The 72,089-nt window shown below is 39.1% G+C and overlaps 4 protein-coding genes across 4 annotated transcripts in view; 1 reads left to right on the forward strand and 3 right to left on the reverse strand.

Annotated features, from left to right (window-relative positions):
* sat2a.1 (spermidine/spermine N1-acetyltransferase family member 2a, tandem duplicate 1) overlaps positions 1-4,120 on the reverse strand; it is a 6,224-nt gene extending 2,104 nt beyond the window's left edge. Inside the window, exons 1-3 of the mRNA XM_042512209.1 lie at positions 3,882-4,120; positions 3,527-3,578; positions 2,502-2,585 (exon numbers count right to left, since the gene is read on the reverse strand). Coding sequence (XP_042368143.1) covers positions 2,502-2,585; positions 3,527-3,578; positions 3,882-3,944 — 199 coding nt within the window. The 5' untranslated portion in view covers positions 3,945-4,120. The remainder of the gene's footprint in view (positions 1-2,501; positions 2,586-3,526; positions 3,579-3,881) is intronic.
* Positions 4,121-19,896: 15,776 nt separating this feature from the next.
* Positions 19,897-25,440, forward strand: si:dkey-19b23.8 (low density lipoprotein receptor adapter protein 1). Its single transcript, XM_042511822.1, has 3 exons — positions 19,897-20,261; positions 22,577-23,308; positions 24,499-25,440. The coding sequence occupies exons 1-3, from the start codon at positions 20,246-20,248 to the stop codon at positions 24,582-24,584; spliced, it is 834 nt and encodes a 277-aa protein (XP_042367756.1). The 5' UTR covers positions 19,897-20,245; the 3' UTR covers positions 24,585-25,440.
* Positions 25,441-27,661: 2,221 nt separating this feature from the next.
* On the reverse strand, positions 27,662-32,760 carry si:dkey-19b23.7. Its single transcript, XM_042512782.1, has 8 exons — positions 32,565-32,760; positions 32,197-32,268; positions 32,044-32,115; positions 31,144-31,334; positions 29,740-29,803; positions 29,491-29,656; positions 28,372-28,569; positions 27,662-28,203 (listed from the first exon to the last, which is right to left on the reverse strand). Exons 1-8 carry the CDS (start codon positions 32,577-32,579, stop codon positions 28,079-28,081), a joined length of 903 nt encoding a protein of 300 aa, XP_042368716.1. The 5' UTR covers positions 32,580-32,760; the 3' UTR covers positions 27,662-28,078.
* A 771-nt stretch (positions 32,761-33,531) lies between these two features.
* On the reverse strand, positions 33,532-43,913 carry LOC121962158 (epididymis-specific alpha-mannosidase-like). Its single transcript, XM_042512362.1, is given in 20 exon segments — positions 33,532-33,819; positions 34,558-34,675; positions 34,787-34,899; positions 35,750-35,896; positions 36,166-36,358; positions 36,437-36,547; positions 37,805-38,048; positions 38,130-38,321; positions 39,263-39,528; positions 39,713-39,855; positions 40,036-40,207; positions 40,721-40,911; positions 41,026-41,224; positions 41,325-41,502; positions 41,645-41,760; positions 41,877-42,049; positions 42,136-42,199; positions 42,201-42,242; positions 42,791-42,937; positions 43,773-43,913. Coding segments are annotated over 20 exon segments (3,033 nt in total). The 5' UTR covers positions 43,899-43,913; the 3' UTR covers positions 33,532-33,721.
* Positions 43,914-72,089: the final 28,176 nt, after the last annotated feature.

The raw sequence follows: 72,089 nt of genomic DNA on the forward strand, positions 1-72,089 counted from the left end.
CTCTTTACTGTAATGCAACCTTTATAATAAGGAAAAAAACATTTATTTCCATATCACGATATAACAATATCCAATATCGAAGACGATATATAGCGATACGAGATAATATCTTTAAATTGCCCATCCGTAAATGCTGGTCGTAGTTTTCATTATGACAAAAACAAGATAGCATCTTTTTAACAGGTAGAAATCACCACCTATTTTTTGCCTTTTTCTTAATTTCTATCTTGCATATTAGGCTGATTCTATGCATATATAAGTTGACGGAGAAGCCGTTTGGCTATGAACGTGTTTGATTATCGGCCTGGAGGTGGTAAAGTCAAACACACACAGACAGGCGGTCGCTCCTCAGTGTGGAGTCGGATATCAGAGGTCTGCAGACAGCAGTGACTGTATGGAAAAAGCACTGTGTCATGGAAGAAAAGGGCCCAGCTGGGCAGCAGAGCGTATGTTAATGTTCTCGTTGCTGTATTCTGAGGAAAAGCAGTGTGTTAGAGTTGTTATATAAGTGCTGTGTGACGAGAGAGGTCACTTCGGCAGCGTGCCGTCACATTAGGTAACAGAGCTAATAAATGTAGACTGACGGACCTGGTGACTGTCTGACAGAAAGTGTTAAATTCAGCAGCTCTAAAGTACATTTATGAACTCATAATTTAAGAAAAGGTTATTTAGAAGAGTTGACTTGGTTGTTTTATTCATCAAAATTTTAGTAAATTAGTAGTGATAAAGCAAAGATCTTACTTATTAGTGATGTATGAAATTTTTTTTAAAAAAAAGCAATTAAGTTCAAATGTTTTTACTTATCAAGCACACAGTATCACCTTTCCACTCTTTTCCATGCAAACTTTCCATCATAGATTTATGCAAAATTTAAGTGATATTTTCGAAATATCGATAAAACACAATTGTGAGATGACTGTGTTTGACTGCTTTTTGGTGCACCCTCACTGCTCTATCAGCTGTTTTTATCCAAAAAAAAGAAAGACTAGGTTGTCTTATAACCAGTGAACATTGTGGAACATTTAGCTGCTAAAGACAAATATGTTTCCTTTAAGAGTTGGTGGAGACCAAAAAAAGAGCTAAAAGAGAGAGAAAATTGGATTTACATTTCACCGGCCAGCAGAAACACAACTTTAAATGTATTAATCTTTTGCTCCATATTTGTTTAAATAATCCTGATGATTGATTAAGCAATCATTTGTTGACAAGTTTGCCAGTATAAACTTTATAAGGCAAAATGTTAATGTGAAATTTGTTTTAGCTTAAAAAGGTTAGTGTCCAGGCTGCCTCAAGATTTAAAGTCGACTGAATTTGAGATAATTTTGTAATGATTCAACTTGTCTGTTAAATTTATTCAACTCGAGAATTTAGAGCAGCCAGGGCACTACTTTTTTAACTTTAAACAGTGTATTTTTACAGAGTAGTGTATGACTTTCTGCGTCTGAGCGAGAGGCACTTGAGGGTAGATAGGAGCTAAAAGAGCTTTGCATGTGTTGAAAACTCAGATAACGAAGAAAAAACAGACTTTTGGACTCAAAGTGAGATTGAGTGGCTTCAAAGGCCAGACTGCACAAACTGCCTCAACAACCTTAGAGACCACAAATGTCACTTCTGGGTAAACAGTTTCTTTAAGAGATTCCTGCATATTACAACTTTCTCTCCTCTTGATTTCACAAAAACACATTGATCAAACAGCAACCAAACAAACCTAAATGGTTATTTTTTCTTCCTAGCTACAGTTCAGATTTATCTTTTTGAGCTAACCCTCCCGTTAAATAGTCAATCTTTGGGGTTAAGGATGAGACAAAATAATAGTATTCCCATTTAATTCATGAACCACGGGTAAAGCTAAAACTCAAATAAAACCTGAGCAAAGTGGGTAGAAGGCAATGAGCAACTTGCAAAACATGGCTCAAAATTTGCAGAAATTAAAAAAAAAAAGGTAACAAGTAAATGACCTGAAAATAAGCACCAAAAAAAAAAGAAAATTTGGAGAAAAAAAGTGCATAGATTTTTTATTTCTGTAAAATCTACTATAAAAGTATATGGTTATGATAATTATGAGTATAGTTTTTAGCATTTTAACATAGACACATTTAACATCCTCATGTTTCCAAAAGAAATCAATTTGCTCAGGTTTTGCGGGTTAAATATGAAAAATGATGACAATCCAGGTTCCAAGGGGTTAAAGGGACAATCAGGTCTGACTTGTAGTGCAGGAAAAATGCTGATGCTTTGTCATTTTTGTGCAAACAGTTTAAATGATGTCGTTCTTCTGGTCACAGTCCAAACAGTGAGGTCATAACGGACGTGTTCCTTTAGAGAGCTGATTAAACTACCTGCTGATACATCGATCACTGGCTGCATGGTAGCAGAAGTGTAGCTTTATAACACTTATCTTTTAGTTTGTATGAAACTATAGGTATGCATCTACATACAAATGATTGTTTGCTAATTTGTGATAGTGAAGTAAACAGTGTCACTGATGGTTCTCCCCTCACCGTCTTTGGTTTTGTGCTGTTCGGGCACCTCAGCGACGATCCCATGAAAGAACGGGTTCTTGGAGAAGCCGTCCTGCTCCAAGTCTGCACACAAAATAGAAAAAAACATACTGTATATGTGATATTCTTGTGATGGTTTTCCCTGAAATTCACGTCATATATTTCATGATGTTCTTAAGGTCTGAAACTGCTGTAACAAGTTGGCAAATCTGTGGATTATCTTGAGTAACCAGGTCATGATTTCTGGAGAGAGACATTGCTGTTGAGTTTTTCAGTGTATTTAGATGTAGTGTATCGAGATTTAAAAATACTACCGCACAGGGTTCCCGCCGATCCTTAAAAAGTATTAAATGGCATTGAAGTCATCAATGATAATACAGTAAGGTCACAGTCTTTCTTTTTGGATGTGTTTCACTCTAAAAAGGGCTGTCTTTGGCGTTGATAATCTAATTTTTTTTCTGGACCAAGAGAGAAAGTCATGTTTATGTTACAATAAAAAAAAAAAACTGGGCAAAATAAAAAATTTAATTAGAAAATTGGTCTTAAACTTAATTCTGAGTGGCATTAAAAATCTTAAAATGTCTAAAATCTAGCATGCTTTAAACTGCAGGAACCCTGCAACAGGTAAGAGGAAAAATATGCATTTTTTTTTATTTAGGAGTAAACTGCCCCTTTACGTGTATTTCATTTTTGTAGCTTCTAATATTGCAAAAATGTAACAGTTTAATTTTATATCAAAAAAACGAAAGAATATGTTCTTTTAAAGTGCAGTTTTCTGCTGAAATTAACTCAAAATTTAACTCAATTAACTCAAAAAAAATCCCTGTATGCAATACTTCACCATATGTTTAGATGCATAAATAGACATTGCAATAACAATTGAACGCCATAGTCCCTATATTGAGCATAATTTTAGATTGTTTTTTTTTTTTTAATGAAGGTCAAATAAGGTCAAAGTATATAACGGTACATTTACAGTAATTTTTAGCTGAATATTTTTTGGGGAACAGCTGTTAATACAGTACCTCTCTGTGTGATTTTCACATGTTCTGAGACTTTCTCATATTCAGCCAACTCCTGTAAAAAAAAAACACACACACACACACACACACAAATATAATCAGTATTGATCTGTTTTTACTATTTCTGAAACACCACAATTCTTTAACCTAGAAATGTCCGTTATCCTGCGGCCTTATTTGCACTGAAACTAACATCTGGTGTGCGCGCGCGCTCTAAGAAAACATCCAATAATATCTCAATAATCTAATAATCGCTGCATCCTGTATATCTGAAGCATGTATTGACGTAATTCAATGAATCACAGGCTACTAAACGTCTTCCGTGTCACATCCAGCTGCGCTGCACGTGTCCTCTCACCATGATCATCCGCGCGATGTCCTTGCAGTCCTCCACATTGGCCGCGCGGATAGAGAAGTCCATGTTGTCGCGTGGGTCTGATGATGTGATGCTCACAGTGCGTGGTAGTCTTCCGGTGGATCCTGACGGATGTAACGCCAAAAAACCGACTGTGGAGGTCTGAAGCTGAGGTCCGAAAACACGGGCTGCGAGCGCTCCCCTCCTCCAGGAAGTGACGGGGTCGCCAAACCAGCAGCTCCCCGTGTGGACTAACAGGCGCATTATCGGATCACAAAACATCCTGTAGAAAAGCTTTAGAAACTTCAGCTGCTAACCATTTGGGATTTATCACAGTCCTGCATCCCAGAAAATGTTCGGATTTTAGAAAACTTACATTTCTGATTTTGAAACTGAATTAGGAAAGAAAATTAATTTGAGTGGCATAATTTGATTTTTTTTTTTTTTTAATATTTTGACATTCATAATTTGAATTTGTACTTTTAACTTGAATCATTTTTGGGAACAAAAGTATTTAATGTAAATAAATATATAAATAAAGCTAGGGATGATATATAAGCTGCCTTTGTAAAAACCTTCAGAATAAAGGTAGGATTATAAATTGAAAATCTTATGTACTAGAGTGCTGCTGGAGTGGAAACTTTTTGGCTCAAAGTATTAAAAATATTCAATTTGAGAAAACAGCCTTTAAAGATATGAATTGTAAAATTTTAAAAATTTTTATAGATTGAAAAAATGACCAGGGTAAAAAAAATAATAACTATGAGATATGATTTACATTAAGATGGTTATTTTTTTGAATAACCAGTTTTCTGAAATTTAGGTTTGAATATGCAAAAGAGGCATTATTTAATTAAACATACATTAAATTTGTATTCCAAGAACATAAATGTGAACTGAAATAAACTCCTAAATGTGAATTTTTCTGACTATTTTTCTCTACTAGTCATAATAGTTATGGAGTCAAAATAACCTGCATGTCTCACCTTAAAACTGTGAATTTGGCTTCTGAACCTGATAAACAAAATTCCTGAGAGCTGAGCCCTTTGGTTTAGGTCACTAACACATGGAGTTTCTTCAGGATAAACCTACATTTCTGTAAAATACTTTAGTTCTGTGGGATGTTATAAACACTGCAGCCTCTGGGGGGCGCTATAAGGTGTTGGACTGATGGTGTTCAGTCTTTTTGCAGTTCTGATAAATGTGTTCATGTCTGTGGGATCAGTAGCAGAAATAGTTCACTTCCTGCATCACAAAGGCTGAAACACTTTATTCCCAGGAGCATCATTTTATACTTTAAATGCCATTTTCGCTTCATACAAAATACTATATATATTAGTACATATTTATACTAGAGTCTGTGTGTCTGTGTGGGTTATTGTGTTTGGGTGGAGGGCTGTTTCATCATACTCTATGAGATTTATAAGGGTGTTAATCTCTTCCAAAAATAATATAACTAAAAAAAAAAACAGTTAAATTTCACAGCAGGTGTCACTACTGGAGAGGCTATATTTCGTTTAAGCTGCCTGTGATGACGCACATTGTGGAAATGTCAGCATACTGTGAACTTAAGCGCCAAAAATAAGAATGATCTCATGAATTTAGTGTTTCAGACAGACATAACGGTAAGTCCCAAACATCTGAGGAACTGAGAACGCCTTAGACTGAAAAACGACCACATGAATGAATGAAAACTATCTGAAGAGCTGCATGTGTCTGAATGAAATTCATATAAATGTATATGTTAGGAGTAGCTCTTTAAAAAAAAACCATTTTTTTTAATTTAACTTGGGCTTTATTTTCCTATGTTTTTGTGTCTGACTAATGGGAACAACTATTTTTGAAATTGCTGCATTATTGAGCAAGAGTGCTAAAGCAGTAATATCGTACCATTAACCACTAAAAGTGTTTATTTTTGCCACTGACAGGCTCAGATTGTGCTAAGTGTCTGATAACACAATTCAAAGGATCCTTACAGAGACACAACTTTTTGTTCAATAGTAAGATTCTTTTGTTTAACCAAAAAAAAACAAAACAAAAATCGCTACCATCGAACCCACCAGACTCCATTTAAATAAACAGTAATTTTATCATCTTAAAAAACACTTTATTCAAAGTCGACAGAAACAAAACAAATGTCACAAAAGCTGTCTTGGGTCATCTTTTGCGCCGTTCCAACAATCACCAACTCTAAGTTGGTGGAAATAAACCCTAAATTCACCCAGAAAGATGTGAAGATATGCTGGCTCAATACACACCAAAAATACTGTTTATTTAAATGGAGTTTGGTGGGTTTGGTTAAAGCGACTTCAGGCTGTTTCATGTTAAACAAAAATGATCTTACTCCTCAACTAAAAGGTCTATCTCTGTAGGGATCTTTCCATGATGTTATCAGACTAATAACAATCTGAGCCTGTCAGTGGCAAAAAAAACACTTTAAGTAGACGCACATTTATGGTGCAAACATGCCCTAAGTGGTTACTCAGCAGCCTGTTTTGCAGCTACCAGCTGCAGGACCAGTTTCCAAAACTGTTGTTCTCATTAGTCAGTCAGAAACAAAAAACATCAGAAAATATAGTTGAAAAAAATCCACGTTTTCTTTCAATGAAATAAGTAATTAAACCATTATTTGTGGGAAAAAAAGGGTTGGAATGACACATAAATTTCTCCAGACTGAGACTAAAGAATGACATTATCTCGTAAAAATCTGTCAAAATGCCTCATTCACGGCTTCATTCTCTGATACCAGCTGCTACATAATGAGCTTCAGCAGACACGTCAATAAACTTTATGTACCGCACCCAAAGCCTGAGGGTGAAGCGAACGCTCCTGCAGGCTCCCCTGCATCATTTCACATTAGTCATTATCAGTCTGTGATGTTCATCTGTTTAAAACTGAAAGCATGAGTAACATCACTACGTCATTACACACATTTTTTCTTTTTTATTGCTCTTTTTAATCTTGTTTGTTTTCTGCACATACTGTACATATCTTATTATTATTATTATTGTTATTTTATTCTGTTCTATGTTAAGTGTCCTCCTTTGTATTTATGTATTTGCGTTATTTTGCCCTTTTTAACGAATATTTCATTCAGTTGCTGCTCTCTTTTTTACTACTGCAACAAAACAATTTCTCTCACGGGATGAATAAAGTATTTATGTTCTACTCGACACAATCATGTTTATACAGTATTAGTCATTGTAAGGATAATAAATAAATTAGTAAGGTTTGAAGGAAATAGGAACTTTGTTTTGGTAGTTCAGAATCAGAAAAAGCAGTTTTATTGCCAAGTAGGTTTGCACAAACAAGTAATTAGTTTTGTTTTTTTGGTGCATAACAATAAATACAGTCGAAAAGATAAGAGATTAAATAGAAAATAGAAAAATTACAACAAAACAACTATAAGAAATATGTAAAAATACATACATTTTAAAGTGGAAAACCTATAGAGATTGTGCTGTAATGTGCAAAATATTAACCAGAAAATGAGCAAAAATTCACAATATGAATTACAAATAATATAAAGTTGACAGCAGAGATAGACAGGAACTATGGGATGCCACAAAGGCTCCCAGCTAATGTTGATATTGATGTAGTGATAACGTGAAATGCGTCTCATACCTCGAGGTCGTCTTTTAACTCCAAACGTCGCAGTTGTGAGACCCTTATTTTGAAGCTGAGGCAGTGACATCTGTGACATCTGTGCTCAAGCCAAACTTTTGTGTTTACACAAAAACAAAAACCTTCAGGATTTTCATTCACAACATTTTCTTAGAGTACTTTTCCTCAAATACTGCACTCAAGAATAATTTTGAGGTAGCCCATTTGATTTCTACTTAACTACATCTTAGTTCTGCTGTTCACTTCCCTGCATTTATTTGCCAGCTGATACTTTTTAAATCAAGGTTTCAGGTCAAATTGTTCAATATTTAACTAAAACTCAAAGATTAGAGAAAATTCCAAAACATGAACAGAAATTTGTGATTTTTTTTGCTTTTTCTTTATTTTGCCATTTATCATCTCATGGCAACTTAGACTTATTTTGTGACTTTTTAGGCCCTGATCAACGTCTTTTTGTAATTTTCGCAACCACTGAATCGCATGTCCTTGGCTTGACCGCGGTTTTTCTGCAAAGCAAACAGCTCTATACCTGAAAATGTATCTGCATTAAAAATATCCAGGCAGAGGGCACGTGCTCTGGCTCTGATTTAGGGCGAGATGCTTTTCCCAGATGGTCGTTGGTCGCAGGGAAACAGAGATCCGTGTGGGATCATTAGACTCTCAGACCAGCAACCAGCTTGTGCAGGAGCTTCGCCTGGATGATGGTCAGTTGAAAGCTTATTTTAGGATGAGCCTGGGGCTATTTTCTGCAAAAGAAATCCAAAATCTAATGGAAAAATCCCATAGGCCTTTTGACAAGGGAACCAGGACGAAGCTAACTTCAAAATCGTCAAGAAGTTTAGGTTTTAAGTTGGGTTTTTTCATAGTTCTTATTTCATATTGTCACATTTGACTCAAGGTTATGTTACTACAATTGTCACATTTCACTTGCATGCATAAACCATGCATTTTTTCGGGTTGTGTTACAGATATAACAGCCACACCAGGTAAAAGCAGAATTTTTGATGCACTGATTTAAAAGAAATGTCAAAAATGATACAAACATCCCCCTTCTTCCCTACTTATACATTGTAATATTAATAGTATTACTTGAGTAAAAGAGCTGAGTACGTTTTCCACTACTAGGACAGTTGAAGTAAATTAACTCAGACCTATTAAAGCAGACTTTCACTTACAGTGCAACAGTGTTTATGAAGTACTTCTTGATGTTTTTGTGTAGTTGTGCTATTCACAAAACCATGGAGCTGTAGTGAAAGTTAATTTTCTCAGTGTGACGCTTTAGTTAAAGAGTAGCGTAATGATTCTCAGTGAAACCAGACAACGTAGAAACCACAGCTGGTTTAGCCATCACGTGCGGTTTCAACTAATAATTGATGAAAGACTCAGCAGCCAAATATCTCAGAGTTGATGTTTAAAGTTCAGAATCACAAACAGCATGTTTATAACCGTGTCGACCTCAGCGTCTTTGGTTATTTACATGTTAATTCTACTGAAATTACAGTATAAATAGAAGACTGCGGTGTGCTCGGGGCTAAAAATACATTTATGTGAGATTTGTCACAGTACACGGCATTCTGCAGAGCGGTGGGTGGGGAGGAAATGAACAGGGAATGGGGGATTTTGCTGTAGGCAGCTTTCTCCCTCAAAAAAACCCCAAAAAAACAGAGGTTGTGGCTATTAATAGCTCCAGCAGGAGGACGGTGTGGCGCTTTAAGACTGAGTAATGGCTCCTTTCATACGACGCAAGCAGAAAAAACAGAGCTCTGCCACCGTTTTCATCAGCCAGCCTCTCTGGAGCTGCTGATGACGTGCGTAAGAAGCCCCTGACAGCTTTTACAGACCCACTCACAGGCAGCTAGAAACATTGTAGACGATATTAGTCAGTGGACTGTGAGTAAGAGAGAGTGGGGCCGCTCACGGGGCTGTGTGCGTCTGAGAAACGCCACAAAAACCCAGAGAAAATGATGATTGGTATGCAAGTAAAGGGCAATTCTTAGTGTTTGTGAGGGCCGGGATCAGTGGGAGCGTTGCTGCTCTGAGTGAGGGTGTCCTGTGATGAAAGACTGGAAACCTTCAGGGATCCCACATTACATCACTGATGCTGTGCCAGAGTGTATCATATGTATTTCAAAATCTGAATTTTTTCCATAATATCTACCCTTAACTAAGCCACAGCCTCTGGGGATGAAAAAAAAACAATGCGAAAGTGCCAAAAACTGCAATTCCTCAAATGGCAACTTGAGCATTTCCCACAGAATTAGAGTTAATGTGGCAGAGGGTGTGCAGTAAATCTTTTTTTTTTCTTTCTTAATTTTGTCTGTCTGCGTCCCTTTTTTTATAATTCTGTGTCCGCTCTCTAAATTTTTACATGATCAATTTATGATTGCTTTTTCGTGGTAGTATATAAATATATTTAATGCTTTGTGTTCACATTTAGATAATTAGTGAACAACCATATTTGCATTTTTAATAATCACATAGCTGCTTATTATATAAAGAGGACAGCACAAAAAAATTCTAAAAATAATTTGTGCAATAAGCGAAGACTTCAAGCCTTTTCAGTCAGCTTTGGCTTCTGCTTGAAAAGTAATAACTATTTTTTTTGTGTGTGTGTATTTGACATATATGTTGGAAAATGACAGAAATACTCTTCACTTGTCCGAACTTTTATGCAGTATGTCTAGTATATCTCCAAATTTGTTTAAAATAATTTTATAATAATTTTCAGATAAACATAAGAATTAAATGTTTCTCTGTAGATTGATTATTTCTTTCTTCTTAAGATAAATAAACAATTAAAAATTAAAAATTGGATTATCTGAAAAATACATTGTCGCAAAGCTGAAAATAGGACTGGTTTGTTTCTTCCTTTTTAGTGCTTAAAAGCAGCAACATTGTCATTTGTCACATATGTTGGTAACAATGCTGTCATACACAGAATTACGTCTTTGATGCTGAATTACACTTGCGAGCAGTGAAAGAGTTAAGCCCAAGATCGCCTCACTCCTATTCATCACTAATGAATAGACCATTGATTACATAACGCCGACATTATTCACACCTCTGGATAAATAAAAAGATGGCTTTCTGTGTGCCAACTTCAATTGGAAAAAGCTTCACAGCCAAGTTCTGCTAGCGTCATTAAGCCAACCCAGTGTTGAGTTAATTATTAGAAAAAAGAAAAATACAGAATAAAACGCCTGCAGTCTGCTGATGATTAATGAAGACTGAGTGGGAAGTGTTTGAACTTTTAAATCCCACTAAACCTTGTGTATTTAATTGTCTGACTTTAGCTTGAATATTTCATTCAAAAACATGATTTGGGCTCTTGTTAGTTTGATAAATTTGTACGCTGCTGTCAGGGTTCAGTAATGGATAATGTCACCTCCTTCAGGGCTGAACAGGAAGCCAGCTCCTCTTCCTGTTTAGTCTAGATTCTGATTGGTCCCTGGGCTCGAGAGCACAACAAAGCAGTCAACACCACATTTATCAATTTCTTTAAAAAAAAGCTAAAAGTGGCCCCAAGAAAAAGGCAGTGGGAGAGATTTCAATGCAGTCAAAACAAAAGACATCTTCCACCCTCCCTGCTTCAGCTCACATAAACTCCATCTTTGGACATTATTTTGCTTTCAAAATAAGAGCCCCCTATAATGAGATACTGTACCAAATTAGTGTACATGAATGCACAGCCCAGTGCAGGGAGAGCGGTGTGATAAGAGCTTATCGTGAATAGCTCGCTCTGGGAATTCATGCCAACAAGACAAAACGTTAAAATCACATTTCTGATTTATTCTGGGATGTTATATAATAAGTTGGTCTCTCACAATTCAGGGATACACAACTTGCTTGGGTTTTGGGGCCACTTTTGCAAAATGTCAGGAGGCCAGGGGCCAGTCGCAGCAGCCCCATACGTGTTTTACGGGATTTTAGGGCATTTCTAGGATTTTGGAACATTTTTAGGGTTTTTGGATATTTTTAGGATTTTAACACATTTTAGGACGTTTCTCGGATTTTAGGACTTTTTTTTAAGTTTGTAGGTTGTTTTTAGGTAAAAAAAAAAAAAAAAAAGTTTCACGGATTTTAACACAGTTCTCGGATTTTAGCATGTTTGTTGGATCTTAGGACATTGAAAGGATTTCAGCAAATTTCTAGGATTTTTTTTAGCATTTTAGGTTGTTTTTAGGTAATTTTTAGGATTTTGGGGCATTTTTAGGAGTTTATGAAGTTTTTAGGAGTGTAGGATTTTTGTCGGATCTTAGGAGGTTTCAAGGATTTCTGCACATTTCTTGGATTGTACGGTGTTTCTTGAATTTTAGGACATTTTTTGGATTTTAGGATGTTTTTAGGACATTTTTTGGATTTTTGGATGTTTCTGTGGGGGTGCATGGGGTCCTCCACCAACTTTAATTTTTTTTTTTTTTTATAAAAAAGCATTATTTTGATGCCTTTTTAATGCACTCTCCAGAGTGCATAAGTTGAGTGTCACTAGCATCATGTGTCCTGCTGCATGTGGCTATAATAATCACCTATTTCAAAAAAGGCTTTATCAGAATGACGATGGTGATTTAAGGAATTCCCCCAGACGTACCGTTCCCCCTGTCTGCTCATGTTATTACACTTAAGCCCCCACCAGTTAGCTCAGTCAGGCGAAGAAAAAAAAGAAAGAAAGGAAATTAGCTCATCAGCAGACTGACGCAACCCTCATGTAAAGATAACTAGAGGAGAGAAAAGCAGACACGGTGTCATTCCCTCTGCGCCACACGAGCCCATTAACATGCCTTATTAGGACATGTGCAGCCAGCTGACAGCCTGGCAGATGCTGCTTTTTGTTTTCTGGTTTACTCTCTGGTCCCCGTGCCTCTCATGACATCGCTCAGACGCTGTGAGTCATGTGATTCATGTGAAGGTCAGGTCACTTGGTCACTTGCTCATCATGGGGCCGAGTGGGAAATTAAACAATAACACAGCAGGTACGGTAAAAATAAATAGACAACTAGCTTTCCTGTCAGGAAAGGATGTTTCAGTATCCAGTTAAATGGATTAAGAACACTTCGCTTTCTGGAAGCTTCTGGCAAACATCCCGTCAGTGCTATCAATCAATTACACTCAAATAAAGAAGTGTTATTTACAGACCTCATATTTCTATTCCACTCATAAACACGTCCAGCTCCTCTCTTTGATCCCAGCTCTTTGCATTGCAAAAGATACATTTCCTGCCCCCCTTTTAGCCTTTAGGGCAGGTGGAAACCGACGTCAACAAAGTTTAGACAACAACAACTCACGTGTAAACCTGTTGCAACTGTAAACATTGCTTATGAGTAGTTTTCAGGTGTAATAATACTCCTACACGCCTCAGGGCTGCTGTGCAAATGTTGAGCTCTCTTGCATATTTGCACACAGATTAGCACTTCCTGATAAAGACCTTTTTAAACTTTGAAACTTTCTAAATGCAGCACTGTTTGTTTGTTTTTGCTGATATCAGGTTAAATTGGACCCCGGTAGTTCCCAAGGAGAGCTTGTGTATGTTCTCTTAGCCCTATATTTCGACACTGTATGACAATGTTAATATGCTGCTAGTGAAACTTTTTGTTTCTTCCCCATGTCCCTTTAGGGGCTCCGTACATTTGTGTCATTTGCATGTGATTTTTTTTTTTTTTTTAAATAATCCATATGATATTTTCACATCATCCAATTTGGCCCCCATTCAAAAAAATATTTTGACGCCCGGCCTCTGAGCTATGTTGCTGACATGCCTAAAAAAAATAAGAAAAACAAAGCAAATCATTAGCAGTAGAAACATTTAACTGCATGATTTATTTAAAATGATTATGAATCAGGGTAAAATGATTGCATATGGTTAATTTAAATTGTGTAATTTATTATCCATGCACATGTTTCTAAAAATAAGCTTTGAGTATGTGATAACGGTGCGCTTTAATCACATGTTGTGTCTGCAGAGTTTACTTAGCCGACACCCTCAAAGAGAGCACACGGTAAACAAAGGGCTGTGCATTAGATCCACAAATTCCTTTATTTCAACAAAAACAGCAGCTTGTGAAATGCACGTAGCGTCTCTGAACTCCAAATACTCAGGAGCACATAAGCTACTGTAGCAACATCCTGAGGAAATCGCCTCTCCTTCAAAGCCGTACTGTAACGACACATCAAAGCTCGGGCTGCTGCCAAAAACTGGAATGTGTGTGAGATTAAGAAAGTGGCAATAAAGCTCCTGTAGAGACAAAAAATCTATGGATTGTAGTTTCGAACTTTGCGAGAATTTCAAATGCAGCGGCCACCTATTTCTTTGTTTTTTTGTTATCCTTCTTTAGTCATTTCCTCCAATTTGACAGCTTTGATTTTGGGTGAAAAACAGGAAAACCTGTCGACAAGGCCAGCAGATACAATAAACCCCCACCGACGACTTCTCTGTAACTGAGCCGTTTCCTTCTGTGAAACCAGCGGCCTGCTGTACTTGTTCAGGAAGGTGTAACCAGGGAGTCGGTAAAGACTTGAATTTACATGACTGAATCCGGTCACTTTCACTGGAAGCGCAGCTGTCGTCACTCGAGTGTGTCAAACGCGAGAAAACACACAAATTAGCGTATAGGAGTAATTGTTCACACTCACCCCCCAGGGCCCGCTTTAATATTACACACACACGTTTCACTCTGCGCACAAAATGTGCTTTTCAAAATCCAGCTTTAAAAATGATTATATATTAATATTATTTTCTTCTTTTATTGAGTTTATTTTTTTAACCAACATCAGTCCGCATCATAAAGATCATATATGAATTAATTTTCAGAATTTTAATCCTTTAAATGCCGGGCTTTTGTCATGATGCCACTATTGTTTTTAGATGAAAAAAAAACACAAAAAATAACAAAATTAATTATTTTCAATATACTACATGCAAAATGGATTTTTTTTAAATTATCACAGTCTGGGATATGTAAATGATTTGCAGCAGCTTTGATTGTGACAGTGCACCTCGTCGGAAAAGCATGTATTTTCTCCATATGCCAAAATTTAATAAAAATGACATCATCAGGTGGAAAATAGTAAAAAGTACAAATTCCAAGGCAAAAGCACAAAATTATATATATATATATATATATATATATAATTTTTTTTAAAAGAAATGAAACCATTTTGCTCAGGTTTCAAAGGTCGAAATAGCTTCTCAGAGGCGTCTAAACACAGCAAGAAAACTGAAGTTGAACTAGTCTTCAAAGGATTAACGCTGATAAACAGTACGAACTTGTTATCGTAGCAGTTTACTGGAACTTCAGCATTTGGTTGTTGTCTTCTTTTTATTTTTCTGTGAAAAGACAAAATCATTCTCACAATCTGGACACACAGTTTTTGATTGACAGATAAAATTATGCAACGTGCCTCCGCTGCGATTACGACACTCGGACTGGATGACTCTTAAACACTCGTCTGCCTCCTCCCAGCTCGTTCTCTGTTGCAGTTCATATTTGAGAACAGTGCAGGGCGACCCATCCTGTTCGTCACGCCTCATCTAACTTCCCCGTACGGTTAAAAGCTCTGCTGGAACACACTGTAAGGGTGTGTGTGGTGTTTGAGTAAATAACAATAAAGTGGTGACACTAGAAGTGATCAGGCTGGAAAAATTACATAACTTTTGTTATCAGACGAGATGTTGGAATTTGGGTCAGATGTGGCATGTTGCAGAAAGACCGGTTTTTAACATGTATGATGACATGAAAACTCTTTTTACATGAAAATTATGGCAGTTATTATATTCATGATGTTGCACATTTTTTTTGAAAATATTTTTTATGTAGTCGACTGTAGAAATGAACCTCAAACTGGCAATTTATGACGTTATTTCTATGGATTTTCTCTTTCTTTTGACTCAGGAGGCGGCTATTTGTTTTTGTTTTTTTCATGGTCGCCACAAAGGAATAATGCGATAAAATCTCATTTGTCTTTGCAAAAACAGAACAATGAGCCACTGACAAACAACATACTGGAAGTCAGGTTACACAACATGCAGCAAAAACTTTGGTAACATTTCTATTTAATTGTGTCCTTTTGAAATGTAGTAAGAAAATCTTGAGTAAAAACTGTTTCTGCAATATTGGTACCGTAAATGTACCTGGGAGACATCCAACACTCCAAATTAATAAAGCCAACAAAATTTTTAAAAGACCCTTTAACAGATTTGCGTATTTTCGTAGGCCATCCCCGAAGTTAGCATTGCATTGGTGCCCTTGTCAAAAACCTTATTTGATTTTCAATCACCAAAAATAAGCTCTGTGATAAACACAAGTTTATGATATTTACACGTCTTGTTCAGCGTGATAATCTTCACAGATGAACACCACTTTTGTGTGTTTTGAAGCGTAACAGTTAACATAAATCTAGTTGTTGGAGCGCGTGTTGCTATAAAGCTGTAAAGGCGGGCGATCGGGTTGAATGAGTTTTTGTGTACAGTGTGATGACGTCTAACGTCCTTGTATGCTAATTTCCGCTACTTTGCACATTTATTATTTTAGTTTAGTGTCTTGGCATGCTAATCTTGGTTATTTAGCACATTTATTATCTTTGTTTGACGCATTAGCATGCTAATCTTAGCTACTTAACCCTTTTTATCTTAGTTTTGCACGATAATTTTAGCTTCTTAGCACTGAACACAAAGACAAGATCATGGAAAAGTTTTTTTTCATGCTATCAAAAAGTGACTGAGAGTTCAGGTGATTATCGTATGGAGGTAAAAGTTCGTTCTTCTTTTGTGACCGGCTGTGATGGTGCCGGGGACAGGAGAAGACAAACCGAGCTGCTGCAGATATAAATCAGAAAGTGCCACAGATATTAGATTTACAGCAGCTCAGAAAAAGGGAACTGAGCAGAGAACATTTCTACCACGGATGGGTGGGAGCTTAATTTACTTCCTAAATTTGCGTTTACCCGGCTTCCAACAATAGCAGTTTTACATCCCTGTTCAACTTCTCAAGACAAAGTATGACAGAACAGAGGGTGTGACCCTGTGAATGTGATGAAAACTTTTCGGGGAAATCAAATAACTGGGTAAACCTACTTCGTGGAACAATGACCTTCTTTTAGGACTCTCTGGGTCAGTTATTGTCTGTTTTAGTGTGAATTTAAGGCTAATTTAATCAACAAACGTTTCATTTTCCCTTTCTTTGCGCCTTGCTTCTGCTTCTTTAAAGGCTCACAGTGGGATTTTGTTCCACTGAAATCTCCAAATTTCCTTCCAGCTTAACTGTGAACTTAATGTTTTCATTATCTGTCCATTTCCCTTCGTCCTGTCTCTTTCTGTCGCAAGACATTGTCTTTGTTTCCTCGCACTGACTGCTAATAACCTCCTGAGAAAATCGGACACTCGGCTGGTTTCAGTCACCACAAGTAGCAGTCAGGACATTCGAATTAATGCCAGCCAGTTAGTTTCTGGGTGTGTCTGTAATAGCGCCCACACCCACTGATAATCATGTCTTTTGGCTAATTGTGGGATCTAAAATAATGACTTTGCGAACTGATTCTGAGACACTGAAAAAAATTATAAATATAGCTGCAAATTATTCTGCAGCAGGAAAATTAACAAAATTAAGAGTCTGCAGTCTTGCAGCTCTCTGAGACTGTACTTCACCTAAAATGCAAAAACATCAGCATTTAAACAGGGTTAGGGTTTTTAAACTCGTATGAAACTTTGTATTTATGAGTTACAGGCGCGTAAACCCTCCAAACTCGTAATTCCAAGTGAAAAATTGGAATAAGTTGCAGACTTGTGACATTTGCGTGATGTTTCAGGGCAGCAGAAATGTCAGAAAGCATGGAAATAGTGTCAAAAATTGATGGTTAAAAAATGATATATTTTGTTATTTTGTTCCTAGTAGCTATCATTTACTTTTAGTAGTTGCACATTTTAGTATATGCATCTATTCTTCATTCCCAGCCCACTAATTTTCCCTGTTTTAAAGCAGTGATAGAAATGCAAACAAACAATATTACACAAGCGTCAACTTACTAAAAAAAAAAAAAGGTACACGGTGATAACAAAATCATCTGAAAATAAGCTGGGGGTGATATTTTATTATCAAAAATCTAGGGATAAATGTCCAAAAATGATCATTTCTAAAACCAACTTATACATTTAGAGTTATTCTAGAAAATCAATAGATTTTTTTTTCTTTTGTTTTAGCTCTTTCTTCACGTCATTTTTGGTGGATTTTTTTCTTTGCTCATTTTTAGTTTCATCTTCTTGTAAAGTTTCATAAATTTCCTTTTTTTTTTTAAGTTACTCATTGCCTTCCTCCGCATATGCCTTTGACAGAATTAAACACAAGGTGTGAATAGAGTATCTCAGTACTGCCGAACAACCAAATAGAGCTAAAAATAAAAGAAACATTGCTGACTGTTTGAACCTGTAAAGTCTGTAGACCTGCAGCTGCACTTCTGCCTGTGCGGCGGTTTGGATGCTGACTGCGTTCTTGCTGTCCGTTGCAAGATACGTATGGAGGGTGTGTCGCAGTCTGAGATGGTCCATTATGTCACCGGTGCCCCGAGAATAGCTCCAGTGTGTCCTGCGAGTTACTGAGGCCAGTGTGACGTTCAGAACTTAACTGTTGTTGGGCCAAACCCAGGAGGAACAGGGGCCCTACTGTTTCCCCGCGTCAGGCACACCCAGCCGCACACACATGATGCACAGACGCATACACACATGGAACCGTTTAGCTTTTCCCTCTGCCACTGTTCAAAATGCCCCCAGAATAAACACGGGAGGCAGATCTGAACCAGTGAGGCCAGTGATCCCCTTTAGAGACGGGCTGTGACGCAGTGCAGAGCTAATGAGAGGTACTGCGCTTCACGTGTTTCCGCAGCCTTGTTTTGAACATATATTTGTAGTAAACAATGTGAAACTTTGAGGTGGTAGAACAGAGCGTCAGGGGCTGGTGACATGATGGCGACTAATACACTGACAAAAAAAAATTTTTTTTTAATTTTATTAGTCATGTTGATGGAAAAATTTTACATTTTTTCACAGTTGATATTGACAGTTAGTGCTGAAATTATTAGTTGAGAGAATTAAATATTTTTGATAGTCTATTAATTGTTAGAGTCAGTTTATAAAATGCAGGGATTTGCTGTCTCTGTCAATTTTTTTGTATAATTTTGTTTCATCTTTGGGTTTCGATATGTAAATCGGACAAAAGTTATTTTTAATGGTTAGCTTGGGTAAACTGGTGCCCATTTTTTGCTATTTTTTAGATGTTTTTACTGACTAAATTATTAACTGACAGAGTAATATTGTAAAAATTTTTTTTTTTTATTGCAGGTTTACTCAACAAAAACAGATTGCTTCATAATACAAGGGGGAATTGCCTCAGTGGCGGATCATGAGAAAATGGGCCCCTGAGCAAAAACATGCAAAAGGCCCCACCACCTCTGCTACATAGTAAGTAACAAGACACACAGACTTTGTGTTTTGTTTTTTAGTTTTTTTTTTTACATCATTTTGTGTCTCCTTTTGGTTGTTTTACCCCTTTTGGTAGTTATTTTTGCTTTTTAAGGTCACTTTGTGTGTGTTTTAGTCAGTTTGTCCCTTTAAGGTCAATTTGTCTCTCATTACAGTCATTGTGTGTCTTGTTGTTATTGGTTAATCCCTTTTGTAGTTAATTGCTTTGCTCCTTTTTTGCAGTTTGTGACCAATTTGAGTGATTTTCAGTGATTTTGTGTCTTTTTTTTGGTTGTTTTAGACTACTTTGTAGTCATTCTGTGTCTCTTGTAGGTTGCTTTGCCCCTTTTGTGGTTATTTTGTGACCCCTTCTTGTTTTTTTGATAGATAGTTTTGTGTCTTTTTGCATCATTTTATATCTCCTTATAGACATAAGGCTAAAACTTTGGGGCCTGGTAGCTCCCTTAAATCATCCATCAATGTATACTATGTTGCCAGTATGTATTTTTACTTGCTAAATGATAAATTATAACCTATAAGAAGTCATCAGACTGTTTAGTTGCTTTCATAAAAATAGGAAGAAATAAGGCAAAGACTTTTCTAAGACCTAATGTGCAGAAAAATACACTATTGTTATATCTACACAACTCCATTTAATATTCCTGCGGACATTAAAATATATGACCCAGTCTACCCTGGAAAACTATAAGCGGTATGTAAATATGTGCATAAACGCGGAGTGCCATAAATCTTCCTTAAAACACCAGTGCCAGTAAAAGAACAAATGTTTATCAATTGTTATCCATCCTGCCATGTCCTGTAAATCCTTCTTCTATTGTAAATCATCACTCCTTTCCCCTCAGACCTCCTCCTCCTCCTCCTCCTCCTCCTCCTGCTCTAACATCAGCCTCCTCCTCGCTGCTCTCAGACGCAAGCGCTCGTCCACGTGTGTGACGAGCTCGCGCCTACGCTGTTTTAAAAACGGTTGTGCCACGAGCTCCGTGATTCACTCAACTCAAACACGTCGGGCTGGAGAGGAGGGCATGATTCAGTCTCCGCGTGAACCGTCTCCGTCTGCACGCGCCTCTCTGTCGTTCATTTACGCACGAGGAAGACTGAGTTACCTGGAAAACCTGTTACCGACCGCGCGGTTCATCGCTTAATTCATTTATTCTCATGAACTAACAGTCAAACGAGTGTTGTGTGAACGCGCAGCACAGAAACCTCCACCTGCCCGGTGAATTTAAAAACCTCTCAGACTTTCTGCACTTCACCTGAGACGCACGAGGACATCGTTTGCATGAAACTGTGGCCAGGTAAGACACTTTTTTGAAAAGTACAAATTATGATTTGTTAAGTTAATGAAATACATGATACTTCAGTCATTGTTTAATTGACATTAACTGGAAGTATGTACTGAGAAATGTAACTGGTTCGCGGTAGTATGGCGGTTGTTTTACGGGAGGCTACGGGGCTCGCCGAACCGCATACAAAAATCTGCCAATTTAAAGTCATCTCGCTTATTTCTGAAAGTATACGTACCACAACGTAACTTTTTAGGCGTTTTTGTAATAACTAGGTTATGTTTTTGGATTCGGCATACACGTGAGCAGGACCTGACATGAACAAAATGTTTTTTTAGCTCCTGCTTCATATTTGCTTTTAAGATCAGGCGAACCAAACACGTTATATGTTTTGTCTAAATTAGTTCCACTTTGTATGGTAAATCCTGAAATGAAGAGTCTCTACTATCCCCCCATACTTAACATTATTATGCTCTGTATTTGTATTTTTACCACATATTTAGAATAGATTTAGGGCAAAAATATTAGTATGATGTATTATACATGGGCGTAGATTTTGGGGGACATAGGACACACATCCTGGCACCCCTGATCATTTGTCCCCGAAATGTAGAAACAAAACCTATCCCCTTGCTTCTATAGTTAAGTTTTTAAGGTTAATATTAGCAGATGTTTTGTCTGCAGACGGATTGAAGGATAGTTGTTTATTTAGATCACATAAAGTTAAGGAGCCTTAAATCTGTGTAAATTTGGTTTGTATTTGTTTGATAATTGAGTTTAGACTTGTACAAAGTTGCAGAGAAAACCAGTGTTGCACAGTAACATTGGTTAAATGCAAATAGCTAGCCACCTGTGTGTGTGTGTGTGTGTGTGTGTGTGTGTGTGTGTGTGTGTGTGAGTTTTCAAGTGAAAGTTGTGTACATGTTTGCAACCCACACATGTAACTGTATGTCTGCATGCCCGGGGTCGGACCCAGCCTCTATGTCAACTCGCATCTCTTTTGTGATGTGACACACTCACAAAAGCACGCCATTGTTTGCAGGAGAAATATTTAGGAGGGGAATGCAAAGCTGTTTCCTGCGCAGGGGTCCCGCTAACAATGGCCGCCACCTTGGAACAGTCGGTGGTTCACTCTCCGCAGCTCACTTCTGAGGAGCTCGGATGTTGAGAGAATGGCCAAGAAAAGAGAAAGGGGAAAAAATAAAGTTTGACACAATGGAGATCGGGCGGTTCTGGTGCTCTGTAGGATGGGAGACAATGGGGGGCCAGATGTGGATATTGCATAAGAGTTGGGTTGGCAAGGTCAAGGAATACCTCAAGTCTGCCAGTAAGAAACAACCTGCTGATATAAGTGTTTGTCATTTTTGGCACTGGTTTCATGTACCTGTGATTACCCGTGTGCCACTTTAGTGTGTTACAGTAACCTTCAAGTGGTTGTGGTGTGTCTCTTTCGGGTTCACTGCTCTGACGACAAAGCCTAAACCTGACAGTAAATATTTAATGGCTGGTGTCTGTGGTGAATGAATATTCCTCCCGTGCGTCACCTTTGTAACTGATCCTGTTTGGTGGCCTTTTGTTTTTTCCATGCTGCGGTACAAGTTGTGCTGAGTGCATGTTTTTTTTTTCCTTATCAAGGAGTTGAAAGTATAAGATTGCACAAAAATGATAACAAAGGAGTCGCTTTTACGCCAACGAAAAAAAGTCAAAACAAGTGATACTCAACTTACGGCCCTCGGCTGAATCTGGCCCCTCAACCATTTTCCAATTCAAAATAAAATAAAATGATTCCCAATGGGAAATGTTTTTGTACTTTTAGTTTACACAAGATGCATAAACCAGCACCAAAATAGAAGCTAAACCTCTAATATCCTTTTCTCCTACAATTGTCCTAAAATCTGAGAAATGTCCTTAAGTTCTAGAAGTGTAAGAAAATCCTAGAAATGTCCTAAAATCCGAGTAACAACTTAAAATCCTAGAGATGTCCTAAAATGCAAGAAACCTCCTAAAAGCCTAGGATTGTCCTAAAATTCTTGAAACGTCTTAGAATCCTAAAAATGTGCTTAAATCCTCGAAATGTCTTAAAACACAGGAATTGTCCTAAAAGCCTACAAACGTGTTAAAATCCGAGGAAAGACCTAAAGTCCTAGAAATGTCCGGAAATCCTGTCCTAAATTCCTCGAAAGGTGTCCGTATCTTGGAAACATGTATGGGGCCGCGGTGACTGGCCCCTGGTGGCCCTCGGGCAAAGCGAGTTGATTATCCCTGTTTTAAAGCATCTGTCTCACTCAATTATTCATCTTCTAACGTCACCACCTGCTTCTTTTCAGATAAAAGCAGTGGATGCAACTACGCTCCGTTTGTGGAGGACAGGTGGACGAGTGGGAGAGGCTCTAAAGAGGACCAGCTGGCCAGCGGCACATACGCCTCAGCTAAAATTTCCTCCAAACTCAACCTGAAGCGCACCATGTCCCTCAGCACCTTCCACCTCATGCAGACTCTTAAGAACTCTCCTGCTGCGCTGCGTCGCCGCTTTCGCCGCGACCGCACCGAGATGTTATCTCACGGCGACCCTCTTTTTAAAGTCCACTACCTGGGCACGGAGAAAATCTTCTCTCTGGATCGAGAGCAGGCCCAGGACGCCATCAGCCGCCTGCTGGAGGGTATCGCAAACGGGAAGAAGCTGAGCAAAGATCACGCCCTCGTGGTGCGCCCGAGATACGTAGAGGTCAAAGAGCTGAGCACGGGTCGGCAGCTCACGAAGACGTACCTGCAGGACATTGCGTACTGCGCGGCGGACGCAAACCGGCCCAACGTGTTCTTGTACATCTGCAAGCATCAGGGGCAGCAGCTGCAGTGTCGGGTTTTTTGGTGCAGCCGAGCAGAGCGAGCGCGAGACATGACGGCTTGTCTGGCGCATTCTTTCCAGCGGGCGCTGAGCGACTGGCAGGACGGCTCGGCCACGCTGCAGCCAGGAGAGGGGAAGGGGAAACGTGTGGAGGAGTCGTCAAACTCTCCCGCCAACACGAAGAGCTCGACGCTGCCCGCCAGTCTGGGAAAAGGTGAGATGACAGTACTGCTTCATACAGGCAGATAGACGTTACTATGGGAACAAGTTTGAGCCAAACTGCAACAAAAATGATACATTATAAAATGAGATGCCTTCAAATACTGATCATTGACTCCTATTTTACAAAGAAGTCTAAAAGACTTGGATAATGCACCCTATGTTAAAAAAAATCTAATTAAAGGTTAAATTTGGTATTTTTCATCCTATTTTTACGTTTTTGTGTCTAAGTCACTAATTAGAACAACAAATTTGAAATTGGTTCAGTTTTGTCACTTTACCTCCATGAAAAGTGCTTGTTTTTGCCACCAACAGGCTCAAATTTTAAGTGTTTGACAACATTATGGAAAGGATCTGTGCAGAGAGAGAACCAGAAACGGTTCAGGAATCACTTTTGACAAAGATTCACACAGTCACACGCTCAATACTGAACTTCATTCAAAAACTTTTGAATTCTTCACTTAGACACAGAAACATGGGAAAATAAGCCAGGCTTTATATAATGCTAAGCTAGGCTGGTTACTTTTTATCTATTTAATGTAATATTACGTCCAGTGTCACTTTTTTCAATAAAGTTTTGGCCTTATTCTTTAGGCATTTAAGAGAAAACTCTAAATTAGCTTTTAGTCAAGCTAGCCTTTGTTTTAGCCTTGTTTACGTAGTATAATATACTTAATTATGAAGTTATTTTGATGTTTTTCATTTTGAGGAACTACTGAATCAGAAATCGTCCTATTTGTTCTCTTCTTCCTACAAGTTTTAAATGCAGTTTTTTCCCGCCAAATAATGCTTATGTTTTAGTGGTAAAATAAGTTTTATATTTTGGCTCCGTTTTGACTGATTATGTAAAAATTGCGTTTTGGCTTTACGGGGCGGAAAAGTTCAAAACCAAAAAGCTCTTTCATGGATAATTAAATTTCCCCGAGTCTTTGTCTTCATCATTCTTTCCTTTTGCCCGCCGAGTTGTTTAAAAAGATAAAATTTCCACTGCGGCGAGAACATTTAGTGAAAGTAATGAAAAGCGAGCGCTGAGGTCGCTGGCGGTAAATGAACACCGTCACCGGGACGCTTGGGAGTGGAAGCTGACAAACCGTCTGAAATGTTCATGATTAACATCCGAGCTGCTCGTCTGCAGCTGTCCGGCTTCTCACCGCTGACTCATCACTGACTCTTTTCCTTTTTCAGTTCGCTGGAAGAAGAGGGGCTCAGTGTCCCGCAGCCCCCTCAGAGGCATCACCAGGAGAGGATCCGCCTCCGACAGCTGGAACTGAACCCCGAAACACTTCAACCCTTGAAACACGGGACCGCGTTAACCTGACGACAACCTCAAGGATGACAGCACTGATGGGAGGGAGCGATTACAAAACAGAGGGAAAGACAAACGGACTGAAACTGAAGTGTGAAGAGTCCATATTTGGGTGTGTGAGGACTCTGTGAGGATGTTGAATCAGTGTGTGAATGGACTTGAAGGTTTTTTGGTGCAGCAAAGTTGTCTGTTGCAAGAGCGGCGTCCAGCGTTGCACAAAACGCTGTCGGCGGCTGCCTTTGTTCGCCTGTCAGCGGCTATGTGATTGGCTGCGGGGCCATTTGAGGACGGGGCTGGTTCGTTTCCGTCTGTTTTTTTTGGTCGGCTTGTTTGCTTTTATGCGTTCCTCTTGATACTGAAGCCACCGAAGAGTTCGGTCTGTCGGAAAGAGACAATTAAACCGACGACGACAGCGGCTGTTGGCCACATGAGCCACAAACGACGACCACAAACTGGAAAAAGACGGCAAGCTTTTTTTTTTTAAAAGGCTGATTTTTATTTAACTGACATTTGTGACAGGTCATCATGATTTCATTTTATTATTTTTAACCCTGTGGCACTAGTATGTTTCTTTTATTTTTAATTGGATGGACAAAACCAACCTTTTATCATCTCCATTGTGAGAGTTTTGGCCAAGATTACGTAGATGTAAAGATACCAAGATAAAATGTGTTTAAAAACGTTTAGTAAAACTGATTATAGTCTGCAGAATACGAAAGCATAATGCATTCACTTAAGAAAAAAAATGCTTTTTATCCAAAATAAGATTACACTTCAAAATTATGGGACAGTTAATTAAAAAATGCCTTTTCCACTGAATTTACAAAATTATTTTACAATTCTGAAAAACAGTTTTCATTGGAAAAACAATATTTTTTTCTGAATGAATGAGACAATCATCTTATTTTGGAAAAACAAGAATTAATGATATTATTTTAGCATTCTGAAATGTTTTCAAGGAAAAAAATCGGCCCTTGTTTTTCTAAATTAGCAAGATTATTACCGTATTAAATCAAGAAAAACTGAAGCAATGAGATTTTTATCTCAGAATTAAGTTTTCATGCGAAAAGATGTTTTTTTTTGTTTCAAATTAACAAGATTAGTATGTTGTTAATTTAGGAAAAACGAGAATCAATGAGATTACATCAGAATTCTGAAAACTGATTATTTTGTGATTTATGAAAATGAATTAGATAAAGTTGTTTTTTTCCCCCTGAAATCTTTTCTCAGAAGTCTTGGATAATAATTTCTTTTTCCCCCTAGAATTTTAAGATAATTATCTTTTTAATTTAAAAAAAAATGCAGAATTTTTTTTTCAGAATATTGGGATAATTACCGTATTAGTAAAGAAAATTCTGACATAATAAGCTTGTTAGTTTAGCCAAAAGGGGACTTTTTTTCATAAGTGAATGCATTACGCTTCCATAGAAATGCCCATAAATGCAGTTAGTAATTTCTGAGCACTTTTTGTTAAGTTTCTACATCTGAACACATTAGTTTAATTCCTCGTCAGGAAATCACAAGTTTTACATTTTCCCATATTTAAGGAGGTCAGTAGCACCTGCATCATAAATGGAAAAAATTGAACAAGAACCAGCAGGGTCAACAGAATCCTGCTTCAGGCTCCACAGCAGCATCCTGCAAAAACAAAAAAAAACACATCCCAACTGTCCACTGCCATGAATTATTTGCATTTATGTGGGGAAAAGCACACTCGGCCATGACTTGCGGGTTTGTTTGTGTCCGAACACTGGGAACGCTGTGTTCCTGTGTGGAGCCTCAGTGAGGAATGCGCGGCCATGCACCTGCATTCCTAATGGGGGGAAATTTGAGAAATGCCCAACCATGACTTTGCATCCTGAGCAAGTAGATGCTACAGTGTGCTTTTAACTCCGAGCTCTCCGCTAGTTCGCATTATCAAAGCCATAAAAGGTGCCCGAAGTGACGGTTAAAGGCACTGATGTTTGCAGTGTTGCGTAACTCGCCCTCGTGGTGGTGATTTCAGTCTTAAGGTTTACAAATGAGATGTGAGGATTAGTGGTACACCCTGAGGCTACCATGTTTTCTGACCAAAACTAAGCTAGAGATTTCGCCTTTTTATTTTTTGACAGGAAAGGTGTTTTTGACTGATGTGCCACACGGTTTTTATCAGTTAATTTAAACATTTTTTTGTACTCGTGATGTATCTTTTCCATTACAAACGGCGCAGCCCTGATCTCACAAAAGAGGGTCAAAGTGCCTGCTTTAAAGCGTATTTTATCAATGTATTGTTTTTATGTTATTGAACATATTTAATTATGTATTTTATGGAATATTAAAACTTTTTATACAACATTTGTTTGTCTGCTGGTGTTTATTTTCGAACCGCTGTAACTTTACAGAAGACAAATATTTAACCAGCTTTAACTTCTGCAGCTTTGACCCTGATGAATGATTCTGCTCTACTTCTAAGATGTTATATTTGGCCTGAGGCCGTGTGTGGGAGAGCAGGATTGAAGGGTTTGGGGGGGTGGCAGCAGGGCAGGACATTCAGAGAGGTCCTGGGATGTTTAATCTCAGTCATGTGACTCATTTCCCAGGGTTATTTCGCTGCCGTTTTCATATTTTAGACAACTCTTGTACATGTGACGACCTTCGAAGTGTAGTTCAGATACAGATACAACTGCACTGTGTTTGTACAGTCCACACGTGCATTTTTAGTCATTTCCCTTTTCCAGTTCTTGCATTAAATTATTGGTTCTGGGTCTTCAACAGGGGGTTGGGGACCTCTAGGGGGTCCTTGGTGTTACTGCAGACGGCTGCCAAATTATATTTTTGGCAATCTTTGAAGTTTTCTTTTAAACTAAAATGTCTGAAGATGCATATTTACATGCATTGCATATATTTTGCTTTTTGCAACAACTTGAAAATGGAGTTTCTTCCCTCACCTATTTGAAAAACCGATACAGGTCAAGACTGCATCCTGAGGCTGATTATGGTCTCTGTCTGACAACCTCCATCCGTGCACTTTAACCCTTAGAGGCTGTTTGGTGCATTTTACACGCTTTTCATTCTTCATTTTTTGCCAATTTTGGCTGTGTTTGTGCATGTGGAATAAGTTTTGGGAAGTAGTAGTGGAGTGGTAGTTTCAAGAAAGAGCCACAATACACTGCACTGCATTTTATGTAGTGAAATAAAAAAAAGTCATGTTCACATGTGGGAGGTTGGGCTGTGACTGTGTACACTGAAAGATTACTAACGTCTAAATCGAGTACTTGAGTTTTCGTGCCCATCCCGAGTGTGTACACAATACGAGAAAGAGCTAGAGCCTTCTTTAAACAAAAAAACATCACAAAAAATGACCTAAATTCAGTCCTCCTGATGAGATTCACACATTTGAACCTATTTGCTGTCTTTTTCTATTAAAAAAAAAGCCAATAAAAGTGCAGCCATATCTCGTCTGGATGCAAATCATAACAGTCACTCTTCTCCAGAGGAGTCCTTTACTGTTGGAGTGCCGCTCGACTCGGAGCTCTCTCTGTGTCGCTGTAACTCCAGCAGAGACTGGACGTGAAGACGCCTCAGAGGCTTCACCTCCTCGACCACTGAAAGGAGAAAAACACTCACTGATACCCTGAAATCCCAGCGTGGACTGAAGTGTTGTGAGATCAATTTGAAATGTGGCTAAACAGCATCACCTGCTGGCCTCATTATTAATAATAATAATAATAGTGTATTAATGTACTTCTGTGTGACTTTTCAAGGTTTTTCACCTTTGTCATAGTGCATCTCGTCTCGGTTTCCGTAAACGACATACATCTCCAGGAAGTTTAGGAGAGCGCCTGTAACGAGGAAGCGGTCGGGGAGGGGAAGGCTTTTGATGTAACGCATGTCGAGGGCGAAGGGGTTGGAGGGAGAAGGAACGGTGCACAAACACACCAGTTCACTGATGATGTCCCAAACACGAATACCTGAAAACAGAAACAATAAAAGACAGACGTGCCTTTTTAACAAACTGGAATAAATATTTGACTTACGGCCTGTGGGCCAAATCTGGTCCCCAGTATGGTGTCAGGTGCCAAGAACTGTTCTGTAATCCTAGAAACATCCTTAAATCCTAGAAATATCCACAAATCCTAGAAACGTCCTAAAATCAAAAAAACATCCTAAAATCCAAGAACCATTCTAAAATCCAACAAATGTACTCTTATCCTAGAAGCGTCCTACAACCCTAAAAATGTCCTAAAGCCGTGAAAACGTCTTAAAATTCAAAAAAGTCATAGAAATGTGCTAAAATTCTATTTATATTTATATTTATATAATTTATAGAAATATCCAGAAATCCTGGAAATTCCCTAAAATCCAAAAAAATGTCCTAAAATCCAAGAAATGTACTCAAATGCTAGAAGCGTCCTAAAATACTCAAAATGTCCTGGAGCCCTAGAAACATCCAAAAATTTAGGAAATACATAAAATCCTAGAAATTTGCTAAAATTCCAGAACTGTTCTATAATCCTGGAAACATCTAAAAAAAGTACAAAATACTAAAAAATGCCCTTTGTAATCCTAGAAATCTCTTAAAAAACAAGAAATGTCCCAAAATCCTAGAAACGTGTATGTGCAACTGGCCTCTGTCTCCTGTCATTTTGCAAAAGTGGCCCCTAAAACAAAACAGGAAGAGTATCTCTGGTGTGTAGAGTAATTTTTAAACCTAAAGCACCCGCAGCTTTTTCCACAGACCTAATCCAGACGAAACAGTAGTCTCTAAGAAGGTTAAACTCGAGCTGAGACATCTGCATCTGATTAAGCTCATGGAAAAAGTTGTAATTATTGAATCTGTGCAGTGAAACAATAGCTCTCTCATGTTTGGATTCCTCACATTGTTTCCATACCTCGTGTCTGCCAGTCTGCGATGGACTTGAGTTTCATGGGCGTGTCCTTGACCATCGAATCCGTGCCCCCGATGTTGACCAGGCGCTCGTGGTTGGAGCGTATCCAGGCGTAGGGGCGTCCGTACTTGACGTAGCCGGCCAGTAAAAACAGAGTGCAGTTCACCTCCTGTCGAGGGGGCAAAGTCGACGCTGTGAGACCTGAGTGAGCGAGTTATTGTTTGTTAAAGTGAGACTGGGTGAAGCACTCACAGGCACCGCGATCTCTCTTTCACTGGGAGAAGCTGGGAGGAGATGCTCCTCACTGCTGGGGTCCCTAAAGACAGAGAGAACAATGACTTTGTGTCTAAAGTCTGCAATACAATGCTTTATTTTAAGCGTAATTAGCAGTACTTACTTCAAGGAATACTTCACCCACAAAATGACCATTTGTATATCAGTTACTCCCCTTGTGTTTTGTTGAATTTGTGAAGAGAACTTTTTTTTTTTTTTGCATGTCTTCACTGTGAACGAAGAATCCAAAAACAAATTTTTGATGATTTGAAGTCATGGGGTCCATGTTTAATAACTAAACTATATAAATACATACATTTACAAACGGTCTCACAATTTATGCAGTTTAATCCAAGTCTCATATGTTCAGTTGTAGGCTCAGTACTGCTTAAAAACTGCGCTCTCCTACAAGGAACTGAACTAAGAGTGAAACTTTTTTATAGCCAGACTCCACTGACAAAATCAGTTATTTTAGCTTGCTGAACACGGGAACTGCTGGTCTACGACCGCCTCTATCACTTAGTTTGTTTGTGTTATTGTGTGACTTTGGAGAACCCAAATTAACCCGTTAAAACACAAAAGTCACACAACAACAAAATCAAACTAACTGATTGAGGCAGCGGTATACCAGCAGCTCCAGTGTTCAGCGAGGTAAAATTACCATTTTTGTTAATGGAGTTTGGCTGTGAAGAGAGCATAGTTAAATATCACTTTAGGTTCAGTTTTTTACTGAAAATGCATATTTTTGATAAGTACTGTGCATACAGCTGAATAAATGAGACTTGGATGAACATGCACAAGTTGTTTGAGAATTTGTAAACAGATGTTTTGATATAGTTTTTGTTGTTAAATGTGGGCCCGATTTACTTAAGTACATCAAGAATTTCTACCTTTTTGGATTCTTCGTTCACTGTGGAGGCATGCGAGAAAAAACAGTTTACAACATGAAATTTTAAGCACACTTAACACTTAATTTTCTGCAATATGGTGAATTTTTATGCATGGATCTTTGCCTTTTCTGCATCAATGTATGATGTAATCATCTTTAATTTGGCTACTTTCATGTTTTTGTTAAAGGGGACAATGGACCATGTTGTAAATATGGAGGGGGATGTGCTGTGCATGAAATCGATGCTGCTTGTCATTGTCATCTGAGCAACATAATTACTGTATCAGAGCATCATTATAGTGGCTCGCTCTTCATTTTCACTTGAAGAGCTGCCACAGAAACCTTATCTGCATTAATTAAAATCCTGACATACTGTTTTGTTTTGTTTTGTTTTGCAGAGGACCAACAGGAAGTGATGCACCAAAGGAAGTCCTTAAAGATTCTTCGAAGTTAGTCCAATTTCACATCTGAAAAGACACATATACCTCAATCACCTTCCAGTCTGTGGCTGCGTCTTGGTGTGAGTGTGCGCCGGAGGGTCTCGTGGGCCCGGAGGCTCCCCAGGCAGGGGCGAGCTGCTGCGGCTGTCCACGCTGGGGGAGCTGCTGCTGGGGGAGCCATCGCTGCTGCTGCTGGAGGTGTAGGAGGAGGCCCTGGAGACCACGAAACCCGGGGAGCGCCAGCCCTGCAGGAGAGGACAGGTACGAGATCGATCATGCTGCTGCTGATGATGATAAATACACATCGAAATATGTAGACGGGGCCACTTTTGCAAAATGCCAGAAGGCCAGGGGCCAGTCGCATTTTCAAGGATTTTAGACGATTTTAGGATTTTAGGATGGTTCTATCATTTTTGGACATTTCATTGATAATAAATCATTTCTAGGATTTAACATTATTTCTGGAATTTTAGGACATTTGTAGGGTTTTAGGACATTTCTGGGATTTTAGGATGGTTCTATGATTTTTGGACATTTCATGGATTTTAAGACGTTTATAGAATTTAAGATTATTTCTAGAATTTTAGGACATTTCTGGGATTTTAGGAAATTTTTAGGATTTTAGGAAAATTCTTAGATTTTAGGATGTTTTGAGGATGATTTTTGGACATTTCTAAGATTTTAGCATTTTTTTGGATTTAAGGACATTAGGGCCCAGCTAGGACCTCTGTCGGGGGTGCAGGGGATCCTCAGTGGCACTTTTTTCTATAAACAAGCTTTATTTTGATGCTGTTTTATGCACTCTGGCACCTAAAAGTACAAAAGCAATCCAGTGTGAATCACTTTATTATTATGTAAATTAAAAGATGGTTGGGGGCTCCCAGCACCCTGTCTGGGGCCAGACTTGGCCCGCAGGCTGTAAGTTGATTATCACAGAGATGTACAGAAACTAACCAGATCCTCATTAACGACTGTCAGCAGCAGCTCCTCTTTCCCTCTGAGCCAAGGCTGGAAGTATTTAAAGCCCTGCAACAAAAACAAGAATAATTGCAAAAATAAAAATAAAACAGTTTGATATGTGATCTTCAAATCATCTCTGTCACTAACCTGTAATGATCCAAGTAAAGCCAGGTCGTTCAGAAAATGCTGCAGTTTCCTCCTCTGCTCCCTCTCTCGTTTCTGATCAGTCACACAGGATGCAAAAGCCAAAAAAAACAAATTAATTTCACTCAATTGTGACCTCAATAAAACCCATCAGCCCCCTCCCAGTCTCCTAGCAACACACGTAACGCCTCCCCTCAGCATCCTGCATCCCTGTCGATAATAAAGACTCGATGGGAAATCGGGACTTTGCAAATAATCAGAGTATAAACGTGATACATGCGACAAAATGCAGAAACAAGCTTTAGGCATCATCTTTGTGATCCGACCCTGCAGCTGATAAAAGAGCTCATCATGATGGAAACACAACTCACACTGCCGCCGCTCATCTTGGACCAAACTGCAGACAACGTCTCCTTCACCGGCGATCATGGCGTGAAATATGCAGACACTAAAAGCTCAGACTGTGCTGTTTTTAATACGTCTCATTGTCCTGTTTCGCTGCCGTGATGATAACAGACAGACACAGGTTTTGTCCTCCTCGGGTGTTGCCGTTTCGGTTCACTGTCGCAGCATGAAGTTGGTTTGGTGATGGAGATGAAGTGACGCCCCCAGCGGCCATGATGAAGGACTGCAGATTAAAGCTGAAATATTACAGCAAATATCAGTGGTGGAGGAAGTATTTAGATTCTTTAAGTAAAAGTACTAAAGCAAGATTGTGAAAAATACTTTGTTACAAGTAAAAGTCCTGCATTGAAAATGGTACTTAAGTAAAAAATACGTATAATCACAAAAATGAAGGCCCACTTTAAGTGTTAAAGTACTCATGCAGAAAAATCTACAATAAACACACAAAAAAACCTCAAGATTATAAGAAACATCCCCAAACTCCAAATTATAAAAAACACCCCAAACTCCAAATTATTAAAAAAAAAATATTAAAAAGACTTTTAAAAAAAATAAACAAATAAAAATAAAAATAGAAAAACCTCCCCAAATGCAAAATTTAAAAAAAAAAAATAGAGGAAACAACCCCTAAACTAAAACTTGCCGGAAAAGATAAAAAAAACTTAAATAATTCAAAATTATATATGTCAAATATAGAAAAAACACACCCAAAAACTCAAAACTCTATTAAAAAGACTTAAATGTTGATCAAGCTAGTTAGCAGTTAATTTTCTGTGAACTGACTGATGGATTAATCAACTTATCGTTGCAGCTGTAGTATAGTAATTTAATTTAGCATCATATTTTCTATCTAGTAACATCTAGTTCTATATCAGACAAACTTCACTATGGTGTTGGTTGGTCAGTGCCTCTGAAGTCAGACATTTGTACAGAAATGACAAAAATAATCACTTTATTCAGTCAACATGGACTCAGAGTAAGAACATCCAATCAACACATCAGTGTTTCTCAACAAATGAACATAAAGTGCAAACAGAGCATTCATCGACAGAGAAGCAAAGCATCAAATGTTTAAAAGCATCACGTCATATTTTAAAGACTGTTTTTCTTCACAGAAGACGAGCTAAAAGTTCGCGGAGGCGAAGTGGACGAAGAAGGTCCTGATCTCTTTGGGTGAGACGGTCACAGTGAACGCTTCGTCTTCACAACGTTTTCTGCTGCCTGAGGTGAAGAAAACACAAAAAACAAGGTACGTCAAAGAGAAGTGACTAACATTTTATTCAAAAGGACATATTAATGTGAGTCTGTTGAAATTAGGGATGTATGCAATTAGTCGACTATTCAATTAAACATTGTTCCCATAATAACTCCCATAATAATTAATACCAGCAGTACTTGCCAGTTAAATTTATTACTAAAATTAGGATTTTAATGACGTATACATTTGAATTACATACTGACATGACTGGCACTGAAATGTCATGTCTTCCTCATCACACGTTGCTTCTTAAAAATTAAGTCTGTGTCAGCTATTAATGTTTTATAATTTTTTTGTTTTTTTGTAATTAATTAATTATTTAAAACAGCTCTTACTATCACGCAATACCTTTATCAGACAATGTTTTGTCTTAATATTGACAGTTTTCCGAGTGTTTTTATGCCCCTATAACAGCTGGAGGTATTATGTTTTTATATCACAAAAACCTTTTGAGGGAATTTATTCAAATTTGGCACAAACGTCCAAACTCAAGAATTCATGCGCAAATTTAAAAAAAATTCACAGAAATGTCTTATAGGATAAAATGATAAAGTGGTGACATTTTATTTTAAAATGGTCAAAAGTCGGCTTCACTGTGACATCATAATGTTAAGTGAAAACACTTTTCTGGCCATTAAACATCAGGAAAATGAGTCATTCGAAACATCCCATAATGAGCCAAAAAACGAAGTCTGTCCTACTCGTTTCGAAGTTATCTGCGGTCTTCCACTTCCACCTCTGCAGACTGTGGATACTCCAGGTTCCTGTGAGAGAACGCTCCTCCAGCACTTTTACTTCCCCTAAGCCCTGCAGAACTTCCTGTTCACACAGGAAATGACCAGTTAAAAAGAAAAAGATGATGTAAATACTATTTTAAAATTACCACACTTTCCTCATAATGGAAGTAATATGTAGAAATTTCTGTTGAACCTTCATGTTTATGGTGACCGGTTTCGAAAGCTCCGGGTCTTCTCCCTCCTCGAACAGATGCATGATTCTCAACAAAACTCGGTCGTAGTCGGGCTCCGAGTGCAAATCTTTACCTTGATGAAAAATTTTCTGAATTTAATCCACAGGACAAACACACGCCCGAGAAAAGTCAGCAGAGGCTTTAAAAACCTCACAATATAACAGTGGTGAAACTAGTTGTCAGTTTCCTTACTTAAGTAGTTTATAAGTAAAAGTACTGCATTGAAATGTTACTTAAATAAAAGTAAAATTAGGAAAAAGTACTAAAAGTATTAAAACTAAAAGTAAAACCAAAAATTATTTAATTAAAAAAAACCTCAACATTATTAAAAAGAAAATGGAAAAAAACACCAAAAAACTCAAAATTATAAAAAAAACAACAGATAAACGCATCCAAACACTTAAAAAAACCTGAATATTATAAAAAATAAATAAATAGAAAAAACACCAAAAATACAAAAAAGTTGAAAAACGCCCAAAGACTAAAAAAACACTCCCAAATTCAAAATTATAAAAATAGAAAAAAAGAAAAACACTGGTAAAAAATCAACAATATGCAAAAAAAAAAAAAATTAAAAATTATTTTTTTTCTTATTTAAAAAGAAATAGAAAATGACTTATAAATGACAATGTTTATCAAAATTAGTTGCCAATTAATTTTCTGAAAATCAGCTAACTGATAAATCAACTACTCATTTTAACTTTAATTTGTTAAGTAACTAAATCTGCCTGATAAATGCTGTTTGGTAAAAACAATATTTTCCTCTAAAATGTTATGGAGTAAAAGTATAAAGAAGCATGAAAAAAAAATACTCAAGTAAAGTACAGTTACTTTAAATTTGTACTTAAGTGCAGTACTTGAGTTAATGTACTTAGTTACGTTCCACCACTGCAGTATAAACAGGAGTATTTGTAACAGCTGACCTGAGTTTATGTGGCTGACGTGAACATCGTGATCGGAGCTGTAGTTCCATCCGGGGACGCTGAGGCTGAGCAGGTGGAGGTTTGGCGGCAGGACCACCGAACGCACCGGAGAACTCACTCTGGGTTCCTTCTCCTGCCAGGGCCGCTCTGACAGCGACAGAAAAATACAAATAAATGCTAAAAAAAACTAGAAACATGTAGTTTTTTCCCTTAAAGCAGCGATACTCAACCTGCTTTACTCAGGGGCCACTTTTACAAAATAAAAAAACAAGCTTTATTTGATGCTGTCTTATACTTATACCAAAACAAATCCCCGTGTGAATCACTTTATTTTCATTGTGAAATAGAAAATGGTCTGGGGGCCACCTGTTAGCCTATCAGGGGCCAGATTTGGCGCGTGGCCCTTAAGTACTCACGAGGCTGGTCTATTGGCATGACGACAGGTCTGTGCTGCAGCTCTATCGCCTCCCTCTGGTAGAGCCCGGAGGTGTCCCTGACGGAGCCCAGCATCATCCACAGGGTGGGCCGTACGACCGAGCTGTCGTTGAGGGTCAGGTTGTAGCCGAGGTCCCAGGCAAAGTTGTTCCAGAGACGACGATGGAGCATGACCTGCGGGAAAAAAAAACGTAATATTAATATTAAATTTTAGTGTAATTAGAAGAGAAATATGCATGTATGTTTTGGTACCTCTAGTTGTCCGTTGGCTTGGCTGGAAACACCGTGAGCTCTGTCGCCGACCAGCACCAGCCTGCTGAGGTCGTCCTCAATGTAGGCTGCACGAACCATGGGGTAGTAGTTCTGCAAAATACATATTATGTATAGATTATAGTACAAGTTTAAAGGGGACCTATTATGCTTTTCCATATTTTCTGTCAAAAATATCATGTTGCCGTGTCGGATGTTCATACTAAAGGAGACCGAAGTTTCAAGAGGTAAACGTAAAAGTACTCCCTGTGAACTGACGTCAGATCATGACAGCCAGGAATGCTACAGCAAGAGTTTGGCCTACGCTGCTACATGTAGCTACATGCTAATGTTAGGGAGGAACTGAATCGTGGCCTGATTTTGGATCATATTCCTGCTGGAACATTTCTGTTTGTTTAGATTTTGGTGATTTTTTCGTGGCAGGAAGTGGTGCTATCGTCGTTAACAGTCCCTGGCTGCAAGTACACTGCTACATGTAGCTATTTGCTAACGTCAGGGTAACTGGCTGATGTGGTTAATTTCTCCCAGATTTAGGATTGTATTTCTACTGGAACGTGTTAGAAAGTAAGCAGTTCTAGTTTAGCAGCTTTTTTTGGTGACCTGCTATAATGGAAAGTGCTACTATTCTCTGTTACAGTCATTCTTTGGCTGCATATACATTGCTACATTTAGCTACATGCTAACCCCAGGCAAATTTGTAATCTTGGTTGCTGATGTTGTCAATGTAGAATTATTAGAAGCTTTTTTTGGATGATTTTTCACAGTATAATGTGCCCCCATAGTCTATTAGAGTTATTCCCTCAGCTGTAAGAACAATGCTACATGTAGCTACATGCTAACAGGGCAACTTCAATCATATTCCTGCTGGAACATGTTTGGTTGTGTTCAGAAGCTTTCAATGGAGATTTTTCATGGTATAAAATGCTGCTATACGGCAATAGACTAATTGCTTATGTTCTATCACGTAGAATTTTCTTCTTTTTGTGCTTTTAAAGTGCTAACAATTTGGATATTTTTTTCATTCATGCTTTTAATTGTTTACTTGCTTTTGTGTCTTTCTTAACACCTGGCACAACAGTTGAAAATTTGCCTTTGGCTTTGTTTTGTTAATGTGCACTGTCTCTGTAGAAATAAAATCATAAATAAATAAATAAATAGAGACAAAGAGATATGGATGACCCAGAAACACTGACCAATCAGAGCACACTGGCCTTTTTTTAGGCGTGAATCATAAAGACACAGGCAATAGCAGAAACCAAAATACGTATATTAATCTGAAAATGAGCATAATAGGGCCTCTTTAAGTATTTTAATAAAACCATTTTTTTTAAAATAAATCCAGGTACTTACTCTCGCTAAAGTGTTATCAGTGAAATTCTTGTACGTCCTCTTCATCATCTGATAGCCATTGTCGTCCGTGTACAGGGTCCTGTTGTTCTTCATCGAGGAGCTGGTTCTGAGGACGACCTCTGTGTTCAGATGGAGGGGGCCCAGCGAGTACGTCTGCTCCAGCCTCCGACACCGCGGTCTGCTCCCGAAGCATTCTGGGACTCGGGTGGTGATGGAGTAAGTGAAGTCTTTATCACTTTCCTCTCTAGAAGATGCAGTTTATCAAAATGTTTGTGTGAATGTCGCAGTTAGGGTTAATTTTACTGCACCACAGCTGTTTACACACCTGTAGAAGCGCTGCCTGATCTCAGTCACAATCTTCCCGGGGAGAATCTCCATCTCCACAGCCGCGTACGCCCGCACAGCCGAACCGTTAGCGCTGAAGATGTAGTTATCAGAGATGGGCCCGGCTTTTAAGTCTCCGTTTGCGTGGTATTCCCAGAAATCTTGAGTCATCCTCACTCTCCGTTTTTCTTGACTGCCAACACAGAGGTCAAAGGTCAGAGAGCAGCAGAGAGCATTTTACACGCCATGAAAAGCTGCACAATTAGGATGTATTAATGATAAATGCAGCTATTTTATTATTATTTTCTTGATTAACTGGTGAATTTGTTGGTCTTTAACCCTTTGAAACCTGTGCAAACTAGCTTGATTTCTTTCAAAAACCTGGGAGGAAGTCAATGAGCAGTTTACACAAACATTACCTGAAAATAAGCGCAAAAACAACAAAGTAAAAAATAATAAAAAGAAAATGACCTGGGGGAAAAAGTGCTTAGAAATTGTAATAATTCTGTAAAAAGTACAAAAACATTACCTGAAAATTACAAACAAAAACAGCAAACAAAAAAACAAGTAAAAAAAAGAATATGACCCAGGGAAAAAGGTGCTTAAAAATTTTGATAATTCTGTAAAATAATTAATATATATATATAATATATATATATATATATATATATATATATACAGTTCTCTGGACATTTTCCTCTAGATAAAAAAAAATCTAAATTTCTAATTTCTTGCTAAGTTCGCTCTTTGCCTTTTTTCACATTTTTTCAAAAAAGTTAAACAATTTGCTAATGTTTAAATACTTGTAAAAGGCGTTTGAAAGTTTTTACAGGGTTTAAGAAAAGGGTTAAAGAGTAAGAAAAAAGTAAACAGTGACTGTCATAATTTGAAAAAGCACAGATTGACTCTTAAATTGCTAGTTTTTCCTTCAAGTCCAAAATAAAAATGCATTCTGCTTAGAGCCTAGTTGATATTTTAAAAGCTTGAACCAGTGATTTTTTCTTAAATATGCTTAAATGACTAATAATTACAGATTTATTTTCTGCAAACTGTACTTAAATTCCTCCTTAAGTATACTGCAGCTATTACTGAAGCATAACTGCATGCAGTGCCACAAAATCTCTAAATTCTTACAGATACGTGATGCTGTGCAGTAGATTTGTATCCTGGTCAAACATCAGCTTGTAACATTGACTCAGAACTGGCAGCAGCCTCCTCCCTGCTTTCAGTGAGTCCCGGGTGTAACGTCTCTCAAACGAAACCCCTTTAGCTTCGTAAGTCCAGCCACACTTGGACCTCGCGGAGCATTTCTTCCCAGAGAACTTAATCAGGTATTTCCTGTGCTGGAGGCCTCCGAGTTTAACCACGACGAAGAGGTCGTAGGTCACACTGGAACTGTGCTGACCTCTGCATCTGTAACACAGTTATAGTACATTACATAGATTTTCTCTCTTTTATTCACAATGCTGCTGTTCCTGTAACTGCCGCATGTAACCTTAGTTTTGCAAAAGTCTCATAGTTTTTTCTTTAAAAACAAAACGCTTTAACACTTATTACTGTCAGTTTTCACAAATGAAAAACAACAGCTACCTGAGCAGGGACGGGCTGTCCGTCGTCATCAAATACGGCTGCAGTGGGGAAGGTTACGGTGACGTTGATGATGGTGGTGATGTTCCAGGCTAACGGGTTGTAAACGATGACGTGCTGCTCCAAAGCCTCATGAAAACCTGGTTCCAGGAGATTTAAGAGTGCGTCATTTAAACAGAAGCATAAATGTTTAAAAGAATACAACAATTTGTAATTGATACACAAACGGTCATTTTGGGGTAAGATATTCCCTTCAGAAAACCCCTCATTGATTAATCTTAAAGGAGCATTGAGCTCAAAGTGCAACTAAATGTTTCCACCTTTTCTGTGGTAGCGGCTGCCGAGGATGCTGGGTATTTCGAGCCTGTGGGGCAGCAGGAAGAGTGCAGCCAGCAGCTCCTCCACGCCCATCATGGCCTGCCTGAGATGCTGCAGGTACATGTCCGCCACTTTGGGAGACTCGGTGCCGGTGATGCCGTCATGATGCTGCACCTAAAAACACACACGGTGAATAACATTTTCTGTTCAAATCAAACACATACGGACTCACATTTTGAATCTTTATCCTGAATTTGACTGTGAATGGACAAAATTTCCTTTTTCCATTTACAGTTATTCATTTTTATGTCTATTATTATTATTATTATTATTGTTATATGTTATTGTTACTATTATTGTTGCTGTGTACTCTGCCCTCTCTCTCTCTTTCCTATTTATCATTTTGTCATCTACTATTATTTTATTGTTCTTTACGACATCTATTGTCTATTGTCTGTCCTGGAAGGGGGATCCCTCCCTGGTCGCTCTTCCTGAGGTTTTTATCTGGTTTTTGGGAGGACGTTTTTCCTTCGTTGCTGTGAGGGTCCGAGGACAGAGGAGACGCTGTATGCAGTAAAGCCCTCAGAGGCTAATTGTGATTTGTGATAATGAACTTTTATATATAAAATCTGATTGAAAATGGAGTTATTTCCTGTTAAAAGAGTCAAATATTTTTCGACACATCACCTCTGAGACAGCCCAGCGCAGCGCCCTCAGTTTGTCCAGGGCCCAGTCTTTAGCTACAGGTCCGTCGGGGAAGCTGATTCGGTAGCGGGTGAAGAGCGTCTCCGCTGCATGCAGCTGAGAGCTCGCACGTTGAGCCACTCCTTTCAGAACATTTCTGGAGGCGTAAAACCCCGTCCACGCCTGGTGCGGCTCTGGGAATGAAATCAGCCACAGTAGATGATAAAAACAAGAAAACTGCCTTTTTTGCGTCTTTTAATGCGCAGTAACTGATGCTTTGTGTCGTGTTTTAGGATGTAGATTCTCACCAGTGGAGTATGGTAGAAAATCTTCACTTCCACGAAGATCCCAGACCAGATCTGATTGGTGGATCGCTTTGAAGTACTCACTAAGAGTGGCGTACTGGACTGTCACCCCAAACTCTTTGCTGTTCTGGTTGATGTACTTCATCAGAGGGTCCATGTTGTTGAACTGGACAGATGAGTTGTAGAACTGTTTGTCACAACCCTGAAACACAAAAAGAGTGCGGGGGGATTTTAGTTACATGTTCATGCGCAGAGAAGCAAAATTAATTCCAGTAAATTTATTTGTTTTTCTCTTTTCTCACCCATGGCCAGAGCACGTGGTTCGTCCTGAACCACGCAGCCCTATGCTTGATGTTCTTCACCATCGTCTTGGCGTAGGCCTTTACCGTCTCCTTGGTGACGGGCAGGCTCATGTTGGGGTAAACGCCGTCTTTAGGGGGATCGGGGAACAAGGCAACGCCATTCCAATAGAAACCAGAGCTGACGAGTAAGAACATGTTTCCTTTTTATTAGAAATCTCCACTTTATTTATACTAATTTTATAAATGTGGATGTGGAATTATGGTGAGTTCAATACGCTTCTTTCTGTTACAGAACATGGAGTAAGATGAACATGGAGTACCTGTTGGAGAAAGGCAGGTATGATGGGGTGCAGTAGCTAAACTGGTCCATAGTGTGAGTGAAGATCTGCTGCTTTTCTTTTAGAGAGGGAGAACCTCTCCATACAAACTGCAGTTTCTGCAAAACAACAATACATAGACACCATTGTCATTACCATTTAAAAGGAATACTTTTTATAAGTTGTACATTTTTATTGACTGCAGTAGTATTTGGACTGATGCGTACACTAATACCTTGTTTTTCTGCATGGTGTCTTTGAGGTCGTAATCAATGCGAGAGATGAGGTGGGCGTTGAAGCCGGCCAGGGCAAAGAGGACCGGTGTGGTCGCAGACGCTCCAAACGGATCCACGTGCCAGGAAAACTGAGGGCGCACCCCGAACGTCTCGTAGAGGAAACCATGTCCCTCTGAGACAGCGCAGAGGAAGAAAGTCTGCTACATTTCTCCTCCTCTCAAACTGTAAGTTACAGATGCAAGAAATGTGTTGCACTACCTGTCATTTGTAGAATCTCGTCGTCCAGATCAGTTACAGCCTCATCGTGCATCACTTGGCCCCCCGAGGATGAACTCAAGTCGACCCTCTTTTACAAGCTGTCGTACCTACAGAGCCAACCGCACCGTGATGTGTTAAATGTTTACTGTGTATTTAAAGGGTCACTCCAACAACAACTCTGATGCACTCTGTCTGTAATCTGTTTCTTCCCAGTCCTCAAACTTTATTAACTCTTGAAACTGGAGCAAATTGGCTTGATTTCTTTCCAAACTTGTGTGGAACACACTTAGAAACTTATGGAGAAATTACCTAAAAATTAGCAAAAAATATTGTGAAAAAAAAAAGAAAATTACATAAAAAATAGCAAAAGAGAAAACCAACAAAATAAAACAATTAAAAAACAAACAATAAAATGACCTGAAGAAACTGTTTTAATAATAATAATAATAATAATAATGTAAAATAATTTAATCAATATATAATTATGATAGGTTTAAATATTTGTGAGCTTGTGTAAACGCAGCGCTAGAAAAGTGACGTCAATCCAGAGTTCAAAGGGTTAAAATGCAAAACAGGAGTATCCCTGTAAGTCAATTTAGCTTGCAGGAAACTATTTTATGTCAGTGCAGAGTATTAACCCATCATGTGTCCTTACTTGTTTCTTATGGGAGTCAGTGGCCACGTTGTCCCACCACAGTCTGAAGAACTCCTGCTCCACAGCGATGAATCTGCGGTCTCCAGACTTCGACAGCTCCTCCGTCACACTGGTGTACACATTGGCCGCATAGGCGTGCATACTCTCCTGTGGAAAAATACAACAGTGGTGGAAGAAATATTCAGACCCTTTACTTCAGTAAAAGAACTGAGAAACTATGAAAATACTATACTACAGGTAAAAGTCCTGCATTAGAAATAAGGAAAATGCACTTTAAGTACTAAAAGTAAAAGCACCCAATGCAGGAAATAAAAAAAAAACACAAAAAAATCAAAAAACCTCCAAAGCTCAAAATGATTCAAAACAATAAAAAAATTACTTTAAATTAAAAAAAATATAAGAAACCAAAACCTAACAATTATTAAGAAAAAAAATACTTAAATGTTTACCAAAATAGTTGGCAATTCATTTTCCGTAACTCACCTGAATGATTAATCAACTTTCCGTTACAGCTGTACTTATAGAAAGTTTTTAGTAATTTAATTTATAACAAAACATCATATTTGATAAACTCTTTTTATGTAAAAATCTTAATTTGTAAAGTAAGTGGGCTGTCAGATTAATGTAGTGAAGTAAAAAGGAATACTTTCCTCTGAATGTAGTGAAGTAAAAGTACACAGTAGCATGAAAAGACAATACTCAAGTAAAGTACACGTATCTGAAATTCATACTTAAGTACAGTACCTGAGTAAATGTACTTGACCAAATGTACTTTGTTAAAGTAAGTATGACGTTTCATCAAGTGGAAATACTCAAGTAAAGAACTTTAACTTTGTACTCTTTGTGGTACATTATGTAAAAATGAAAAATACACACAATCGTCACTATAAACTTTTATAATAACAGTGATTTCGTGAGAGGCTGTGCTCTGTATGCACGTGAACTTTAACACTTTATTAATAAATTTGTGACACAAACCCACCTGAATAGTGTAAACCCAGCCAACATCCATGTGACTGTGAGGAATCACAAATGTTTGAATTGGCTCGTTTCCTCCTGCAGAGCAACAGCAACAAAGAAAACACGCGAAAACGGCTAAAAATCTCATTTTTTTTAGCCCGCATTTGCAGGAAAAAAGCGCAAAATAACTTCCCAAATCTTCAATAGACTTCCTTATTATTGTTATGTTGCAGCACGTGACTCTGACAACTCGGGTACGGCAGCCCAGAAGAACCAAACTACTTTAAAACCGATTTTCGTCCATATTTGGTGACCTTTAAACCGGATACAATTATTGTAAACACTGCGAACACTTGGAGGTGAGAGAGGAGCGCCTCATGCAGCATTAAAATGTCGAGAAATAACAGAATAGCGTTGATATTTGGCGGTTTTGTGACGGCTGTTGCCGCCGCGTTTTACCCCATATTTTTCTACCCGCTCGCGCACAAAGACGAGTACAGTAAGTGGCTTAAATCTTTCCGAAAAGTTTCAATTACACAACGAGACAGTCAATTAATGTCAGTATATGTGTTGCTGAGAATAAAGTTTTGCATTGTGGTAATTTTCTATGGTTACATTTAAGCAAAATGTCGATTTACTGACAAAAAAAACAAGCTTTGTTTAGCTAGAGGCTACTAGCTAATAGGTTGTTTAGTTAGCTGGCTGGCTAACCTGTTTGATAATACTTTCTAATTAACCCTTAGAGCTGCTTTGATATTATGCACAAAATGAGCTTTTCGGGGTCAAACTTTAAAAAATATTATACATGAAAATTATTTTCTACTTTTATTTAGTTATTTATTTTTACTCAACACCAGTCCTAATCAAAAATATCAAATATTAATTCATTAATTGTCAGGTTTTTGTCTTGATGTCACTATATGTTTAACTAAAGAAAGACAACACTAAAAATAATTTATTTTAATATACTACATGCTAAGTAGATCTTTTTTAATATCACAGCCCAGGGTATGTCAGTGATAAGCAGCAACATTGATTTTTATTCATTTTTATTTTTTGTGCAGTTTCAAATCTTTACACATATACCCCTCTGCACACTAAATGTGCTTGTCAAAATCAGGCTATAAAAATAGTATATAATGATATGATTTTCTTCATTCATTGAGTTGTTTTTTAAGCAACATCAGTCCTAATCATGAATATCAAATATTCATTAGTTTTCTGAATTTTAATGCTTTAAATGCCAGGTTTTTGTCTTGATGCCATTTTTTAAGGTGAAAAATAGTACAAATTCCACCCAGAAATAACACAGTGCATGTTTTTATGCTTAAATGACTCATTGTATGAATGTAACAATATAGTTTCCATGTGTATTTTAGACTTATTATAGGAGCTGAGCTCGAAAATTACAACATTAAACAAAAGTATTCAATCTTTCTGCCATATGCATGAACAAAGCTAGAATTAGCAAAAAAATTAAGAATTAAGAGCTCTTGAAATGCGCCAAGCAGTCCCTAAGGGTTCACATACTGAACTGGAGGCTTTATGTTCCCAAAAATCATTAATCGAAAGCTTCCCACAATAGTAAAAGGATAAAAACAACTTTACAACTTTAGCTAAATGTGGTCAGAGTTGAAAGGGTTGTCCAGCTAGACTTGCAAGCAATGTGAGCTTTTTTCCCAACCTGACCCATATGTTTGCTTTCAACTTTTCCAAAACTACTCAAATCTATATATACTAATGAAATGTGTCTTCTCTTTTCTCCAGGAGATGTCCAAAAGCTGAACCGGGCAGGAGTCAACCAGGCAGATGTTCAACCCGTCGGTGAGAGCATATATTAGATTTCTGTATAGTGAATTAGTGCTGATGAAGATGAGTGAGACTGAAACACACGAGATGAATACACCTGCAGTGAGAGAGTCAATGGGCCTCATGCAGGAAGCCATATAGACCTTTTTTTGTTTTTGCTTATTTATTCAGTCAGTTCATACATGGCTCATGCATATTTAGAGCTTCAGTCATGTAACAAACAACACTTAAAAATAACAACACTGCAAACAAGATAAGAGAAAAAGAAATATGCTGGACAAACTATATACAACTATATACATTTACACAGTTCAGTGCCTTAACAGTGATGTAATGTTGCAGTTGCATACATGCTGACAGCGTTTATTTTGCTTTTTTTTTTAATCTAAAGGTGTGAAGATTTGGTCGGATCCATTCAAGCCTGCAGGCAAATGACGGCCAGCGACGGCTTCACCGATTCCACCGACACTGACGCTGATGAGGACGATGAAGACAGAGCGCCTGTTTGATGAGTGCTTGGTGTGCGCGTGAGTGAGTGTTTCCCAGAGTGCATTTTTTCGTTGTTAATAGATTCCTTAAATCCTATAAAAATAAAATTCAAAGCTAAGAAAACTAAAACAATATTATTGAAATGGATTAATACCATTTTTGCTTTAGTGGGTATTGTGATGACAAAAACAATTTGTGCAAGATGGACATGAGACAAGTAGCATAATGTGTATTTTCTACTAGTTCACTTCGCTTCTAAACCAGCAGTCTTCAACATTTTTCAAGCCGTTTCATACATCATGTTTTTTTTTTTCAGAGTCTGTTGCATAAAAAGTTACAAAACGATATGTAACGAGTGTACCCTTTGAATAATATTACTGACTAACTGGCCAGTGTGTTTTAATCAATGTAACTGTGAGGTAACTGAATGAATTATAATTATACCTTATGGTAACTTTTAAAAACGACTTTCCTGAAACCATAAAACTAACTTGTTATGGAACAGAATTTTATTTTAGGTCAAAGCCAAAAAAAAAAAAAAAACATGTGTTGGAAATATTGTAAACTCTAAGTTGACTTGCCTTAAATTTAAGCAGCATAAACAAAAACTCTCAATTTGGAAAAAAATCAAATAATTAAATACATCTGAAAAACTAATATATTATTATTATTAAATATATTTCTGTGTTACCAATCGGAAGTTGTTGTTTTTTTAAGTTTATCCAACAATTTTCTTTTTACAGTGTACATCAAATCTCCCTCTGCATGGGACCACATATATACTAATTACCTTTGTAATTATCTGCAATGGTTGAATAAGAAAAAGATGATCACAAATTAAAAAAACTATCTTGAAAAAGTCTTTTAAAGCATTTAATTTAAGTGTGTGATGCCTGCAGACACCCCGGATGAGCTGCTGCTAGTTCTGTTTTGTCCACTAGGGGGAACTCTTCACCTATTAGACGCTGCAAATCTCACTGGACCGTGTTAATGTTTTGTTTGTGCATCTTAGATATTTTGGAAAAACTATTTTATTTCCAAAAGCCTTGCCCTGGTATGCAGCCTGCGGGAAATTATAATAAAATACAGTGGTTTGTTTATCCGTCCTATTCAAAAAGAATCTCTTTTGACATTTTATTTTGATTTAGTTGATACAAGAGACATAAAAACGGTTCAGCAGATGAGGGATAATGTCCAGTAATGCGCGGTATCATCTTGCAAAATGGAAATAGTGTAGAGCGAGTTATTCCAGGACACATCACTCTGCATTATCATTTCTCTGTCACAGAGACACAGGGTTTAACTCTGTAAGTGGCATGTGACTCGGGCTGTGTTTTGCCCATCGGCTGAAAAGACGGGGCAGAGCTCCGCAGAATCCCACTCAATGTGATCCAGACTCCCTTTACGAGTCCACGGGTGCTCCAAAACTACAATTTTTTTCCCTGTACTTTTGTGGTTTCCTGACATTGACCAGCATCCCCTTTCAGAGTTTGGTCCATCAAAGTCCTCTCGGAGGAAAGATAGATTAAGAAAGAACTAAAGCATGTGTTTATGGTCCTTCAGAGATGGTGCATTTTTAAAGCTACCCTTAAATCTTTCACAGTCCCCGATGTAGCCTGTACTTTCGGACATTCGCGAGGCCCGCTGCCAGCAAAACCGACAGCACGGGCCAGCGGCGGCCACTCTCCTTCTCAAACCCCCCAATCAACAAGCCCCATTGTTTATGAGAGGTTGTTATTGTTGGGCCGCATTCAGAAACAAGAGAAAACTCAAGAGCCCGGCTGCGCAGAGGCGTCCAAAGTAAAGAGAGCAAGGGGTGAGGGGGTGGTTAAGGGAAAAGCAGAAATTCCTCTCATTCCCCGCTGGTGTTTTCCAGATTCCTCAAGCGACAGCTCCTCGGCTGTGTGAGTGAAGTAAGCAACCAGAGGGGAAATTGAAGCGAACGGCGAGAGGAAGAGAACCACATTCTTGAGGGGACGCGTCACCTACACACAGAATAGAGAGACACTCAATCTCTGTTGCTCCGCCGCGCAAACTATGTAACAGGTTGAGCACAGTGGTGGAATGTAGCTCAGTGCATTTACTCAAGTACTGAACTTGAGTCCAGATTTGAAGTACTTGTACTGTACTTGAGTATTTGTCTTTTCACACCACTTTATACTTTCACCCCTCTGCATTTCAGAGGGAAATATTGCACTTTTGTCTTAACTGCATTTATCTGGACACTTTAGTTACTTCACAAATTAAGATTTTGCATCAAAACATGAGAAGAGTTTAAAAATATGGTGTTTATGTTAATAAATGAAATGACCTAACAGGTTATACACGCACAGCTGCAACAGTTAGCTGATTAATCAATCAGTGGATTGACAGAATATGAATTGCTAACTGTTGTGATAAACATACGGGTAATTGCGAGATTTTATTTCCTTTTTCTGATAAATTAAAGTTTTGGGGATGTTTTTTCCTATTTTCATTTATTTTGATTTTGGGTGGATTTTTTAAAAATAATTTTTGAAGGTTTTTTGTGTTGTGTTTTCCACATTTTTTTCTTATAATTTTGATGGCATTTTTTTGTAATATATGTTTTTTATGTGTATTTTTCCTTCTTTTTTGATAAATGTTTTACATTTTTCTCATTTTGAGATTTTGAGGTGCTTATTAATTTTTCTTAAATAATTTTGAGTTTGTTTTTTTCATTTTTCTTCTTTTTTTTCCCCAAATAATCAAAAAGCACTGGTGTGTTAAGACTTTATTGCGTTAGGTACTTGTACTAATATACTTAAAATATATTTTCCTGATTATACTTACTAACATTTTCAACGCAGGGCTTGTAACAGAGTATTTTCAGAGTCTGGTATTCCACCACTGGTTGTGCAGCATGACCTTTAGCGTTTTCATCCTGCCTGGCCGTGACATTTCAGTTCAAAGTTGCTCCTTGCAGCAGGCCTTTAAGTCTGGCTTTTATGGTTCTGTGGTTGGGCCCTTTTTTTCGTGGCCCTTGTCCCATTCAGCTGGATATGTAGATAGACACCCATCGCTATAAAACATTCAATAGGGTCAGAGCGCACTATAAACCAACATGAACTCAACAATGTCGCCTCCGCAGCACTTTTACTATCCCACTATTAACCCATCACACAAATCTCCCCCCGGCTATTGAGGCGCTTCTCAGAGAGTGGTGGCACATCGTTGCTTCGAGCAGTTTGTTAGGTGTGTGTTCAAGAGCGGCGCATAATTGGCCGGGGTTTCTAACTAATTGCCATGGGAACAAGGGTTGACAGACAGGCCACGGGGGTTGGAGTAACAGCAGAGCGTTCGGGAAGGGGTGGGATGTGAGTTACGAGCAGCAGACGCCTCGCTCGAGTCAAGTGTGGAAAATAGAAACAGAAAATAACAAGTGAACAAAAACTATGTAGCACTCTGAAGAGCCTCTCGATGACACACTCGGTAATTGAAGACAGAGGACTGTGGCATTTGTTTCTATTTGAAGTGGAGGAGGAATGCTTGCTGTGCTTTATGTTTGTTTGCAAATACAGAATTAATTAATGAGGTGCATGCTCACATGTAAACATCAAAGTAGTAATTTATAACTCCCATGCAGTTGTTTTATGGATCAGCATTTGTTAAATACTGCCCCATTAAAGATAAAAGGCAGTTAGTTTTTGGTTGACTTATAGAGTCCATATCATAGATGATTAGAAGCAATGAAAGTCAACATAAAATAGTCTAAAGTACAGTCCATAAAGAGGTCACTAATGGCTATAAAAGGACTCCAACATCAATATGTCCACATAATAAGAACCAGCAAATACAAAATAGACAAATGTGCTTATAATTATGCAGTACATCTGCAATACAGAGTACAGATGGGCACCTGCCAAATAATAAAGACTAGTCTAAATATATGCTGTTTTGTGGTACGACTTTCAGTATAAAAAATGATGGGCATAGCCACCATGGCACCACCTATTGGTTGGTTGGCTTCTGTTTTAAAGCTTTGAGTCTGGCAATTTAGTTGTCATCATTTTGGATTTTGACCATATATTGTTAAGATGGTGAACCTGTGTAGGAGCGAGTAGTCGTGACTCGTGGCCCTTTTTCTATCAGTATAAGCAAGTGTACTCACGCTTTTTAAACACGGGAAAACTTGCTAAAAAAATAGGCAAGAGAGTCTTTGTATACAACTCTGCAGGAGATGTTTATGGCTTCCTGTCTTTTTTTTTTTTTCTTGCTGGTGTGTCACATGGACTGGACGGAAAACAGGTTAGAAAACAGTAGAAAGTAGCATGGAGGCCAGTGAAAATGTCACGGTGGTTACCTTTTTTTTTTCCATGTCTGTTTTGTATTCAATCTCTCCTGTAAACTCGGCGCAGACTTGAACGGAGACCCCCAGTGATCCTAGCTAAGCCACTGATGTCCAAAAACTGTAGAAATGTCCTAAAATCTTCGAAACATCCGAAACTCCTAGAAATGTCCTGAAATCTTAGAAATGTCCTAAAATCTGAGGAGTGTCCCAAAATCCTTGAAACGTCCTAAGATCTAAGAAACCTCCCAAAATCCTAGAAATGTCCTAAAACCCTAGAAACATCCTAAAATCCTAGAAATGTCCTAAAATCTGAGGAATGTCCCCAAATCATAGAAATAATGTAAAATCTAAGAAATTTCTAACATCTCAGAAATGTCCTAAAATCTCAGAAATGTCATGAAATCCTGGAAACATCCCAAAATCCTAGAAATGTCGAAAAATCCTAGAAACGTATGTGGCTGCAGCAACTGGCCCCTGGCTTCCCGTCGCTTTCCAAAAGTGGCCCCCAAGCTAAGCAAGCTGAGTGTCCCTGCGTGGATCACTGAAAACCTAATGTAGCACTGAACGGATGCACTCCATTACTGTACTTCCACCGAAGCAATGACTAAATTTCACCAGATATGTCGCCAGAAAAGAAAATAACAAGAATATCACGCACACACACACACACACACACGTATTTAGTTTCCTCCCAGAAAAAAAGCAGGAGTCTACATTTCACATCTCACATACGCTGCTTAGACTTGTAAAACAATGTACCGGAGAGCGCTGTCCGCATTCTTGGGTCAGCAGGCGCACGGCTGTGGAAACAGATAGTATAAGTCTGAAGCAATGTCTAGGAAAAAAAGGCTCCGGCCAGGCTCGCAGCAGGCAGGCGAGGCAAACTGCCCCGGTGACAGTGTGGTCTGGAGCGAGCTAGAGTTACAGTCAGTGCGTGCGTGAGTGTGTGTGTGTGCGTGTGTCATTGAGGAAAGAAAGCGAAGGAGTTCAGCTGAGAGGAGCCCAGTATCCCCCGGAGACTAAACTGTGGTTGCGGAACTTACTGGAACTCCAAACATCGTGTGTGTGCTTTTGTATTATGTTCGTATTTGCCCGAAGCAGCACCACAAATAGATAATTATGGTTTGTTTTAGGTTGCATCTCCGTTGCCCAGTCGTGAAGGCATTGCAGTTCATAGCTGTGGTGTGTCAGTGTGCACAGGGAGCCGATGAGTAAAGGGCGGATGATGCAATGACAGTTTGTCGGCTCGCTCCTTCTCGGCTGGTGTAATTTAGACCCTTACAGGAACTTAGTTATATAAAAACAGTCAGTATGTGGCCACCCAGCAATGCACGTGTGAAAACATGTTATGCGGTTTTTGCCTCTCAAAGTCTCGTTTTAGCTCAGCTCATTATAAACGTTCATCTACTAATTAAGAGGAAACAATTTCACAGTATTTAAAAGTAGCACAATTCTTGGTTTCTTTGAAAACCTGGATTGTCATGTTTTCTTGTGCCTTTCATAAGCATTTCAACCTCCGAAATGTTTCTTTAAAAAATAAACATGGGACTTAAGGCAATAAGCAACTTGTCAACAATTAGTAAAAGGTGACAAGAAAATGACCTGAGAAAATAGCTGAGAGAAAAAAAGAGAGAAAATCACTGAAAAATTCCTCAAAAAAGGAAAAACAGAAACTATTTTCATAATTATTAAAGATATTCAATATGAAATTAGTGACATGTGTTTTTATTTATCAATTTTAACATTTTTTGTATTTGTTTGCTTTTTTTACTTTCCCTTTTTTTTTTTTTTTTTTTTTTTTTACAAATTTCCACGTATTTTTTTGTGGGCATACCTTTATTCCAATTTTTGCTTTTTTTTTAGGTCACATGTTAAGTTGCCCATTGCATTTTTTTTGTCTTTTTTTGGACAGAAAACAAGCCAATTTACTCTGGTTTCAAAGCATTAATTTAAGTGACACGTGACTGAGTCAGATCCGTCTTTGGTTTTTAGGATAGCATGCTAACGTGTTTTAAGCATGCACCAACACTAGGATTTTTGGTCGTATTGTTGCTGGAGCTTTTGTATTTAAAAGCCTTTATTGGTGAGTTTTCATGGTAAAAAGTGCCGCTATACTCTGTGACTATAATTTCCCGCCTGCAAGTAAACTGCTATATTTAACTAAATGCTAATGATTTCTCCCCGATTTTGGATCACATTCCTGCCAGAATCTGGTTAATGTGCTCTGGTAGAAACTCAAAATCAAGCATAGCGTTATTGATCCTCTTTAACATCAGCACATTAGCGCGCTGACGTTGACATTTAGCTCGAAACACCTCTGAGCCAAGAACAGCCTCACAGAGCTGCTAGCGTGGCTGCAGACAATTAGCATTTTGCTGAGATCACTTGGCAATTAGCGCCTAAATCACAGGACGAATGGAAAAGATGAACATTGGAAGGGCTCTGCATCATTGTGCAACATAACATACAGTATTTTTACTTTTTTACCCTTTAATGGCTGAAAATCTACATGTGTTGCACTTGTGACCCAAACAGCAGATTTTTGCCCTGTTTTTCATCACTTTTACGTGTTTTCTGTGTAGAAAATGTGGCCAGTTGAAGGTGATACAACTATATTCAATAAATATTTGCAAAACAGACCCCACAGAAACATACAGAACACGTTAAAGGAGCACCAAGTGGTCTCCACTTTGTTTATAGGGAAATTGAATGGGGCCTTTTTCCCTCACGGCTCTAAAGCCAGTGAATGTAATTAAGCAACACCTCTGACTGAGGTAGGAAATTCTCAAATGTGGCTCGAAGCGTGCCAGAAGCCTGTCGCTTGGCTCATGTCCACGTATGGATCTGTAGAGGAAATGTTTAAGCAATTAGTTGGAGTTTAAGGTTGGAAAAAAGTTATTATTTCCTCCATCTTTTAGGAAAATCTTTGTTATGGACCGACCTCATCGTGCAGACGGTCTTTCCCTCTTTTACCGTGTTGTCCCATGTTCCACTGATTCTATGGAACCAAAATGAAACCACAATTGCATTTAACTCGGGACTGTTTGATTAACGGAGTCCTGCAAAACCACACGTGCATGCACGCACTGATTGAAATATTATTGTCACCCCTATTAAACACATTACAGCACAGCCGCCGTCTGAGCTCGTGCGAGCCTTCGCCGTCAATCACGTTATATAGCAGGTTTCCGTTTTACAGTCCCATTATAATCTTAAAAATTTCTTATGCACTAAAATAGCAGGGCGGCTGTTGATTTAGGCGAGGTTACTGACAAAGAGGGCCAGAGCTGTAAGCAATCATGCTGCTCTTCCAAACCTCTCGGAAAGGCTAAGAAAAGAGGCGAGGCGGGAGTGATTTATAAGACACCTTAATACTTGACACGTTCATTCGTGAAAATAAGTCTGCGGCCTATCAAAGCCATCGCTTATATTAAAAAAATAACATGGAAAGCTCTTTTTAAACAGCTTTTTTATGCCCTGTGGGCCAGTTTTCATTCATATTTCCTGGCACGGTGCTCCACTCCCCCTCAGTCTGAAGAACTGTATCAAAATAAACACTTTAACCCCAAGACGGCTTTTAAAAATTATACTGCAGCGAACAATATAGACGGTTCACTCTTAGAAATAAAGGTGCTAACTTGAACCATATACAGGGTTTCTTTGGCTTGTTCCCGAAGGAGAACCCTTTATGTTTTTTTGTAGAACTTTTTTATTAAGGGTCCAACTGGAACCCTTTCATTGGGATCTACCTAAAACCCAACATAAAGGGTTAAACTTAAAACCATCTTGACAGATTGCAACCAGAACCCCCTATGAGAGGTTCCACAGAGGATCCCTCCATGGTGTAATGGTTCCACCAGAACCCTCTCTGAGGGTTTTATCCACAACATTTCTACCTTTTAAGGGTGAATAATAGAACCCACTCAGGAGTCTCTATAGAGAACTGATTTATAGTCCAAGGGTTTCACGTTACACCCACACAGGGGGTTCTGCCCAGAACCCTTTTCTCCCCAAGGGATTCATCTAGAGCTGACCTGAGTTTATTCATGTTTCAAGGGTGTAATCTAGGATCCACCCAGGGTATTCTACCCAGAACCTCTGTGTGTTCCAAGGGCTTGTTTTAGAACCCACTCAGGAGATTCTTCCCAGAACCCTTTTATCTTCCAAGCGTTTCGTCTAGAAGCTACCCAGGTTATTCGTGTGTCAAGGGTTTAATCTAGAACCCACTTAGAGAATTCTACCGAGAACCCTTTTATATTCCAAGGGTTTAAACTAGAGCCTATACCCAGGGCATTCTACAGAGAACCATTTTATATTCTAAGGGTTTTATCTAGAACCAAACCAGGGGATTCTACTAAGAATCAATTTATATTCCAGTGGTTTGATCTAGAACCCACACAGAAGGGATCTCAAAATAATAATGTACTACATTACCAATAGATCTCTCTCCCACTAATCAATGGTTTTAGTTCTTAATGGAACTCTCAGTCCAACAGAGAACCCTTGAAGAACATGTTCTTCAAAAAAGGGTTTCACCTAGAACCCACCCAGAGGATTCTACCAAGGGTTTTATCTGGCACCTACCCAGAAAGGCTTTAAAACTAGAAATGAACTACTTTACCCATAGATCACTGTTCGACCACTAACCATGGTTTTAGTTCTTAATAGAACACTAGGTCTTACAAAGAACTCTTGGAGAACCCTTCTATTTAAAAAAAATGGGCATGGTGCTCCACCCCAACTCAGTCTGAAAAACTTTTTAAAATTATACTGCAGTGAATAATACAGATGGGATATTCTAGAAATAAAGGTGCCTACTAGAACCATATAGGGTTCTTTGGTTTGTTCTCGTAGTTCTTTAGACTGAGGGGGAGTGGAGCGCTGTACCCTTTTTAAAAAAAAAAAAAAAATAAAGAGCTTTTCGAGGGTTCTTTGTAAGATTAAGAGTTTTTCTTAAAAAAAAAGGGTTCTTCAGACGCAATTGGCTCTGGATAGAACCTCATCCCTCCTGGGTGAATTCTTGTGGAACCTTTATTTCTACAAGCGTATGCAGTTTCACAGAGCGGTTTAGCAGCAGGTAATGCAGTAAAGATTGATAAAAATGTGTAATATGATGATCTAATGTGACACACTGAGGCTTGTTTTGGTTGGAGTCGGAGCTCCAGTGGGCTGAATGATTCACGGTGTAGAAAATACTCGCATTGCTCTGCTATTTTCATGCCGCTAGATGAACTGTATCCTGTTATTAGTGGCTTACATACAGAGCAAATTAATTCAATAAGTCAAAGCTATAACCTATACGGCATTAACGGCAGCTGTATAGAATTAAGTAGCTTTAATGGATATTTAGCGTCCAGCAGTGGCGCGGGATGATGAGTCACTCGGTGTGTATTTTGGTGTAAATGGCGTGTGGGTGAGTGAAGACGGTGTGCCTCTGTTCCTCGTGGGTTTTCATTAGGGCCTTGTGGATGACAACAGAATATATGACTTGGCTCCGGACGGGAATTCGGGGAAAGTCATGGAATTTTGGACGCCTTGACGGAACACAGGCTGTCCGCTGTTGGCCCGTTCCCCGCCGAGGAGGAGGAGGAGGAGGAGGAAGAGTCCTGCAGCAGTGTGTGTTTGTGGTGGGCCGTAAGGACATCCTCAGGGAGCTGACCCAGAACAATGACAGGTTTACAGCACCAGGCAGGCAGGCGCGCTCACATGTGGCTGAAATCAAACAGAGACCAGGAGTCGCTCTGAGCGCAAGAGCAGATTTGACACAACCGGAGCGTCCAGATGATTAGTAACTCTGGTAATCTTTATTTCTGCCTCAGCAGGGAATCTGCTGTATCTGCTCAATGCATTTCCTCACTTAGTCAAAAAATCTTTGACTTCTCTCAAGAATCAAACCCACGAGGAATCACTCAGTCTCTCGTATTTTGGAACAACAAACTTTTTTTGCTGATGAGCAACATGTAGAGTTTTTCAAACTGGCAAAACGTATCGATATGACTCACATTAAGAGCTGGAGGTTTGAGACAAAGTTAAATAAGATAAATGAAGACTTGGACAGTGAGACTTAACTTGAGACTTGACTCCCTTAAGACTTGGCCTCAGCTTTAAGTCTCAAGCTTTAACCTGCAAAAATTAGGGAACAATTAAACGGGAAGATAGCAGCACAAAATCGTCACACTCACTGTTGCATGATTTGTGACTTGTCATACAAGCTTTCAGACATGACTTGGACTTATCCTGAATTATTTGAGCCTTGACTTTGACTTGTATTGAATGACTTGGGACTTGAGATGATTTTGATTTGATGGAAACTTGTCTGTGAGATCTTGGGACCTAACTTGACTCACTGTTGCAAGACTTGTGACTTGACATGATACTTGGACTCGTATGGAATGACTTGAGCGTTGACTTACACTTGTCTTACATGACTGGTCACTTGCTTTGAAAAACTTGTCGCTTGACTTGTGACTTGTCATGACAAGCTTTGAGACACAGCTTTGAGTTGTATTCAATGAATAGAGCCTTGACTTGGACATGTATTTAATGAGCTGGGCCTTGACTTAGACTTGTCTTAAATGACGTGTGGCTTACCTTGAATGACTTGTGACTTGCTGTGACAAGCTTTGAGAAATTACTTTGAGTTGTATCCAGTGACTTGAGCCTTGACTTCTTCTATGTCTATCTTCTATGATTTGTCACTTGCCTCGAATGACTTGTCAATTGACTTGTGTCTTGTCATGACAAGCTTTAAGATGTAACTTTGAGTTGTATCGAGCCTTGACTTGGACTTGACTTGAGACTCTTTCAAATAACTTTAGATTTGACATGAACTTGTCTGTTAGTTCCTGGGACTTGAGACTCATTGCCGCATGACTTGTGATTTGCCATTCCAAGTTTTGAGCCTTGACTTGGACTTGTATGGAGTGACTTGAGCCTTGACTTGCCCTGAGAGGACTCAGAAAAACAGCTCAGATTGCTGGTCAGGTTGTCAGAGCTGCTGTGGAGGGCGGCGTCATAAATCTGAAGTACAGATTGTGGAAATTGTATCATCGAGTCCTTCTGAGCAGCTTTAGAGTCTTGGACGAGATTCTCTTTCCACAAGAACTTCATTATTTCCTACATTTGTTCGCCGCGGCTCTACGTGCAACGAAGGGTCAAAAATAAACCGTGGTCATGTCGTGTGCATAACCCTAAACCTAACCGCAGGATTAAATCGCGCCCATATGCACTGATGTCAGTCGGAAATTTGCGAAAACGATTGAATCGCATGCACAAACCTCATCCTCATATTCTGTCCGAAGGGTATACTTCTGCTATTTAATGCCATCCGCACAAGACATGAAAGCGGACTCGGATCCCACCTGAGCTACAAATGATCTCTCCCTTTGGGCTGCGAGCTTACTTTGTGGTCTCCCTTTTTCCCCGCTCCCTGCGCTCCTCATCCATCCATCCCTCCGCTGCTGCTGCGCTCAGAGCGAGAGAACAAACCACATGTTTCGGGGAGGAATCCTGACCGGGCAGCGTCCCAGACCAGAGTACCTCCAGCTCTCCTGCCCCCCTGGCATCACTTAGCTCTACCCTGTCATTAAGGACAGGGCTGGATGATTTGTGTTGGAACGCAGCCCTTTGTTCGGTGCAGGAGGAGAGAGATGGAGGGGGGATAAGGGGAATGATGTCATCTCAGGTCGGAGCTGGAAGTGGGCCGGGACCTGCGGCGGCAGGAATGGTGTTGCCTTTGGGCTTCGGTGCAGGAAAAGACAGATGGAGATGGAACGATGTGGAATCTGGCCAGTGACGGACAGTAACTAAGTACATTTACTTAAGTATTGTACAGGGTTCCCACACATATTTGTAAATCCTGGCCATGATAAGTGGTGTAATTTTGGTGATTTTTAAAGAAAAAATACTATCCAGACCTGGAAAAAGAATCACCCAAATCTCTGAGTTTTCTATAAATATTGTTAAATGTTTTTTTTTTTTTTTTTTTGGTATGAATTATTTTGTGCCTTCAAACCTGTGGTTTTCTCTAAAAAGAAATTTTAAGAAAAAAATCGCCATTTTTCTTTTAATTAATCTATTTTTTACCTTTTCTATATAAATTACCAAAATAAGAAAGAAATTCGACAAAAAAAATCTGAAAAATGTAAAGAAAAGAAACAAAAGGAAGAAAAAAAATTGCCATTTTTTGGAAAGAAAACATGAATCTGTGGTTTTCGTTTTAAAAAAAAAAAACAATTTTAAGAGAAAAAAAAAGAAAATAACCACTTTTTTAAAAAATTTACATATTCTAATAAAGTTGCCAAAAAATTTTAAAGAAAAAAGAAAACCAACAAAAAATGTTGAAGTTTTCGATAAAAATCACCTAAAAAATGTAAAGAAAAAAATAGAAGGAAGAAAAAAATTGCCAATTTTTTTTAAAGGAAACTGTTGAAAGAAATTGGTTTGTAAACGTGTTGTTTTTTTTTTTTTTTAAGTAATTCTCATACATTTTTAACATCAAGTACTCCAGTATTTGAACTCATGTAACACTGACTCAGCACATTTTACTTGTATTGGAGTAATATTTGACCAGGAGTATCTATACTTTAACTTAAGTAATCGAGTTGTGTACTTTGTCCGCCGCTGAATAAGAATGTAATTTATGTATCTGGATGAGTAAATATGTCTCTTTTTTTGTTTGCACACATGTATGTGGGTTTGCTCGTCTGTGGTCGGAAAAGTATAGGCTGTTTTATGTTGCGTCCGCTCTTTGTTTCAGTGTTTCTTTAGTGGGTGGATGGTTGAATGAATCATTTGGACAAAGGCTGAGGTATCAGAACGAGTGGTTTGGCTCGGGGGTGAGGAGGAGGAGGAGGAGGAGGAGGAGGAGGGGGAGACAAGAGAGAAGGAAAACCAACTTGTACTTGTGGCTTCTGGATTCCTAATGCACACTACTGCACAGCGATGTCTGTCTGCCTCCCGCTACCTTCGCCGTGTAGCGTGGAACATATCAGATCCACCACAGACGGCCAGGACTGAAAGTAATTATCCAAAGCATTTCTGTTCGAGCAGCGCTGAGCCTCGTGTATTTTGTTTCACTTTGTCTTAAATCATCATTTTGGTTTATAACAAGTCGGGTCTTGTTTTTGTAGTTTTTGCCATTATTCTTGTCAGTGATCATAACGCTGAACTCACCGAGTTAATTGCTGAGGTCTGAGAATGTGGCAACATTGCTAAAAAGGAAAATTACACACGGCAAAAAAACACAAACAGACAATAATAGAGGTTTTAGTCATACCCCCGAACTTAGTCAAACTTATTTTTAATGGCAAATCAATGTAAAGAGTGAAATTATTACCAGTACTTTAAGTTGGGCACCAATGTTATCGCTCTGCTGAAAGAGCACTGCTATCAGTAGACGTGTTTCCGTGACAGATTTGTGCAAAACTTACGCAACATTTTCGGAAATGACGTTTCCGTTGAGTGATGTTGCCTCTCACGATGGGACACTAGCCGTCATTAATTCATGGCCCAGATCCCCAATTACCCCCAATATGCTTAAGTGGGGCTAAAACATTTAGGATATGGGTGTTGCCATCTTACGCTGTTCACGTCATTTGGAGGCGGAGTCTGAGCAGTAGCGATATCCCAGTTGGGGCAGTTCCCGCCAAAATACCCCAATCGTGAGCAGCTCCATTGAATGCAAGCGTACAGATTGGTGCGTACAGCTGTCAATCATGGTGGGAAATTTGTAGAATTTAATAACTCATGACTCACTTGAACACACATCAGTGTGATGAGAACTACCTTCACGGACAGAAACCATCTTTAGGATAAACTTATTTGGCGTCAACTTTGAGTTTTTAGTTTGGCCTGTGTCCCATATACAAACATCGAGGGGCGGGCTTTATGACCTATACTGCAGTCAGACATCAGGGGGCGATAGAGATTGAAATGTTACACTTTGAGGCTGATTTTTCGTGAGACCAGACTACATATTTTTCTAAAGCGGTATTTTAATATTATGCGCCTGTTTAGTAATAATTATGTTTGTCAGTCTTAGATTTTTATCCTACTCATGAAAAATGGAGTTTAAAAAAAGTGTTGCATTTAAATTTTTGTTCGGTTTATTATTCCTCTTAAACTAAATTCTTTGGTTTATTACGACCTTTGACAGGGCGTCACAGTTAACATTGCCATTTTTGATTTCACACTTACGTACGTAGTTCACACATATTTAGAGGCTGTAGTACATCTGTGTGTCTGTGTTCATGTCTGCAGTTACAAGTTTCCTTCTCAGTAAAATCTCACGTGACTTCTGCCTGAAGATGATGCATCTTTTGACTCTCAGCCACCTTTTGAAGCGAGCGATCAGCTCAACCGTAAATGGGCCGCGGACGATTTAACAGCGCCTCCTCGGGTCTTTAACGACCTCGAGATGAAACGCGCCTTTTCTCTGAAGTTCAAGGTCGTTTTATCAATGCGGATCTTTATGCTCATTCATACTATTGCTAATCCGATAGCTGCATGTGCACGCTTCACATATTAACTCATTCAGTTCAACGTGAAGTGCAAAGGAAACGGACTTGCTGCGCTCTCCCGATGTTATTTAACATATTTATTGCAGCTTTTATTATTTCTGCCTCTGATAATATTTAGATGGAAAGCGACTGATAGGAGCGGAGTTCCAATAACAGAGATTAAGTGCTCTGGGGGTGATTTGTGCAGCGTTTTTGAGGAGAGAGGCATCTGCCTAAGTAAACTCAGCCCAACACTGAGGAATTGCACTCTGGAACGTGGTGGTGTAACCGGAGCGCGGGTTTGGGAATAGCCCAAGGGAACTGGGCTCAGTTTTCCAAAAGCCTCTATCTCCTGCGATATGTAGTGTGATTTGAGGAGTGTGTGTGTGTGTGTGTGTGTGTGTGTGTGTGTGTGTGTGTGTGTAACAGGGGAAGTGGATGGAGGGCTTACAGAACGGCTAAGTCAGGAAAACAAGTCTCAGGAAACCCTATACCTCACTCTGGCACCGACACAGACGTTCTTTCTTTCTCTTCCTCTGTCTCTCTCTCTCTCTCTCCGTCTCCTCTCTTGCTGTATCTCTCTCTCTTCCCTCTCCGCCTGCTCGTTCTGGAGAAAAGAGGAGTGAAAGCAACAGCAGTCAGAGCAACAACCGAACAAAAGCCACCCTTGACGCTCGGTGCTGTTAAGGAAGCAGCGATGACCTTGTTGGGAGTTAAAACCTTTTCGTAGCGAGAATCTCTCCCTTTTTTGGGGGGTGGGAGGGGGCAATGATGCTGAAATTATAGTGCAAATACAAATTTATATCAGATTTCCATTTGTGCATTTTTATAAAATATTATTTTAAAAGTACAACAATACCCATCAAAAGCAAAAGAAAAGAGGTAAAACAAAACAAAAAAGAACACTAATTTAAGGGACATTTGGAGGCACAAACATCTGTGTATAAACTCAGAAATGGATCAGAAATGATAAGAGAAAGAAAAACAAGAAGTTGTACAGCTTTAGACTAACTCCAGAAGTCGGTGGAGACCAAAACAGAGTTAAAAGAGAGTAAATTTTGGATCTGCGTTTGCTAGCTGATCAAAACATGCCTCCAAATAAATGCCCTAACTGCTGGATGTGTAGTAACGCAAGTGTTTGCTATAAAAAGGTTTTTTTCAAACTTAACCTAAAAATGATAGTGTGTCAGTATTGTTTTTGCAGCTCATTTCTACCGGTCCAAAGTTGCCAAAATAGTCATCGTTTATAGCGGGTTTAAACACACTGCATCGGGGTATTTACTGCATAGGCGTAGATTTCTGCAGAGACAAAACAGACGCAGGACATTTATTTTGACTAAATTAAAGACCAGCGTTCCCACAGATCCGTAAAAGTCTTTAAAGGCACTGAATTAATTAAAAGATAAGGCCTTATTTGGTATTAAATATACTGAAATTAATCTTTCAAAAGTCTTAAAAACGCTTACACGTGGGGAGTAGATTTTATGAATTGTTTTTTTTTCTGACGTCGCTTCGTACAATTTCAAAATAATTGGTGACATTCTACCTTGTCTTGAGCTGCAGGAACCTTGTTAATATACCTGTTATTTATATATATATATATAATAATATCTAAAAAATAGATGCAGAAAAAGCACTAATTCAAAATTAGCCAAACTGCAGGAAATTCAGCGTTTAATGCTTAAAATTGGACCCCACACCCGAAAACCACTTGCAATGTTTCGGAAGTGGCACTCTCAAATTTTGTTGTACAAGAATAAAGGCTTTTTATTCTACTCTATTTTCTATTCTCCCCAAAGTTAAAATGAAGCCAATGCCCTTGCTGCACTGAGCAAGTTTTCAGCCACTGATTTTGACCTCTATTTGGTTTAATTTTTGTCTTTTTTCGCTCTTTCTCAGACTTTCCCTTTTCTCTAATTTCCTGCCTCGTGTCTCTCTCTTTCATCTCTCCATCAGTTCAATTAAAAGATGCTTTGTGTGTCCTCAAACCACTCGAGTATATCACATTAGCTATCTGTCTGTCTTTGTCTCACCCTCTCTCTGCCTCACACTCTTCCTCCGCCTGCACTCCTTTATCTTATCCCTTTTCCACTACCCCTAAAGCCTCCTGTCGCCCCGTTTTCCCTTTTTCAAAAACACTTTCCACGTCTCCGGACCCCTCACTGCACCAAAACACACCTACCCAAAACACCCCCCTCCCCCGCTCGTCTCTTTCCATTTGTTTGCTGCCATCTTTTTCTCCTTTTACACCTCATTCTCCGTCTGTTTTCCTCAGTCTTTCATTATCGGCCTCTGTTTCCGTGTCTCTCTCAGCCTCCACCTTATCAGCCTGTCCTCTCTCTGCTCTCCCCCACAGTTCCTCCCCCGCCCCACCCGTCTCTCCCTCTCTCCTCTCGTTTTTCTCTATCCTCCCCTCTCCGGCGCTCTCTGTGTCCTCGCTGTGTCTGTGGGGGCAGCGAGTGGTCAGGTCTGCCTGCAGGCATCGACAACACAGGGCCACTGCCTCAGGCTGTTTGTGTGTGTGTGTGTGTGTGTGTGTGTGTGTGTGTGTGTGTGTGTGTGTGTGTGTGTGTGTGTGTGTGTGTGTGTGTGTGTGTGTGTGTGTGTGTGTGTGTGTGTGTGTGTGTGTCTCTGTGCTAGGCTGATTGGCACGATGCCCAGACCCACCTCCTGTGGTGAAACCCACTCCTTTTCTTCTTAGCAGTCTGGACTGCTGCCCAGACTGACCCTCACACACACACACACACACACACACACACACACACACACACAGAGATACAGGCACGAAAACACATTCACAGATAACCTGACTGGCACACAGATGTGACGCATTATTTCACTCTGCAACACACACACACACACACACGCTTACAGACAAGCCTTCTGAATATCAATATCTTCTAAATCTCTCTATAAACATATGCATGCATTCAGATGTGTGGCTATTAGTCTCCTCTTGTAGATATGCATTGTACCGTGTGTGTGTGTGTGTGTGTGTGTGTGTGTGTGTGTGTGTGTGTGTGTGTGTGTGTGTGTGTGTGTGTGTGTGTGTGTGTGTGTGTATGTATGTGTGTGTATTGGCAGCCAGTGTGTGTATGCACATCCCAACACAATGGGTTCAACTTCCACCTTCTCCCGTTCTACAAATTGATGTGTATATCATTCAGTTTAGGATGTTTGCATTCGATTAACTGTAATAACAAATGACGGTTGTCCTTAACAGTGATGGAAAATTCATCCACCGAAAGTTTTTCAGTCCCGTCAGGAGTTGTCATTTGCATGCTTAATTTTTTTTTTGACCTTGAAAACAAAACTTGTGTAACAATCGAGCAAGAAAAATGTTGGCATTGTATGTTCTGCAAACCGCACATACAGGAGTTACATTTGCATGTTGTTACGCAGCAGATGCTTTAAACAACAGCGTGGTTCACTTGTGGTTAGGTTTAGGCACAAAGACTACTTGGTAATGGTTCAGAAAAGATCATGTGGTGGCTTAAAATTCCCAGTTTTGCAGGCTTTGCTCTAACAAGATTTTATATTTCTCAGCAGAAATTAATAGGACAGAAATGTCAGTTTTTTTAAAAACAAATGAATCATTATAGTTATTGCATTTGAATGTTATCCTCCTTTGATAAAAGGAAATTAAAGATTCAAACCCTTTCCCACCCCAATAATTTTCATACAGTCCTTTGCCATTTGGTTTTTTTAAAAATATTATTTGCAAACTACACAAAATTCAGACAATAAAAAATGTGTCAGGAATCAACTTAAGGAGAAAACAAAACAATAATGGTAATAAAATTTTTTTTTTAAAAATACCAATAATGATAATAATTAATGAGAAAAAAACTAAGCCAACACATTGTAGAAAAATACAACAAAGGAAATATGACGATGCACACAAAATGAGAAGATAAACTAACAGAGCAATGGACATTAATCCCCCCAAAATATGCTGAGAAATGTTTTTCTACCAAAGTTTTTGTGACCTAACATGAAATATTTTGACAGGACAACTGTATCTATGGAAATAAGAAATATACTGCACCAAACTACAAAACATGTACCTTTAATACGTGTGTTTTTGACAACTTTAAAGTGTGTAAAAGTCAAAATACACTGGTACAGCAGTGACTCTAAACTGGACCCGTAGGAGGAGCACTTGGTGTTTTATCAGTCCTCTGGCACATCTTGCACAGCCGTGTCACTCTTTCCATGTCATGGTCAGCTAGCGTGTGGCTGCTGGCCTCCGCACGTTCGTATCTGCTCCTCGAGGCCTTTCGGGCCAGACTCTAAAACGTGAAAAGCTGTGTTATTTATCCTCGCTGTCTGTTGCGGTCGTGGTGTCGCTGTCTGCCTTTTTTTTTTTTTTCCTCGTGTCCCCGTCTTTTAACAACTCCCTCTTAATGACTCCTCAATGTAATAGATAGAAAGATAGATAGAAATATTGAGCGCTACCACAATTTGTCCCAGATCCGTTCCCCAGATGCAAACGAAGGGCAGCGCCAGGCCGAGAGCGGCCCCGGCCGCTCCTTCCCTGACACTTGGATGCCAGCTCCTTCTGTGGTTTCAGCCAATGAGCTCATCCCTATTGAAAATAACACCGGTGACATCACTGTTTTGGCGCATCGCAGCTCCCACCCAGTCAGGAGTCAGAGGTAACCCGCAGGGGAAGGCAGGAAGAGGCTAAAAATGAGCGGAAAGAAAAAAGGGGGGAAAAGATGGGAGGATGGTTTTTATTTAAAGGTAATAATGTAGCTTTATAGTCAGGAGAGGGTGAGGCCGGATCGAGAGCAGACAACGGAGACACACACACATATATATATAAATAGATGCACATTTTTCAGTTGGCTACAACCGTGTTTTGGCTCCGTCGTCGTCGTCTAACATTTAACTGCTTTTGGAGCGGTTTTGTCTCAGCGAGGTTTCGTCTTAACCTTTACACACAACTTTCTGTCTGCCTGGCTTCCCTCCTTTTTCCCCCCGAGGTCATCAGCTGATGTACCAGCTGCCGGTCATGACGCTGCCTCCTAGTTGATCTCTTGACCTTTCAACTTTGACCCCTGTAAGAAACAGCGCCCGTCTGCACACACACTTTCAATTTAATGACCAGTAAGTCTCATTCAGACCACCTGACACACATTTACGAGCACATAAGACCACGCGTGCAGACAGAAAGATGTCTAGTTAGCTTCCTTTTTACTTGCATGTTGCCGATGAGTTTAACCTCGAGGCAAACTTTAACACTTACAATTACCTAATTAAATAAAAGATCAGAAAACATGTTTAGAGGGTAAAAAGGGACATTAAAGCAGCATTCAAAAATATTTTTAACACTAGAAAAGTCGTCTCCTTTTTCATTTACAGTCAAGATAAATCAATCAATCAATCAATCAAAGAATCTTAAATTGTATAGCACTTTTCTTACAAGCAACACTGTAACACAAAGTGCTTTATACAACAAAAAAATACATGCATATACACACACAGTCATACACAACCACTTGGATTAAAAACAAACTTTATAATAAATAAAACACTTAAATAAGAATACTTAGACGCCACCATAAGTGAGGAAACACCAGATTCAGGCTAAAACTGATGGATTTTTTAAAACTATTTTTTTTATTAGCACTTTCTCTGGGTCATTTTCTTGGTTTTGTTATTATTTGTTATTATTATCATGAGGTATTTTTCTTCTAAATTTTTACCAATTTTTTTGGACATTTCTTGTCAAGTTGCCTGTTGCCTTCTCCATGTTTTTTTTTTTTTTTTTTTTTTAAGAAATTAAGCCAATTCGCTCAGTTTTTAAAGGGTTAAACACAATGCCTGTCTCGCCTCTTTTGCGTCTGCGATGCCGGCATGCTGTCTAAAATCACACACTTGATGCTGCTGTTGTTTGGTTCTGTGTAAAAATGCAAACGAGGCACAAAGACGGGACTTTTTTTAGTGACCTTATAGCGCGATCTCTGAGTCAAAAGTGCTGATGTCACACCATATAAACTGGTTTGGTGATCGCTATTGTTTTCCATCAAAAGCTGAAATGATGTAGTGACATGCCCATAACTTTTGTCACAGCAGCTTGTGGGTGACAACTAGAACCACATTGTGTCACCTCGTTGGGAGGACGGGGACAATATTCGGTCTGTGAGCATTTTTCCAAGTCGCCCGCCTTCGTGTTTTGAATCACCAGCCCTTGCGGTCGCAACCTCACTTCATTAACCTTGAGAGGGTTAGTGTCACCCTCTCCTCCCGGTGATGTCATGTTCGGTGATGGGGCTCAGGAGGGGGCTCAGAGGGGATCTGTGTGTGTGTGTGTGTGTGTGTGTGTGTGTGTGTGTGTGTGTGTGTGTGTGTGTGTGTGTGTGTGTGTGTGTGTGTGGACTTGGGGGTAGAAGAGAAGGGGAGGAAGACGAGGGGGGATCCTATTTGTTTGTTTTGCCCTCCAGACGTGTCCGAGAGCAGATTAAGGGATTTAGCTGGAGGGGGGTGGCACAGGAGGGACTTAAAGTCCTCGCCCATTTACATCTCTGGTTGATGAATACACACTAACACACTCGGGAGGTCAAAGAAATCAAGAAGTTTCCTTTTGTTTAACATAAAAGCGACGGCGGAGAGAGATAATTGGATGGACAGTTTGGGCGAAATGATGACGGGATGGTTGGAAGGAGGCAAAAATAAAGAGGCAGGAAGTCATGTGTTGACATGGTGTTACCTCTTCCAGCCGTCTGATCTTCTCTTGTTTTAGTGCTAATCCCGCACCCTAAGCACCAACAGAATTAGAGACCCAAAATCTTGTAGCTTTGCCAGATCTCGCACGCAATGGCTGCCTGTTGGAGAACAGGAGCTCCTCTGTTAACACGCAGAAAACACTCTGCACCGCTCTGCAGTGCTGATGCAGTCATTTGTTGCATTTATTATGGTTTGATTTAAAACCGTTATTTATATTTCTTTTTTTAAGTGCAAATCAGTATTCAGTTTAAGTACATTTTTTACTTTACTAGAGTATTTCTCTGGACTGGTACTTTATACTTTTACTCAAAACTCTTCAAAGGGCAATAAAAAACATATCATCGGCGTATAAATTACAGATGGTTGCACTTTTGAAGGTTAGAGTAGCTCTACCTCGAGCAGCCTACATTTTTGAGCATGAGTAATAATACAAATTAACATTAGTACTTTTACTTTTAAGACTTAAAGGTGTGCCTAATTTATCATATGATTCTCCCATGGTGAACGAAGAATCCAAAAAGGCGAACAATCTTAATGAATTAAGTGTTTAATAACAGCAAAATTACATCAAAACATCTGTTTACAAACTCAGCTCGTGACGTATAATCCAAGTCTCAATAATCCCGTCGTCTGCTCAGTAATTTGGAAACGTACAGCCCTTTGTGACGAACTGAAAGTGAAACTTAGATGTGATCTCTTCAAAGACTCCTTCGACAAAGACGGTAATTTTTCCTCACTGATCACAGAAGCTGCTGCTCTGCTGCTGCAGTCAGATTGTTTGTGTAATTATCCAAACTAACCCTTTTAGTTTGTGGAAATTTAGGAAATTTCTAGGATTTTAGACAGTTGTAAGATTTTAGGGCAGTTTTAGGATTTTAAGACATTTCTAGGACATTTATGCACAAATTGGTGAATAAAAGCAATCAAGTGTTTTTGACTTCAAACCGTCCATTGCATATTCCCTTGCAAAAAATATTTCCTTGCATTTACAAAAATATAAAACAATGAAAAGCAGCAAATTCACACATTTTGGTGCGTCTTGTGAATAAACAATTCATCCACTCTAGAAATGTGCAAATTTTCTGTCTATGTGTCCCCACCAATGTTGAAAAAAATACACAGAAATATAAAATAGATAAAAGCAGCAAATTTACACATTTTTTGGTAGAACTTGTAAGTATTTGACAGTTTTGCCTGATAATTAATCAGTTATAAAAATGTTGTTTCCTTCCAGCCATTATAAACTAAAACAGCTGCCTTTTCTTTTTTTTTTTTTTTTTTTTTTTTTACATTTTTTTCTTTTGCTGCATTTAAAATTAAACACCTCCTCCTCTACGCTCCAGCCTGCCACACGCGTATGTATGTATGTGTGTGTGTGTGTGTGTAATTTCGGTGGGGTTAAGAGGAAGGAGGAGGGATTGGGGTGGGGTTGAAGGAGGTGGGCGGGGGGGTGTGGGGGGTTGCAAACTGCAAACAAACGAATGAACGCCAAGCTCAAATTCAACCGCAGGTCGGCGAGGCTGGGCCCGGGGCCTACCGTGGTGAGTCTCTTTTGTAATGTATATCAAGTTCACCAAGGGCCTTTTCATCTGACAGGCCATTGTTGAAGGAGGCTCGCCGGCGTTCTACTCCCCTCTTAACCCCGCCCACCCGACACGGGAGCAGGTTGGCTTGCGATTGTTTTATGGAAATGCACGCGGGCCTGGCCGGGTGTCTGCCAGGCGAGGACGGAGAGGAGGGGGGGGGGGGGACTCTATGTGTGTGTGTGTGTGTGTGTGTGTGTGTGTGTGTGTGTGTGTGTGTGTGGGTTGGTGGGGGGGTGGATGTGACGCCGACCCCAGCGAACGCCCCTGACCCCGAGCAGATGGCGAGGCAGGGTCTCTCCGCTGAGCCAGAATTAATAGCGTGTGCCATGTCACATTGTCTGAGACGGGCCTGCTGAAAGCCCCCCGCCTCCCCCCGAATCCTGATTTTTGGACCCCCCTCCCTCCCCCAATTTCTCTCTCTCTTACCACCTTTCTTCCACAGCTCCTTCGCCATGTCGCTCTTCTTCTATCTTTTTATCCTTGCCCCCCCTTTCCTCTTCTTCTGGGCTTTTTTTTACCTCCCATACATCACTTGTCTCTTCCTTCTCTCCCCCTCAGCGTCCCCACGGAGTGCTTACTCTTCCAGGCACTCGTTTGCTCATTCACTCACTCATTCACTCATTCATTTATTCACGTGCGCCTCATTCATCCTCCTCTTTAACAGACACTCATTCACAGGTTTGCCCACTCGCCGAGGCTTTATTGGAGGACAATTAAGGCACCTGCGTTTCTAAAGCTCCCCCGCTGAATGCCTGCCACCCCGTTTCCTCACCCGTCTGTTCACACTACGACCACTGTTCACCCGCTCACTTGTCCTCGCATCCGCTCATGTACAGAGTCGCTGGCTCGGGCCAATCGCTCCGTGTCACTCAGTCACGCCACAAAGATGCAGATAAATCTGAAAACGCCTTTTTTTTTCATCAGCGTTGATCGTCCGTTTGTGCTAAGCTTTCCAAAAATGTAAAAAATGTGAAAATACTGGTCTCATATTGCAGTTTTTGTCAAGTGGTGATTTATGATTGTCACATGACGCTTTTTTTTTTTTGAGAATCTTGTTTCTCTGGTGCTTGCAAAAACATTTTCTCAAATATCGATGAAAAGACTCTTGGCGGAAATGGTGCAAAAGTGCAGGTGCAGGCTCAAGTGGCCTTCACATGGCCAAAAAAAAGTAGGGTTTGTAATTTCAGTGTGGAATAATGTTTAACAAAATGAGCACAAATCACAGCTTTTGGAAATCCAAATTGTCATTCCAGCTTGGCCTTCCACAAGATAACAATCTACCTCATTTTAATGTAATGTTTTGCAATATTATTTCTATTATTTGACAAAATAATTCTTATCAAGACTTGTTTTCTGAAGCTCTCAAAAATATCGCTTGCTCAGTTGCATGGTGATGATTTTCTCGTTCTCACATGGCCAAAGTATGAAGTTATGATAACATTTTATAGTGTTTATAACAGAAAACACAGCACTACATGCTAGAAACACTACAAAACTACAAAAAACATAACACACCACATACGGTAAAGGATGCATTTAAAGTGGCATCTGTTCTTGGATGAGAGATTTGCACTTTTGGCCAAACTGTAAGTACGTTTACATGCACAGTTAAGTTGAGTTACGGTTACAGCTAGATTAGGCTATGAAAATGGACAACTGTCCTTGTGTCAGTATACAAGCACCGGGGGAGAATTCACTTTTTGACAGGAAGTATGTCCGACTCCACCACGGTAGGCAGCGATAGGTCCCCTTTCAGCTAGTCGCTATTAGACCTTCTTTAGGCTTGACCTGTTACATCACATACCAACCGAGTTAGCAAGCAGCAAACCGGTTGCATGACAAAAAGTGACAACATCGATAACTTTTCGGAACTGTACACTTCATGTGTACTCTACTACTTTTTGTTTATACCTTCATCTTGTTTCGTTTCCTTCTTCTTCCTCTTCTTCTTTTGCTTTACCCAGCTTTCTTCGATGGATTTATGCAGACTTCCTGGTCAAACCCAGTGCGGGGACTATGGAGCATGCAAAAAACGCCTTGTAAATTGACCCCCAACCCGATATCTACGAGTGTAAGCCCAACTTCAAGAAATTCGACTTAGTACAATTTCAGTTGGACTAACATGTTTACATGTATTTTAAAAGTTTGGTTTTAGTTGGACTAGCTCAATTATTCGAACTTTTCTTACATCATGTAAACTAACTGACTATGTTTAGCAGGTGTCATGTTTTACCTTGTTAGTTTAGCATGTTAGCATGATAACTTTGGCTATAAATGTCATTATATCCTAAAAATGTCCAAAAATTCTAGCAACATGTTAAAATCTTAAAAATGTCCCCAAAAAAAACATGTCTTAAGATCCAAGATACGTCCTAAAATCTGAGAAATATCCTAAAATCCCGAAAAAGGTCCTAAAATCCTAGAAATGTCCTAAAATCTGAGAAACATTCTAAGATCCAAGAAATGTCCTGAAGTCCTATATATGTCCTAAAACCCTAGAAGCATCTTAGTCCCTAAAAATGTCCTTAAATCCTAGAAACATGTTTAAATCCTAAAAATGTCCAAAAATTCTAGAAACATGTTAAAATCTTAAAAATGTCCCAGAAAAACAGAAATGTCTTAAGATCCAAGATACGTGCTAAAATCTGAGAAATATCCTAAAATCCTGAAAAAGGTCCTAAAATCCTAGAAACATCTTAGTCCCTAAAAATGTCCTAAAATCCTAGAAACATGTTAAAATCCTAAAAATGTCCGAAAATCCTAGAAACATGTTAAAATCCTAAAAATGTCCAAAAAATCTAGAAACATGTTAAAATCCTAAAAATGTCCAAAAAATCTAGAAACATGCTAAAATCCTAAAAATGTCCCAAAAAAACACAGAAATGTCTTAAGATCCAAGATACGTCCTAAAATCT

This window comes from Plectropomus leopardus, chromosome 23 (genome assembly GCF_008729295.1).
Source record: "Plectropomus leopardus isolate mb chromosome 23, YSFRI_Pleo_2.0, whole genome shotgun sequence".
Classification (NCBI taxonomy): domain Eukaryota; kingdom Metazoa; phylum Chordata; class Actinopteri; order Perciformes; family Serranidae; genus Plectropomus; species Plectropomus leopardus.

Bases quoted from the DNA above. Each gene is read 5' to 3' on its own strand.
- si:dkey-19b23.8 (XM_042511822.1), top strand. The intron at 23,309-24,498 runs GTGAGATGACAG...TTCCTTTTTCAG, and splicing joins GCCCGCCAGTCTGGGAAAAG to TTCGCTGGAAGAAGAGGGGC.
- si:dkey-19b23.7 (XM_042512782.1), bottom strand. The intron at 29,657-29,739 runs GTGAGTGCTTCA...CCCCCTCGACAG, and splicing joins AAAGAGAGATCGCGGTGCCT to GAGGTGAACTGCACTCTGTT. The intron at 28,204-28,371 runs GTGAAAAACCTT...TTCTCCTTTCAG, and splicing joins CGAGATGCACTATGACAAAG to TGGTCGAGGAGGTGAAGCCT.